The sequence below is a fragment of the Eschrichtius robustus genome, chromosome 3 (assembly GCF_028021215.1).
Source record: "Eschrichtius robustus isolate mEscRob2 chromosome 3, mEscRob2.pri, whole genome shotgun sequence".
Classification (NCBI taxonomy): Eukaryota; Metazoa; Chordata; class Mammalia; order Artiodactyla; family Eschrichtiidae; genus Eschrichtius; species Eschrichtius robustus.
In genome coordinates, this window is record NC_090826.1 from 32,563,507 (window position 1) to 32,635,595 (window position 72,089).

Genomic DNA, 72,089 nt, shown 5'->3' on the forward strand with positions numbered 1-72,089 from the left:
TTTGTACATTTGAAAACCCCTAAAGGAATGCCTTTGGAGAAGTACAGCTTAATGGTTACAGCATAGGCTTTAAGGCAGCCCAAACTGGCTTCACATCCCCCCTCAAGAAATGTTTAGGGACTTCCCTGGTGGTCCAGTGGGTAAGACTCCGTGCTCCCAATGCAGGGGGCCCGGGTTCGATCCCTGGTCAGGGAACTAGATCCTGCATGCATGCCGCAACTAAGACACCATGTGCTGCAACTGAGACCCAGCATAGCCTAAACAGATAAACACATAAATAAATAAATAAACAAATATTGAAAAAAAGAAAGAAAGAAATGTTTACCGAGTGCCTTTCCAGGAGCAGGCCCCTTGTAGGTGCCAGGGATAAAGCAGTTAACAGTGGACAAAAATTCCTGTCCTCACAGGACTTTCTCTCTAGTCCTCAGCAAATATTTGCATGTCTACTCTGTGCCAACCATCATTAAGCTCTCTGTATATATATGCCTGTTTATAAAATGGGAATAATAAATTACCTTGTCCGTTTGTTTAAAGAAGTCATTATAAGGTATGCATGTACTTAACACAAAATGCCTGACACACAGCAAAACACCCAGTGAAGAGTAGCCATGTTTACGTTTAGACATGGAGTCATGTCCTGTCTAAACCAGCCTTAATATCTATTGGGTACCCACTGTGTGCCTCACATTTGCCTTAAGATAGGACTCACGTCATGCCAGGACTTACTCGCCAACGAGAGCATGAGATAGTTACAGGTGAGATGTGCTGTAGCAGAGCAATGAGGAGGGAAAAGAATATGCTGGCTCAGAACACAGACTTTGGAGCCACCCAGCTGGTTTCAAATCCCAGCTTGCCCTCCAGAAAATCACTTAACTCTTCTACTCGGTTTCTTCAACCGAAAAACAGAGCTAATAACAACAATGATGATGTAAGGACTAAATGAATTACATGTAAACTACTTAGAACATGCCTGGCACGTAGTACCATATGCTACTATTATGTAATAAACTGTTATAGGAACACATAGGAAGGAAAAACTAAACCTCCCTAGAGGAGCCAAGGAAGCTTTCTCTAAGGAGAGAACATCAGATCTGGGCCTTGAAGGATATGCAGGAGTTCACTAAGTGAAGAGTAGGGGAAAGGGCATTTCAGGTGAATGAGACTGTTCAAGCAAATGAGCTAACTCATGAAGAAATCATATGCATTAAGAAACAACAACAGTAACGACTAACAGCTGAAGCCTGGTTGGATGACAGATAAAGCCTGAGGCACAATTTTTAGCCAGTAGCCCAGTGGACCACCAAAACAGTCAGTTTTAAGTCAGAGCTTGCCCTGATAACTTCTGGGAACTGACACCATACTATAAACCAACACTTTAGTAGCATTAACAATTTTTTCCCCAATGAAGCAAATAAATCCAATTTATACCTACCACTTACTAGGCACTACAGTGCCAAACACTATGCTGCTTTCAGAAGGACCTCATTTAATCCTTACAATGTCCCCTGGAATGGAGGTAATAACTCCATTTTATATACGAGGAAACTCAGGCTGCTAGAGCAACTTTCCCAGCGCCGCACAGACAGCATATTAGACAGGAAAGCCTTCAGCTGCAGGTACAAATAGCAGTTTCTTTTTTTTTTCCCCACATCAAAAGAAGTCTGGAGGTAGATGGTTACAGCTCTTAGTTCAGGTATTCTGCAATACCACCAAAATACCTTCTATCTTTCCTTTCCACCATCTTTAGAGCATTAGCCATTGGCCCCAAGGCTCACTCAGTCTCATGTTCACTGTAACGATTTTTTTTTTAATTAATTAATTTATTTATTTATTTTATTTTTGGCTGTGTTGGGTCTTCGTTTTTTTTTTTTTTTTTTCTGTGCGAGGGCTTTCTCTAGCTGTGGCAAGCGGGGGCCACTCCTCATCGCGGTGCGCGGGCCTCTCACCGTCGCGGCCTCTCTTGTTGCGGAGCACAGGCTCCAGACGCGCAGGCTCAGTAATTGTGGCTCACGGGCCCAGTTGCTCCGCGGCATGTGGGATCTTCCCAGACCAGGGCTCGAACCCGTGTCCCCTGCATTAGCAGGCAGATTCCCAACCACTGCGCCACCAGGGAAGCCCCACTGTAACGATTTTTAATTCTCATCTTAAAATCTCAGCAGCCAAGATTTTGCCAAGCTTTACTTTTTGAAATATTTCAGGTCAGCTCATGCAACTCACTGATTTCACAGATGGGGAAATAGAGAGATTTGCCCCTAGCGAGCTAGCAGAGCTAATTAGTTAAACCAGTGTTCTTTCCATGAAACTAATTTAGTGGAGACTCCAAATTGCCCACCAAAATCTGTCCTCCCATTCTTTCTTGGCTTGACTACATTTCTCAGCCTCCTTTGCAGGTTAGGTGTGGCCACATAACTAAGTTCTTGCCAAAAGAAAGTGAGCAAAAGTATGTGTGCCACTGCAGGGTCCAGGCCTTAAGGCATCTGGCGTGCCCGCTCCACGCTTTGTCTCCTTCCCACTGGCTGGAACCAGAGATGAGCCAACTTTAACCAGGCAGGTGTTGACAATGCCCCCCAGAGGGTGGAGAGGCAACATGATACAGGGAATCTGTGTCCCTGAATGACCGCTTAGAGTGGAGCTGCCCCACTGACCTGGACCGCTCACTTCGGAAATGTTAACTCCCCTCAGAGTTGTTATGTGAGGAGGAAACAAACTTCTTTGTTCTTTAAGCCACTGTATTGTTGAGTCTCTCTGTTACAGCAGCTTAGCCTTTCACCCTAACTAATACAACCAGGCAGCGTCCTTTGTACGTATTCAAAATAGCTTTACCAATGACCCCTTAGCAATCTTTTCAGAAAACAGCCCTAACCACCCAAGTAGGTGATAATCAAATAATGAAACTCCTTCCTGTGGCTACTATCCCAAGATTTCTTCATCTTAGTTAAAAGCTATTTAACAATTAAAGCAGATTATTTATGTAGAAATCCACTTAACTGTGAGGCTTTCACGCAACTAATTCAACAAATATTTGACTTTCTAGATGCTGGGGATATAGAGACAGGTTACTGCATTCATAAAAGCTTACTTTCTAGTGTTTTTTTCTGTTTGTTTTTGTTGTTGTTGTTTTAATGTTGTGCTGAGTGTTTTAAGCAGAAAAATCTTCTTTGTAGAATGTGGGATTGAGGCTAAGAACATAAATAATTACTGAGAATTACAAAGGCTCAAACCATGTACCTAGACTATAGATGAAATGGTCTTTTGCTGAGCCCTAAAAAACAAGCAAAGTATTTTAAAGACTAAGAATCCACCTCTCTTTCCGGAGTCAAAGTATTTCCTACCTACTTAAAACAGCATTGTCTGAACTACAAGAAGTGTCTAAAGTCTAGTCAAGATTTCTGCTTTATCTGTCAATTATCTCTCAATAAAACTGAGGGGAAAAGGTTTTTACTGACAGAGGTAGATGGACCTAATAGCTTGTTGAGTGTTGGAATTAACTGCCAAAGCCATTTACATAGCACTGCCATGGACTGGAGACTCTGGGTACCTGCAGTGAAAGGCTCTGCTTGTCTAGGGATTATCTGAGGCAAGATGGTACAAAATGGTATTCCTTATCCTCACTCCAGGCTGAACAAAATGCCCAAAGCCGGCCCCTTCCTGCTCTCAAATGAGATTTGGTATGAGACTGGGCAGTTGAGTGAGAGAGGAGACCTGAGGCTTGTGCTGGCTTTGTCACAACTTGCTCTGTGGCTGTGGAACATCCACGTTTTGGGCCTCAGTTTCCCCATCGGTACAAGAAGGTGCTAAGGAGCCTTTCATCTCTACATATAGGAAAATCATTAGACAGAGCTACTCCCTTCCCTACGCGTGCAACAGCAAAGTCATTCAGAGGGCAGCAGGCAGAGAGGGGACATCTACCTCAAGGCAGTGCCTCAGGCCAGGGCACCAAGTAGATTCCCAGTGAGGGTTCTGCCTTCCTCAGGCCCTCTGCTGCTGGTAAAGGAATTCCATCCTGCTGAGTCTAAGAACAGGGGTAGCAGGCACAACCACAGTGCCTTAAACTTAGTTAAATATTGGGCACTTTGATTCTTCTTTTTCAAGAAATCCCTGATTTCCAACTGCCAGAGAGATAGCAGTGAGTTAGTTCAACGAGAAGTTACTGCTCCAGGTATTTCAGATGGACGGATTAAAGGTTTTTAAGGAAGGATTATTAAAACTAGTTTTTCCTGCTTCTCCACTGAAACTTTTTTAAGCTTTAAAACATATTTAGCAACTTGTGTGAAGAGCATTTCAGAGACTAATGTTCCTCCTTAAAACCAGCCACCTTAACACAGGGCTCAACAGCTTGAACACTTAATTCTGTGGCTTCGCCTCAATTCTGGCTTTGCCACTTACTAGCTGGGTGCCTTTGCTGAGCCCATTTCCCCATTGGTAAACATGTATAGAAACAGCGTCTCTTTCGCAGGGCTGTATGAGAAGCTAATGTATATAAACTGCTTGGTCCCCCTTGGCTCACAATAAGTATTCACCTCCACTTCCAGTGGGAAGATGCCACTTCCCACCCCATTAGCTCCTGAAGTGGTGAATAAACTGATTGGGAAAATTACACATTTAATCTAAAGAATAAGATGATGTGGATTCAATGACAATTTCTTCTTTGACCAAAGAATACATTTATTCTTGAGATTCAAATCAGTTAACGTGGATAAGTCTCAATAAAACTCAAGGGGGCCAGGATATCCCACAGACTGGGGGAGGAGAAGCCACTGAAGTCAAGTTGAGAAGCTCAGCTTTCCAGATCACGGGGTACCACGTGCAGTCTTGGCTTCAGACTCCTGCCCTAGCATCCTGCTGTGTCACACCATGCACCTCGACACACACCTCCCAACACACACACACACACACACACACACACTCCCACACACCAAGTGGGGGGAGGACTGTGGATTACCTGCACTCACCGCGAGTGTCCTTTCTTTACAGCCCTTACTGCAGCTGTAATTATTTGATCAATGTGGATTTTTTTGATCATTGAATTCCCAGAGTCTAGCATAGCACCTGGCACATAGTAAGTTCTAAAATATCTGCTGGCTGAATGAAAGGGCTGGTCATAGCTTAAGATTTCCTCAGAGGCTGGTTTTGGCCTAACCCTGGCATCTGAATGAAGTTCAGTGTGCTTATGGCCTGTGCTCAACTGGGGGACCCTTGGGAGGGTGGTAAAGAACAGAAACGGGAGACCTACCAGAGGAGGCAGGGGAAACCCATGCACACCCAGGTACTGCCAACAGGTAAGGTAACGGATAAAGACAGCATGTGCTATTTGTTATCTTTTGGGTAAGGGGAAGAAATAAGAATATATATTTGTATTTGTTCATATTTACTGATACTTAAAAAAACACTTGAGAGGTATGTAAAAAAACTAATAAGTGATTATCTATGGGAGGAGAAGGGGATGGAGGTAGGAGTGAGATTTCTCAATGAATGTCTTTGTCTTTTTATATCATTTTGATTTTTGAAAATTGAACTGTGTAAAAAAATCTAGGGAAAAAATAAAACTTTTGCATAGCTAGCTCACATACATTCACAAAGAACTGCTTCTTCAGGTCCCACGGAAATGCGCCTTCTCCCATGATCCCTCCCCTCCTCCCTCCAGAGTGAAATTCTATACAGCTCTTACGGTCTTTGATAGTCTCTTACCTAAATTTGTTGTCTGTGTATATATAAGATATTTACAAGCTCCCTGAAAGCAAGAACCACATTTCATTGTATCTCTGTATCCCTCTAGCCTACTCTAGGGCCTCTCATATAGTAGATTCTGAACAAATATGATACTGCTTGAGTGGGGAGTTACTGCTTAATGGGTGCAGAGTTTCTGTTTGGGGTGATGAAAAAGTTTTGGTTGCACAACATAAACCCTGCTGAATCACAAACTTAAAAATGTTTAATTTTATGTTATATTCATATATATGTATACTCACGTTGCTGGTAGCTCAGGTCACTCCAATAAGAGAGCTTCAACTGGAAATAACAAATCTCCAATAAAAAAAAAGATCCTCTCCAGATGTTTTCCAGGAATATAGTAAGTGCTCAATAAACATGTGCTAAATAAACAAATAGATAGCATATTAAGAACATCGACTTTGAGAAAAAGCTCTCATGTTGAAAACAAAGCATACTGTATATAAGTTAGACATGAACATAAACATCTTTTTAAGGATTAGAGAGGTTCTTGCAAACTTTTTCTTTATTTAACTTTCAATAAAAATATAGTCTCCTAACTCAATAGAAAGATAGCAGTGATTATCACACAGGAGGAGCTCAACAAATGTCAGTCTTCAGTTTTCAAGTTCCATGTCACAACCACCTCAGTCGGATTCTCTCCGTCTCGATGGAATTCCAAAAACTGGTTTGGTTCACTTAATTATCTCACTGGGGCTGATCCTTTACTGCCATTCACCCAAATCCAGAACTCTTGAATTGTGGCTCACAAAAACTCAATCATCTATACAAGTGTCCGGAAATTAGATATTTCCAGCCAGAGTCAAGGACATAAAACTTTTTTTAAGGGATACAGTGAATCCCAGTATTCATCACCAAAAAGATCAAATGTAAAAAAGTGCAATCTGTGCCTCTTTCAAAAATAGAAACTTTACGGTTAAAAGAAAAAAAAAAGCCCTTCCCAAACTCATTACCAGACCAGACATATCAGCCACACAAGGAGCTAACAAGGCCTGCTGTTTCCATGACAGAGAACATGAGATGTTAAAACCACACCACCAAAAAAAAAAAAAAGAAAAGGAATAAAAAATTAAAAAAATAAAACCACACCACTGAATGAAAGAACTGGACCCCCGCCACCTTTGCAAAGGCCACTGGACAAGTCCCTTAAACGCTGGATTTCAGCTCTTCATCATTCTGCCCTAGGGATCCCTTTTCTTTAAGCTCTTTATCATGGTCTGGGGAAATACTCTGACTCTCTATGGTAGTGATGGCATCTGAGTCCAACCTTCTTCTTTTCTTCAGTTGGTGCAAGTGGGACTTGGACTTCATGTGTGCTAAGGCAAAACAAACAAAAAAAAAATAGGATTTTCTACAAATAATCCTGGAAGCATACAAAATTAACTATACAATCCTTTCCTTTAACAATAACAGGATCAACACATGTATTGGTACAGCTGCTTAGCATTTTTAAGAGAAGAATAAGTCATATGGCCAGCTAGCTAGCAAACTAGCTACCACATATCACGTATACCTGCTGGGGGCTTTACATCACTAAATCCACACAACAATCTTGCGGGACAGTATTATTCAGCTCATTTTATACAGGAGGAGACTGATTTCAGAGGTCTTACATTATGTCCAAGGTCACACAGCAGGTAAGCTCTTCGGATTACCTATAGCTCAAAAAGAGAGCCAATTTTCCAGAACAGGGCTCCAGACTCAATTTTCCCATATGGGGCTGCCTGTTACAGATACATTTCAACTCACACAGCTCAAAAGTTACAAATCCAGGGCTTCCCTGGTGGTGCGGTGGTTAAGAATCCGCCTGCCAGTGCAGGGGACACGGGTTCGAGCCCTGGGCCGGGAAGATCCCACATGCTGCGGAGCAACTAAGCCCGTGCGCCACAACTGCTGAGCCTGCGCGCCACAACTGCTGAGCCTGCGCTCTAGAGCCCACGAGCCACAACTACTGAGCCTGCATGCCACAACTACTGAAGCCCGTGCGCCTAGAGCCCGTACTCCAAAACAAGAGAAGCAATGAGAAGCCTGCACACCGCAACGAAGAGTAGCCCCCGCTCGCCGCAACTAGAGAAAAGCATGCACGCAGCAACAAAGACCCAACGCAGCCATAAATACATAAATAAATAAATAAGTTACAAATCCAAATTCTTATCTGTATTGCAGGACAGATGGTTCAGGCCTACAGTACCCAGAGCCGCCCTTCCCTCTTCCTGACCAGCTCGCTCAGGTTGCCCCTCCTGATGTGACATCCCTATGCCTGGGTCAGATAAGCCATCTGAATGACCAACTCAGATACTCGCATTCTCCAGCACACAATGCACCAGAGAGATCACAGCAAGTATTCTTTTCTGATGATCCCTTTCAAGGGTCCACAGAAGCAGTAAAGCTGAAAAGCTACTATTGGCTGATATCAATTTCTGGTCTCTCACCCCAAAGACAGTTCTCAGCTTCTGACTAACTCACACAAGCTCCTTTTTACCATCCTGTTCTTTTTCAAGGAAATCTTATTTGGAAACACCTATGAAGATAGACAATGAGATTAAATTCTCTTTTATACTTACTTAAAGCATCATTTTTAGGGATTTGGAAGCAAAAGTAGGTAAGGAAGAGGTTAGAAGTCAAGGAAAAGTTTACTTGAGGGAAAAAGTCAGCTTTGCCTCCAGCTAGGGCCTACGGCAAAAAGTGGCCTTCTGGACTGACTCTCCATGGCAGCAGGAGATGGGAGAGCAAGGACTTGACAGATGGCACTATAGAAGGGCTTACACAAGCTACGCTCACAAAGGCTCACAAATGTTGCTTCTCTGTGGCAATCCCTGAAGGACATTCGACAAATCAAACCACTAAGTTTCCTTTAGAAAAAACAATCAGACACTCTCTTTCTCTTCCCCTTTCATCATTATGAACCAACGATAATCGAGGCTTCTTCTGCTGCTTGGGCAATCACAGCCATCCCCAGTCTCTGACAATGCAGTTCATTTTGCCAGAGTTAACAGTTAATAGAACTAATCGTTCTATTGGTTGGTATGGGGGGAAAAAATCCACTTCTATGAGAACGCCATGCAAAGCAGTACTCTGAACAGGATTCCAGCCACTGGGTAAAACACAAGCCCTACTTGTGCCTAAAAGGAGTGAGCCTTAAACAAGTTTCTAAATACAATGTAAATTCAAGGCTTAGAGGCTAAGGCCCTTTTGAGCTTTGCTGGATGACTGCAGAAATCGGACAGGGGAGTGCAATGTGACTCTACGGCAAAGACAGATCCAGGCTCTGAAACAGGGAACTAGAACCTCGGTGCAGGGCTGTTCCTGGGTTGGTCAGGAGCGCCTTATGAAGAAGACAGTACCCTTTGACCACCGCCTTTCTGCGTGTCTAACTGTCTTGCTTTCACACAGTTTCCCTTAACACTTTTCATCACAGTTTTTGCAACCAACACCATTTCAACGTATTACCTTAAAAGTTACTGGAGAGACACCACTTTTGAAGAATGTGCTCAGGAGGAGTAACTGCACTTCCTGTTCCCTCCCAGCTGTTTCTGCTCCTTTGGCCTCCTGGGTGAGTTGCCTGGCTTCCCTTACAATCCTACCTCACCCCCACTGAGGTCTAAACATGAGACCAAGAAACTACTCAGGCAGGATCATGAAAGTCAAAGGAGCTCTGGCAAGTTAACTGCAGACCTCTCAGTAAAACATCTACTCTAGCTGAAGCTAGAGGGCATATGATCTTCCTTTGAAATTGAGAATACAGAGATAACTCTCCCGTTTGAGAAGGCCTCTCCAAGAAATTTGAACAAAGGCTGTTAGAGGAATCTGGCCATTTTTTTTTTTTTTTTTTACAAACAAGCAGACTCCAGCATTCAACCTACCAAAGACCTTAAATTTTTCATGAAGTCAGTGTGACCCACCCTTACAGATTTCTCTATCCTAGACTCTACCTGCCCATTCACGGTCCCCAATGATGATTCGATCACAGAGGTCACACATGTGATAACTTCTCTTGTTCTCAGTTTCACTGCTTGGCATCTTTACTGGAGTGGCTGCAGGCTTGTGGCCCTGAAAAAAACAAGGCAGGGATTGGGGAGAAGCATTTGATTCAAAGAGATTTGGATATCATACTCTGATATAAAGAGGAGTGAGATTTTCCCAAGATTCCTTTTTCTCATCCCAGAGAGCAGGTGGGCTGTGCAGAGATTTTAACAACAACCTTTCTGAACGTGAAAGTAGAAATGCAGCCTCCAGGGATCTCAAAGCAGCCTTCTGCTCTATGCCATGGAAAAGGATGCTTGGTGCCCAGGACAGCAACAAAGGTGTCAGCAAAGGAAAGCTTTGTGAAAACCAGACAATAGACAGGGTACCGTGATCAATAATCACCTGGATGAGACTTCGCACAATTTCAAGAGCAGGTTCAAGAACAGACTCCTCCCACTTGGAGACATCAGATGCTTCTAAGCCATATACTGGGGGAACACTGGGCCCAGGTCCTAATGATGACAAAGAAAAGCTGTGAGAGGTCAGCCTCCAAGACCCAATCTATTCTGCTCCTAGGACTCCAAAATCCTCAAGGGGAACATATGGGGTCAAAGAAATAAACATTCTGACCGTGCCATTCAATCTAACCAGAAACATGAACCAAACAGCTACACACAATCAAAGGAAGACCCAGAAGGCTGACTGGTCTGCAGCCAGTAAGTCTAGCTGTATAATCCAGAGTCTCAGGTGTAGGATCTTCCAGATCAGTCAGGAAAACAATATAGAGTAACAGCTCTAGTGACCACTGTATGGGCTACAATATAAAGGTAGCACGTGACAGGAGGCAATTAGCAGCTTGAAGTGAGTGCCTGTTCTAAGGTCCATATCATCTTACAGTGATGTCACTCTGTGGCAAGAGAGTTCACAGCTTTCTTTAGTCTCAGGTTCGTATACATCCCTTCAGCAGCCTAGCATTCACGAAACTCATTAATACCATACTGATAATCATGGGCTGGCAACAGCAGAGTATCAACCAGTGAGCTGCTGAATCTGAAAATTAGAAAAAAGCCTTGGAATTGAACTAGTTGAGCCCTGTTTCTAAGAAACAGATCTAGAGGAGTATTCAAGAAATACCCTCTGGTAAATACTTCTGAAGGGAGATAAGACTGGAGGTAGACGGAAGTATAGCTAGCTACAGGCATTTCATCCATCTGAGCCAACTATGTTTAGTCTCTGCTGGTAGTTTCCCCAGTCTGTGGATACACTAAATTGCCTTCCGCATCTAGGTTAAGTCAGTTGCCTAAAGGCAAAGAGCACTGCCCCATGGACAAAAACATCAAAGTCCTCAGAATGCCAACGGCTGGCAGGTGCTGGCCTTTTGATAGTGCCAACCACAAATAAGATTCTTCATAAACTGGACGGGGCTGCACCTGCCACCGCACGGAAAGGTGAGACTGGGAGGGTCCAGGCAGCATCCACAGCACACCTGGCCTTGGCTAAGCTCTGCACCTGTTTCCAGGCCACTCTATATTTTCCTTTCCCCTCTAAGTCCTTTGTTGGGCTTCTGTGCCCTGTCTAAGTACCTTTCAACAAGTTCTCGGCTCCCAGCTGCTATTTCTGGCTTGGGTCCAAGGCCAAGCTGGGGTGGGGAAGTCCCTCTGGCTTCTTGCCAGAACCTTATCCCAGCAGACCAGCCCTTGGCCAATCACACACGGCTCCTGATTTACAGGGCAGCTGTGCCTTTCACTCTAGCACCAGGACTGCGCCGGCATACACATGAATGAGGAACGGGCATATGATGCACTGTGCCATCAAGCCCTTATGACTCAGAGATGAGGGAGTTATTGTGGCTTTACCACTGGAAGAAGTTCCAAATCGTTACCCAAAAAAACCCATCTTTTGTTACAGACTAATTGTTAGCCCTGCGGAGAAGAGAAGCTGCATTAGAAATTTGTACTAGGGAACTTTGTTTCAGCTGACACAAAGACTTCTATCTAAAAGGACATGCAGAGAAAGCAAGGTAAGTAGAAGAAAGTGTAAAAAGCCCCTTGGCGTTGAGAACTACACTGGAGAGCTCTAGCAGAGAGTGAGAACCGATTAAGCACTTATGCTTAATCTCCTTTAAATTAATCTCCTTTTAGTTCGTAACCACACAATTTCTTACCCAAGGCCCAATACTAATGCTGTCCAGCTAAAGTTATAGCTAAAGGAAATAAGAAGCATGGTGTAAAGCTGAGCGTGGACTTCAGAGTCTGGCCTGCATTCAGTACTCTACTGCTTATTAGCTAGGGGATTTTTAGCAAGTTATTTAACTTCTCTAAGCCTCTATTTACTTATCTGCAAAAAGAAAAGAATACCACCCACCCTGAAGGCTCAGCAACATATGTATGGCACCAAATTTAGTGCTAAGGATGCAGTACAGGGTCCAATGAATGAGAATTTCATTCCCTTTTCCTTAAAAGTGCTGTTCAACTGAAGTTAAGAGTTGCAGCAGCCTGAAGCACTACGTATCTGAACACAGAAGCGATGCCGGGAGAATTGGTGAAAGTTTTGTCTTTTTATACTACTTATCTGGCCCCAAAACCATTTTAATTAGGAAAGCCTCCTTACGGAAATCTGACTGTTCTTCAGGTACAAAATCTGAAGCTAAAATCAACCCTGAGCATCAACTCCGCTAAGAAGGTATTGCTATTTCGTTCTTCCCTGTTTGCAGCCAGCACTCATGTGTTCAAGGCATAAGGCAGATTCTTCCTTGGGAAAAACTGTTTTCTGAGGCATCACAGGGAAATACCCCTGGACAATCACTTATGCAAAATCTCCCAGGTCAGGTCCCAAATCTTAGAACAGATCCAGAAACTAAAGTTCACTTTCTGGGTGAGGTGAGAACATCTATGTTCCATTGAAAGCAGACCCAAGGCATACGGAAAAACAAGGACACTTACTGCTCAAAAAACGGTTTTTAATCCATCGGTTTTGCTTCCGGGCATATCTCTTAGTCACTTGTTTCAGAGCCTCAATACCTGAAAGACAAGGTAGATATAAGAACCTCTATCTAACCACTTCTCACTCTGCTGAAAGGAAGGCCCATCCAGCCCAGCATTAGAGAAAACTAGCCACGTCAGCACACTGGTGGATACTTGGTAGGTGAAAGTCTCAATTCTGAGCTGAAGGCCATTTGGGTCTCTTTTAGCCTCAGCTCCTTCTCAGGCCATAGCAGCAGGACACTCTGTCACCCAAGGATGTCCAAGGCTACGTTAGATGGAGAATTCACACCTTCCTTTAGGAGCTGGTTTCTAGCCTCTGGTGTGCATTTTCCCTCAGTGATCAGGTACTCGTGAAATTCCTTGAAGCCAATTGATTGGAAGATACCATGTTGATAGTCCTGGCTGGGAACAGGAGAGCATCAGCAGATGAGCCATTGAATCTGAAAGCTAGCAGGGCCTTGGAGATGATCTAGCTGAGCCATTGCATCTCACAGATGAGGAAACTGAGATCCTTAGCAGTTATTACCTCTCTGAAATCCTTCCTCCACCTTCCCCCACCAGCTCCCAGGTTACTTCCCTTGAAAATTAACTCCTGGGAATGTCTGAGATTAGAAAATTGCAACTGTAACAAGTACACCAAACCTCCTACCAATGATGAAGGGTAGCAAACAAGGAGATCCAAAGCCAGTATTATATGTTTACGGTCTTTTGACCATAAGCAAGGGATGGAGAGTAGGTGAAAGTAATAGCCAAATTCTCACCTGTTTTCCACAACTTTCTTCTCATTATAGCGTTTGTGAAAATCTCTTAGTTCATCCAAGAGCCCAGCGGCGAGCATGTTATCCACCCTCTTATCCAAACGCTCATCTAGAACTTGAATCAAATTAACCCATCAACCAGCAAGCCTGCCGAAGGTGTGTACTATACATGATGAATGCATAGGCTGCCACAAAGAAGAGAATTTGTTCAAATGGAAGAAAAGGTTCAGAGTCCGAAGATTATACAGTAATTCATAATTATATTTAGTCACACTTAAAACTCTGCAATTTCAATAAAAACAGCCAGAATGAGGCATGTCTTCTTCTTATGTAAAGAGCACACAATTACAGCTACTAGGAAGAAGAAATATTTTATTCTTGTATGGAATGTATATCCATTGTTTATTTTAAAGGCAGCTGAGAGCCCCGTTTTACTCTTACTTTTTTCCATTATATTTGTTACTCTAACTTTATGCTATTTCATATTTAAGAACTCTCAGATGACACATCTTAAATAGGAATGAGAAACTTTAAACCAAAGCCATCCTAAGTATATCTGGAACTCCTAAGCCAGACAAAGGAGCAAAGAGTGAGAGGTGATAATCATTCCAATGTGGTGGTCAAACACAGCTTTATTATGAATCAGGTACCACTGTTTGATGCTGCATTGTAACACGTTTTTATTTACAAAATGTTCATTATTAAAACATTACCTTTTTCTATAACCTTATAATTTAAGTTTGAGATAATTTGAGATTAATTTAACAACAAATTTCCACCATTTCAATTATGTTCTTCTACATCTCTGCCATTGCTATTTCTTGGCTTACAATGATAATAACCTTTTTTTCTATCTTCCTAAAAAGTTTGCATTTATTGAGGACTCACCATGTGCCAGGCACATTCTGAGCACTTTGCATGTATTATTAATTCATCTAATCCTCAACGAAGCTATGAGATATGTACTATTATTATCATCCCCATTTTATAGAAGAGGAAATTGGGACACAGAAAGGTAAACCAACTTGCCTTAAAACTCACATAACCAGAGATGATGGAGCAGGAATTTGAAGCCAGACAGTCTGGCTCAGAGACATGTTCTTAATCACGAAACTATACCGCCTGTTCCCATAACGATCTCATTTTTCTAGACCTAGCTCATAAGTTACCTTTACAAATTGGTCCCCGACTCCCCCCAGAAAATGCTCATCATCCCTTCTCTGTGGCCCCACAGCACCTTCTAGCCCAGTGTTTATCACAACATAGTATCTACCTCATTATTTGTTGCCCCACTAGACCGGAAGCTCCTTAAGGGCAGGTACTGTCTCACATTCATCTCTGAAATCCAAGTACTATGTAGAACACTTGACACTTCATTGAATGCTTGCTGTTATGTGTGTTGGATAAAGAAGTTACTATTATCACAGGGCATTAGCAAAAAACCAAAAAGAAATACCATCAGTTAGCTAGCTAACCATCATTCCCACTTCTCAGGCCTACTGATTCCAAAATAATCAGTGATCCAGGCTTTAGCCAATCCAGAGAGTCAGACCTCCTTCCACAGGAGCCTTCCTTCTCTTTCTCCTTTGGATTTTCTCTGGATGGCAGTCTCTTTCCCATCCCATCTTATCTCATCCTCATCTTATACTAATCTTATACTCATCTCATGTTATACTAATGCCAGGGCTACCTTTACCTGCTTTCCAGAAAGATACCTAGGGAAATGGCACTGTGTCTTACTAAGTCAATGAATAATGATCATGATAATAAAACGAATAGCTAACACTTGTTTAGTGCTTATTATGAGCCACTCATAGTTCTAAAGCACTTTTTTTCAAAACAACTTTCTATTGAAGTATAGTTGATTTACTCTAAAGATTTTATATACAGGAATGTATTACTATAAGCTCTGTCTCGGATGAACTCTAGGACACCAAAGGACTTTTACCTGTCTGTTCAGCATGAAGCCAGAGGATGCATGGGTTAGGGAACTTCAGAGGGCCTCCAAGGGGACCACCACCTTCCTCTGCATGTTGACGATGAAGAAATTCACTATGAGAGATTCCTGTTTCTTCAAACACTTGCAAGCTCCTAAGTCATTTGAAAGGAGAGGGTGGGCACACCCATAACAACCATTAGGAAATATTACTTCTCAAGAGAAACAGGGGAGAGGCTATTTATTATAGAATACCTCACTGTCATTTTCACTGCATAAGCCCCTGAACACATGAAGGTCTGGGGTTACTGCAAACCTATAGCTACTCAGAAAAGGGTTCTAAAGAAAACTTTAGGTAAAGAAAGAAATAAAACTATTCTAAACACATATAAAATTTTCTGAAATCAGTTAAACAGGTTCAGAAACAACAGGTTTCTACTACACAAAGAGAACAGGACATATTCACTTTCAGGTAAGCAGTAAAAGCTTGTCTGGGACACTTTGCTATAAGCCAACAAGTCTAGTCTCGCTGCAATGCCTTTCCCACAGTACAAAAGTATGCTGTATATCCAGCTCATCAACTTTCTTTTTAAATATGTCTAAAATTAATGAAAAATGCTTCTGACTAATTCAGTAGTCTACTAGCACAAAGATCACTGAAGAAAGAACTACACACTTATTCTTAAGCCACTATCCACTCTGTCAGCATCTATTATGTTATGCAGCACTAGGTAATTTAACTCTCAAATCTATACTCTACCACTCTGGGTGATTGCAACTTACCAGCTTGAAAGTGATCTTTCCCTTCCTGATCCAATTCTACTTCCTGAAACCCTAACACAAGAGTAGAGACCCCTCGTCTTTCCCTATCACTGGTCACTCAGAGAGGACCTAAGAGGGAAAAATGTAATAGATATCTTACTTATCTGGAGGCTAGAATACAGCCTCAAACTAAAAGAAAGATGAAGGAAGTCCTCCAGTCTTCTTTTAGAGTCTCTAGAGCTCTTGCTTAGAACCTACTGTTCTTACGAAAACACATTCTCAACTCATTACTAGTTTAGAAGTCGCAAAATAAGGAGAAATGATAAGAACTGATTAATAAAAGGAGCAGATAGTAACAACCAAGCTCTAGACTCATACCATAAAACGATACAAAAATGAATGTTCATCAGAGTGTCCCTGAGTTTTCAAAAAAGTTTTTGGAAGATTTCTATTTAAATGTTTAAAAATAAAATGTCTGGATACTGGAAAGTATAAACTTCATTTATCTAGAATATACATTATCAACAGGGTGATATTGCCCTCAAGGGAGAAAAAAAACCTTAGATATTACAATGATGTGTGGCCCTCTCCCAAAATCTTATTCTTCAGTATTAAAATTTCACGGAGGGGAGGGAGGGAAGCACAATTAGGAAAAAAATTTCTAAAAAGGCTTCAGGGGCAGGGGAGATAATACAAAAGGATTAAGAAACACTGATCTAGAACACTCATTTGAGTGGAATACTTCATAACCCCTGTCAATACCAAATGTTGCTATAAATATCTAATGTGTATAACCATCCATATAGTAGGCCCTCTACTCTGCCGGATAAGGTATCGCTTCCGGCACTACAGAAGAGTACACCTAAGTGGTGATCACTTTGTAATGTACAGAAATATCAAATCACTGTGTTGTGCATTAGGATTCAACATAGTGTTCTAGATCAATTATACTTCAAAACAAACAAACTCATAGAAAAAGAAATCAGATGTGTGGTTACCAGAGGCTGGGGGTGGGGGAAGGGGGAACTGGATGAAGGCAGTCAGAAGGTACCAACTTCCGGCTACAAGATAAATAAGTACTAGGTATGTAATGTACAACATGATAAATATAACTAACACTGCTGTATACTATACATGAAAGTTTAGAGTGAGGCCTGAGAGTTCTCATAACAAGAAAAAATCTTTCTCTTTTATTTTGTGTCTATATAAGTACACTAAACTTACTGTGGTAATAATTTAATGATATACATAAGGAAAATCATTATGCTGTACACCTTAAACTTACACAGTGCTGTATGTCAATTATATCTCAATAAAACTGGAAGGGAAAAAATAGATAAAATGACTTATAAAATGAAGATGCAGTCAGAAGTGAACAGAATATGGAACCAATGAAGATGCATATTTGTGGAGGAAAAAATAAACCATCTAATCTTAGGAAGGAAGAAAGGGAGGGAGGGAGGGGCGGAGGGAGGGAGAGAGGGAAGGAGGGAGGGAAGGAGGGAGGAAGGAAGGAAGGAAGAAAGAAAAGTATACCTAACACACGAGGCTGCAATTTCAAAGCAACCTAACAAAACATGGTTAATGAACTAATAAGGTCATCTCTCTCTTCCCTTCAAGAAAGTCTCCATGTGTAAAGGTGAACTGATCTATAAGACAGTTTATAAAACCTGCCTCCCACTGGGCAAGCTGCTGGGGCAGAACTCAGCATTGCACAATCAATTATGAAACCTAAATCACAATGTCAGCTGACTGCATGCCAGAAAAAATGTATATGAAAACTGTTATACAAGCAAAGATCAAATAGAAAATGAAGCAAGATTACATAGGCCCTAGGGAAAAACTGTATTGTATTATGCATTTTAAATGTAACAACAACAAAGTAGGGTGCAACTATTTATTGAGGGAGTTGGACTGAGGCAATAACTCTGGGCCTCCTAACCTCCTAACCTGCTGAGCTAAAACACATCAATCTCCACTAACTGCTATTACCAAACCTGTCTCACCCAGGCACACTTAAGAACTGGCTGCCCTCTAACTCTAAAGGGGCTTGGCGTCAGTTGGCTCCCAGCTTTCTTACCTGGCCACTTTGCGCTTGTCATGTGGGTGCAGCTTGGCAGCCATTTCTGGGTCCACCTGGCTTAGGCGTTTGTGTAGTGCATGGCCATCCTCCTTTTCAAGCTCAACTTTCTTGTCAATCACTTTCTCAGTGCCCATCTCCCAGGGCTATTAAATGAAGGTTTAGTAGTAAATTTAATTCAAAAATTCAACAAACACTGAAACACTGTATGTGCCAGGCACTTTACTAAGTGTTTAGGAACACAGAATAGAGATGAATCCGAAGATCTTGCCATATAGTGAGAGACAGATCATAAACAGAAAATTCCTATACACCATGGTAGTGCTGTGAGGCCACAGCAAACAAAGAAGAAAGAGGACTAGTTGTCTAGGGAAGTACTCAGGTACCCTGCTCCCTTGTCGGGAGTACAAGCTACCCAGGCTAACACATCTATATTATCACATCCAGGAGTCTAGTCTTCTCAACAAGTGTAACCAAAGAGTGGACCAGAATTTCCAGCACATTATAGTTTGCAAAGTCCCACCCTACGCAATAGCATCTCTGTAAGAATGGTTAGTGTCAGATATCTCCCTGACATATAGACTGTTTCAGCCAGGAAATGCTGAATCAGACTAATGTACTGTTAACTTACATGGAGATGCTAAATAATCCACAGAGGAGCATTTTTCCCACACACAGCCCCTGTCCTTAGGCCAGCCTGGAGAAGCCCACTTCACATATGGAGGTGGCATTTGCTTCAGAATATTAAGTAGGAAAGTTAGTACAGTTGCTGAGTATAAGAAATATGCAAAAGTCAACTTTCCTCCCATTAAAATTAGCCGGAAAGAAAGAAGAACCCATTTCCTCATTGAATTACGACTGAACTAAACATACCTTAGCATTGACAAGAACTTTCCAGAGCAGAGACTCAATGTAATAATTGGTTCCTCCCACGACAATAGGAATTTTATCTCGGGCAAATATATCTTCAATGTGAATGTTAAGAAAGACATCACGATATTAATATCAAGAAGAAAATCTGACTCACTTGGAAGTAGGGTATTAGTAAGAAACCACATTTGTCATAGTTCTGATACTAGTCTTCACTGTTTCTCATGAGTTCTCAGAATCATTTCCTATCAGTTCTGGAGGGACTTGCATAAACCAGAGACAGATGCATGATGGTAATTCCTTCCAATTCGAGAACTTTCTAGGCCTTGCTGCTAAAACTCAAAGCTTGCTTAGCATTCAAAATCAGCTTAACAAGCACGAGCCTAAGGACTCTCACAGAATTAAGTGTCAACTGCTCAGGAAGCCACCAAGATGATGTCCACTGTGTGACTTTGCCTTCTAAGGCAAATTACAAGCTGGTTTCTCTAAGCCATAGTTCTTAGACTCAGTCTTCACCATTCTGTGGTAGTAGTGCACATTTCAGCCACTTGAGACTCTACCAGATGAACTGGGAAGCACAGGCTGTGAAGACAAACAGATTTCAATTACCAGCTCCAACACTCAGCAAGTCATTCAACCTGTCTGAGCTTCAGTTTTCTCACCTGTAAAATCCTCATGAGTTCTTATGAGCATTACACATGACAGTGCAAATAAAATCCCTAAGACAATGCCTGAAATATTTTTTTCAACTGAGTAAGCACTCAATTTACTTTAGTCATTATTGTTTTTACACCACTGCTACCTGGAATTTTTCTCTTTAGAATCTCTGTTGAACAGATAATTATCTGCTTTAAAAAGGGCTTTCCTTCTGAGAATAACTGATAAAGAGACTTTCAACCCAGATAAAGACTCATTTACACACTTCTTCCCCTTGCCAGCCAGTCTGTGGGCATAGAGATAGATGACCTCTTTTCTATCAGAAGCCCTCTATAAGAGGTTGGGGTAGGGCGGGGAGAAAGATGTTACTAATCAAGGAGCATAAGGAAGAAACGTGTCTATTTGTTTTTTAAAACGAGAAACAAATTCTATATCCCCCCCTATAAATTAAGTATAAGAAACATACAATTACACAGTAATTGGAATAAAACTTCAAATATATAATCTGACTAACAAAGGGAAAGGAAGCAAGGAAAATAAAAGGGGAAGGGGAAATGGTGAGATACCAGAAGGGAGAGATGGAAAAGAGGAAGGGAGATGGGATAGGAGTTATTTGGTGGGAAAAGGTTTAACATGTTTGCCCAAGCCATGAAACAACTGTGATCCTAAGCAAAAACCTTTCTCTCTGGGCCTCAGTATCTACCACCCTCACCTGTCAAATCAAGAAGGCTGATCGAATATTTCTTAAGGTACTTTCAGTTCTGACACTCTGATTCTAGGTTCTTACTTAAATTCACAAATCTCCAATCCTCTAAGTGATCTGATTAAGTCAACCCCTGTTGTTGCTGCCCTTTAACTCTTTTAATTAGCTCTCCACTTTCCATCAGTTCTTTCTGAACAACTGAACTGTCTTACAGTAACCATGTTCATTTGGTGATATGTTTCAATGTGCAAAGGGCTTTCGTATACATTACTTCATCTGATACAAGTGCCTTATAAAGCAGGTACGGCAAGAATTATTATCTGCATTTTAGTCTCTGCCCACTCATGAACCCAATGTAAGAAAGTGAATATTATCAATTCTTTTGAAGCTTCCTATGTAGTAATTCCCATCACAACCCCTTACTGCCCCTCTCTGAGGGAACCACTGTCTTGAATTGTTTTGTGTATTGTTTGTTTTTCATCATTCCCTTGCTTTTCTTTACATTATTACTGATGTATATAAAACCCTAAAGAACATATTGGTTACCTTTGCTTGCTTTTTAACTTTTATAATAAATGGTATGACCATCTATGTATCCTTCTATAATCTCCCGCATTTTATGTTGTTTCTGAGATTCTTCCACATTGACTGATGCATGTAACTGCAACTTATTCATTTTCACTGCTGAAAGAGTACTTATATGAACAAAGCACATTTTATACATTCTTCTGTAAGTAGGAATTTGGGCATTTATATGTTTTTGCTGTTAAGAGCAATAATGTTGTTAAAATTAGATCTACCACCTATCTCCTGGTATACTTGCGGCAAGGCTTCTCGAGGGTAGATACCTAGGAATTGAAATGGTTGAAATACTTTCTTGCCAGTACGAATTCTTAATTCTAACATATCCAAATCTAGCTATTTTCCTCAAAAAAACCCCAAAAAACCAAAAAAACTATCATGGGCATAGATGGTAGTGATGGCTGCACAACAATGTGAATATATTTAAGACTACTGAACTGTACACTTATAAATGGTTAAGATGGTAAGTTTTATGTATATTTTAACACAATAAAAAGGAAAAATTGAATTAAAAAATCCTTAAAATAAAAAAAGACTACCTACAAAGTCCTTCCCTACTCTAAAATCACATAACTACTCAATTATATGTTATCCCATTTGTTTCAAAGTTTCATTTAAAAAAAATACATATTTACTTAACTCTGAAATCCATCTGGAATCTATGTCCATATAATAAGGACCTGAGGGCTTCCCTGGTGGCGCAGTGGTTGAGAATCTGCCTGCCAATGCAGGAGACACGGGTTCGAGCCCTGGTCTGGGAAGATCCCACATGCCGCGGAGCAACTGGGCCCGTGAGCCACAACTACTGAGCCTGCGCACCTGGAGCCTGTGCTCCGCAACAAGAGAGGCCACGAAAGTGAGAGACCCGCGCACCGCAATGAAGAGTGGCCCCCACTTGCCACAACTAGAGAAAGCCCTCGCACAGAAACGAAGACCCAACACAGCCAAAAGTAAATAAATAAACAAAAAAATAAAAAATAAAAAAATAAGGACCTGATTTCTTTTTTTCCAAAAATAATTAACTGTCCCAGGAATAATTTTTTTTTTAACTAGCTAAATTAATTATATTGCATATACACAATAAAGTACGATGAAGAAAGGAATAATTATTAACTACTACATTCTTTCTCCACTGTTTTGAAATGCCACCTTGATCATAAGCTAAATATATACATCCATTTGAATTTGTATCTGACTTTTCTAATCTGTGCCATAAATTTGTCTAGTATTATGTAAGTTCCATGCTATTATAATTATTACGAATTTTCAATATGTTTTAATATGTAGCAGTCCAGATATTAAAGGCAGTCTGGACATTAAAATATAAGGGCAGCCCCCCCCCCATTATGTTATTCTTTTTTCCAAAATTTCTTGGTGTTACCCAGAACTATTTTTTCCTAATCTCTTTCGAATTCTAACTATGATTCCATTATATTTATAAATTAATTTCTTATCCCCATTTAAAGGGTGGGAAACTGAAGCTCAGTGGGGTAAACGCTTTACCCAATTAAAGTTTTGTGGTCAGACGAGGCAGTTCTAAAACTAGGGCATGGATTTTCTGGCTCCTAAATCAGTGTTCTCTCCACTAAAACAGCACCTCTCAAATTTTAATATGCATGTGAATCACCCGGGACTCTAGTTAAATGCAGATTCTGATTCGGTAGGTCTAGAAAGAGGCCCAAATTCAGCACTTCTACAAGCTCCCAAGTGATGCTGATGCTGCAGTCTGAGGACAAGACTCAGAGTAGCAAGAACACTGTATCCGTTCAATCCGAATCGTTCTCATGGGGATGCTACTATTGATCTTGGGTACCTCTGCTTAGGAGAAATTGTTACTAGAAAGAAAACTTTCTTGGCTTGGGCTGCCCTGCAGCCACCAAGCCTAGTTGCTGTCTTTCCTAAGGATATCAGAGCAGTTGCTTTGTTCCTGAAGTCCACCACTGTGTAATTTGTCACAAGAGGATCCACAAAGCCGATCATGTGGTGCTGGCACATTCTCTGCTCTTGGGCAGAAACCTTGTTGGTGATGATGTCTAGACCTTCGTAAACCTAGGGGAAAGAAAATTAGCATGAGAAAGTCATCTGTCTCCAAAAGATGCACACTTGATGGGCAGAAATGGTGATCTATTCCTCCCTGCAGCCAAACACTTGACTGACCCAAAGCACCAGAGGAAATGTGTTCTAACCAGAGCACAGCCAGATCCACATAATCCAAGACAAAGGAAACAGAAGAAAGCAGAACATTAGCTTTCTTATCAAATAGTGGCTATTAACTCAGACTTAAAGATAAAAAGTATATGTAAATCGGTGCCCAAATAAGAACTAACTCTGCAAGATTAACTGGAGGTTCTTTGGCCCGAACTTCAAGCATTTAGAAGTGGGCAGGTTGTTACTACTTATCACAAGTCTCCAGAAAGGTAACATTTTGCATTGCTCATAGTTCTACTTCAAATGCTTAGATATTTTTTGGAGTTAAATACTCTGAAAGGTTTTTAGAATTTGTAAAAGACTGGCTCCATTTGTGGAGAAGTGGCCTATCTACAAAGATATATATAAAACACACACATACACACTTTGAAGTCAGAACCCCTAATACTGCTGAACTGTAGTAGAAACAGTGTGCCAAATTACTGCTTCAGGAGGTCAGCAAATACAGTCTAAATACTCAAAGGCAATATCCTGTCTGTAAGCTCTTGATCTGCCAATTCAACTAAAAAGTTCAAGTGTACTTTTTCTAAATGCAAGGTCTCAGATGGAGAAGAGATCTGAAAATACTAGTTTGAAAATAGGGATGAATGCTTTGAGATTAAATGTTCTCTCTGTAATCACTGATTCTACAGGGAGCACTGAACGAACAAATAAGTTCCATAGAGCCCACAAAGATGTTAAGAACATTTTTTATCTCACATTTCCCTTTACTTATATGGGTGTCAAATAAGTACAGTACAGTATAATGGTTAGGAGGAAGGACCCTGATGCCAGGCTGTCTCAGATCAATTCCTAGCTCTGCCACTTCCTAGTTATTTGTACTTGGAGTAGTCAGTTACTAACCTCTGCGTGCCTTAATACCTCATCAGTACAATGAGGATAATAATATCTATCTCATATGGTTGTTGTGTAAATTAAATGAGTTAATACATGTAAAGAACTTAGTTTTTGCCTGGCACATGGTAAATACTATGTAAGGGTCACTATATTACTACCCATATTACTACCATCAATACTATCATAACAACACAAAAAGAATGGGAAATAATTTTAGTGTCACTATCACTCTGAAGCCTCTGTGCTCCTAGCTACTGAGGTTACTTACTCAACAAGGATATAAGCTATCTTCAAGCAAAAAGAAAATTGTTAATTAAGTAAGACAGCACACAAGAATCTAAAAAAAGAGTGGATATATGTATATGTATAACTGATTCAGTTTGCTGTACACCTGAAACACAACATTGTAAATCTATACTGCAATAAAAATTTTAAAAAAAGAAACAAAAAAAACCTTATAGTACAACTTTCTTTGAAATAAATAAACCAACAAAACAGCCCTCTTAAAGAAAAACAAAACCAAAAAACAAAAGAAAACAACACACAGAAAATATATAAATAGAGCCATAGAGAAAGAACTAGCTTTGCCTTTAACCAACTCATCTATCTGTGCCTGACAAGAGAACTGCATTCTTACACCTAAATACTGATGGAATCTTAAATCATAGGGTGTTCTTTTCCATGTATCTTGAACAAGACTTCCTTCAAACATTAGACCACAGTATACAGTAGGGTATACTGTATACTGTGGTCTTCTGTGCAAATTAAGAAAACTAAAGGAGGGAAAAAGAATTAATAATTGTGTGTGCCTCTCCTTTTCCCACAGCCTTCAGTTGGCTCTACTGAAGCTTAGATTCCAAATGACCCAATGTTAAAGAATCAAGAAACAACCTGATTTTGCCAAAAGAGGACTTCTGACCTCTGTAAATAGATTCTCATTTTTAACACTGAGGTTAACGTTAAGAAAATGTATAGTTGCAAATGTATAGTTACCAGCCCCCACCTCCAAAAAAGCCAAAATGTAAACATCTCTACCAGCACATTCTATCAGATATGTAGATAAATTTGAAGATATATTTTCATCCTGTGTTCTGCCTTTAGGTGTATTTTCTAGAGCCCCTTAAAATGGCCAGTTTTAACAGATAAACACATAAACATAAAGCAAACAGAAGGGGACTTCCCTGGTGGCACAGTGGTTAAGAATCCGCCTGCCAATGCAGGAGACATGGGTTCGAGCCCTGGTCCGGGAAGATCCCACATGCCGCGGAGCAACTAAGCCCGTGTGCCACAACTACGGAGCCTGCGCTCTAGAGCCCGTGAGCCACAACTACTGAGCCCACATGCCACAACTACCGAAGCCCGTGCACCTAGGGCCCATGCTCCGCAACGAAGAGAAGCCACCACAGTGAGAAGCCCGAGCACCGCAACAAAGAGTAGTCCCCTGCTCGCAGCAACTCGAGCAGCAACGAAGACCCAACACAGCCAAAAATAAGTAAATAAATAAATTTATTAAAATAATAATAATAAATCAAACAGAAGGTAACCCTAGAACTAAGCTCACCTTATTTGCTGAAGGAAGTAGCCTAATGTACTGTTTATGGTATATATACAAATGTCAACGAATATCAGGAAGAAGAGCATTAATGGTTTAAAAAAACCAGAGTTCTTGCTCCTAGAGCTAACAAACTAAAAATTGTAACTGAATCTTGGTTAGCAATGTAAACTGTCATCTTTGAGTGACTTGTTAACCCTTTGTTTCCTGTACCATCAGATTAAAAGAAACTGAGCATAAAGATATAGGTGATACAAACTAGGTATCTGATGATAAAAGAATTATTCTTAACTTTTAGGTATAATATGCTTTTATGGTTATGTTAAAAAATAGAGTCCTTAACTTTGACGTATACAGTATTTTGAAGTACATACAAATCAAAGTATATGATATCTCTTTTTAAAAAAGAAATCAGGGGACTTCCCTGGCAGTCCAGTGGTTAAGACTTCGCCTTCCAATGCAGGGGGAGCGGGTTTGATCCGTGGTCAGGGAGCTAAGATCCCACATGCCTCAAGGCCAGAAAACCAAAACATAAAACAGAAGCTATATTGTAAGAAATTCAATAAAGACTTTAAAAATGGTCCACATCAAAAAAATCTTTAAAAAAATAAATAAATTTTAAAAAAGAAAAAAGAAATAGGAGCTGCATAGGTAAAGGATTAGTGGTTGCCAGAGGTGGGGGCATGGGGTGGGCAAAACAGATGAAGGCAGTCAGAAAGCACAAACTTCCAGTTATAAAATAAATAAGTCACAAGGCTATAATGTACAGCATGGTTAATAATACCACTATTGCATATTTGAAAGTTGCTAAGAGTAAATTTGAAAATTTCATCCCAAGGAAAAAATAATTCTGTAACTATGAATGGTGATGGATGTTAACTATACTTATCATGGTGATCATTTCACAATATATACAAATGTCAAATCATTTTGTTGTACACCTGAAACTAATATAATGCTGTATGCCAATATTTATACCTCAATTAAAAAAATATTAGAGGTAATTCAAGGCTATGTCTATAATGATGTTGCTTCACTCTTTTCCAATCTAATATGACTTCTTTTGACAGGTACTGATATGCTGTTATAGTTGTGTTTACAAATGACGAGGCAGCTTGTGATCATAGTAACTGTGTATTTTAAAATTTTACTCAAATTGTTAACAAGCAAGAAGGCAAGGGTAGATGAAAGGCATATGTAAAGTATATCTATACCTGCACTGTACAAGAGCAAGAATGATGCTGAGAAAATATTTGTTAATAACGACACAAGAGGTATGGATCACTGAATCAAATACACAGCTATGATGCAAATAAAATTCACAATACCCTACTTATATTAATAACATTGTTTTATGCTTTATTTTGCTTTAACAGAAAAAAAAGAAAGTTTATATATTATAAATCAACTATACTTCAATTTAAAAATTAATTAGTTTTAAGCTTATGATGACTGGGGTCTGTGTTCCAATAGTGGGAGAGGAAGGACAGATTTTAATTGGAACAAGATTGGCCAAGTGTTCATAATTATTGAGGCTAGGTGACAGATATATGGGAGTTCAACTACTATTCGCTCTATTTTTTTATATATTGGGAAATTTCCGTAACAAAAGGAGTCTTTAAAACTTTTTGGAAGCACTTCACACCCATTAGGATGGCTATTATTAAAAAAATAAAACAAAACAGAAAATAACAAATGTTGGTGAGGATGTAGAGAAATTGGAATCCCTGTGCACTGTTGGTGGGAATGTAAAATGATGCAGCTATGGAAAACAGTATGGTGGTTCCTCAAAAAATGGAAAGTAGAATTACCATATGATTCAGCAATTCCGCTTCTCGGTATATACTCAAGAGAACTGAAAGCAGGGAGTTGAACAGATATATATATATATACACACATGTTTATAGCAGCATTTTTCACAACAGCCAAAAGGTAGAAGCAACCCAAGTGTCCATCACAGATAAATGGATAAACAAATGTGTTCTATACTTACAATGGAAGATTATTCAGCCTTAAAAAGAAAGGAAATTCTGACATGGATGAACTTGCTATAACATGGATGAACCCCAAAGACATTATGCTAAGTGAAATAAGCCAGTCACAAAAGGACAAATATTATGATCCCACTTATATGACATACATAGAATAGTCAAATTTTGAAACAGAAAGTAGAGTGGTGGTTGCCAGGGGCTGGGGCAGAGAGGAATGGGAAATTAGTGTATAATGGGTACAGAATTTCAGTCTGGGAAGAGGAAAAAAGTTCTGGAGATGGAGAATGATGATGGTTGCAGAACAATCTGAATGTGCTTAATGCCACTGAAATGGTTGGTAAAATGGTAAGTTTTATATATTATGTATATTTTTCCACAACTTTAAAAAGACTTGATGATAGATTTTAGATACAATGAGAAACTAGTGAAAATTAGCAAAATAAAATAAAAATGTCAAAGATTTGTTGAATTTTTCAATTCTTTTGAATATATACCCAGAAGTAGAACTGCTGAATCATACGATATTTTTCAAAATTATTGAGAGGGCTGGTAGTGCTCTATTTCTTGAACTGTGCTGTGGTTACACACGTATTTTCACTTTTTGATAATTTATTGAACTGTGCAGTTATGAATTATGTTTTATGGTGCACATTATTTATTAATTAAAATCATACTGCTAGGCCAAAAAGCAAAAACAGAGCAACATTTTATACATTTGCATTAAGGATAAATATCTAAACAAACTTAGAAACCAATCAGCTTTATAAATGTCACATTTGGTCCATATTCTTATTGTAAATGCCACAATTGGGCTTATAATTTTCTTACCTGTCTAGAAAACATCACTCCACGAGAACAGGTTTGTAGCTGACTGCCTGACATTTTGCCTATTTTCCATCTTTAATTATAGTTTCAGTGTGACTCTACCTATAGCATAGTCAGCTCTAGGTGCTAGAAGAACTAAAAGGATCTGTGTTATCTTTTAAAGGCAGCACGTCACTCTGTTCCATTTCCCATTCTCCCAGAGGACACCTGTGATCTGTGTACATAGAAATGACTAGATAAAATGCTTCTCTGCACAAATCAGATTTTGACAATACTAAGGGAACTCTGGCCTCTTTGTAAGACTTGATAACTGAAATACTCTGAGAAATTGCAGATTTAACCTACTTAGCCAATTATCAACAAAACTGGCTTATCTCAGCAAACATTTACTGAGAGTCTACTGTGTGCCAGGTACTCTGCAAGACATTAGGAGTGCAAAGACTTAGAAAGGGTCCTTGTCCTCAAGGAGTCCAGCTAGCTAGAGACACAAATATACTATAAGGAGATAAGTGATATAAAGTTTATAAGAGAGAGATTAAAGATTGACTTACAATCTTCTCTAAATATCATGATCCCTAAACATTTAATGTTCTAGGTATTTAACCGGGTACTATAGGGAAATAACGCCTCTTTGTCTCACCTCTAATAGAGAGTTTATTTTCAGACTGAAAAAATTCTGAAAAAAGGCTACAAGGCTGAAATAACCCAAACTCTCCAAACCAACAGAGCTCAAGTGCCCAGAGGAGCTAATGAAGGTGAGGGAAATCTACAACAGAGACCTAGAGGAAAACCAGCAGAATCTAGAGCTGTGGTTGTTTGTACGCCGGAACTGAATTAGTCCATCAGGGGACGCTTGGCAACGTCTAGAAACATTTTTGTTGTCACAATTTGGGGGTGGGGATGCTACTGGCGTCTAGTGGGTAGAGGCCAGGGATGCTGCTAGACATCCTACGATACACAAGACAACCCCCTGCCCCCACAACAAAGAATTATCCAGCCCCAAATGTCGAGAGTCTCAAAGTTGAGAAACCCTGATCCAAAGACATTTCACCTTGGAGAAACTCCCCAAAAATCTGTACAGCCGAAGGTCCCACTCCTTGAAGCTCCAACCCTTTGGGGTTGGCATGCTGTAGGATGGCCCTAATGAGTGTGCTAACCAGCAGAGACACTGGGCAGATCCTGGAGCTCTGTCCAAGTGCTGGCTGGCTAAGATGCCCCAACACAGCTGCCTACAAGCAAAAGGAAAAGCTACCCGCCACTAGTTTGGTTCCATCCTCTCAAGTTATCTTCCCCCTTTTGACTTCATTTACTTCCTAATCCAAATTAGATGCCAAAGCCCTTCAATCCGTTTCTTGCCTCTAGGGATTACACCTGCCTTGAAAACCACAATCTTGGATTATGCATCAATATAACTATCCATCCACCTTCTCTGCTGGCTGTCCACCACTGCTCCATGGATATCTCCCTCACTGAGATCACTAACGGACCCTGACTGCCAAATATAACATTTTTCTGCTAAGCTCTCAAAACATGTAATGGAAATACAACAATCTGATACTCCTGAGCTCTCCTTCATAAATCATTCTCCTTTGGGGACCTCTCTGGTGGTCCAGTGGTTAAGAATCCGCATTCCAATGCAGGGGATGCGGGTTCAATTCCTGGTCAGGGAACTAAGATCCCACATGCCACGAGGCAACTAAGCCCATGTGCCGCAACTACTGAGCCAGAGCCACAACTAGAGAGAAGCCTGTGCATCGCAACGAAAGATCCTGCATGCCGCAATGAAGATCCCGCGTGCCGCAACTAAGACCCAACGCAGCCAAATAAATAAATAAAATAAAATTTTAAATAAATAAATAAATAATTCTCCTTTGGGACTTCAAATGGCACCATCTTCTCCAGGTTTTCTTCCTATCTCACTGGACCTTCCTCAGCTTACTTTACTGAGGCCAGCCACTGATCTATTAGCAATGTCTGTCATGGGAACTATATGGAGAAATGGCAGTCTTCATGGCATCAACCTGCCATTTCTGTACTACAAACTCTCTGGGTGACCCCCATGGCTTCTAAAACCATTTTTTGTGCTGATAACTCCTGAAATCCTATCTGCAATCTAGTTCTCTCTCATGATGCTAGAACTGTACATTTAACTGCCTAGTGGACATTTCCATCATCTATGAGAGGTATATAATATAGTGATGAAGCGGTTAACAGTAAGGACTCTAGAGTCTGATTGCCACGATTTAAATCCTGGCTTCACAACTTACTAGCTATGTAACCTTGGGCAAGATAGTAACCTCTCTGTGCCTCATAATCCTTATTTATAAAGTAAGGATAATCTTAAATCTACCTCAAAGGATTATTGTAAAAATTAAATAAATGATACAGCAAAGCATATGGAATAGGCCTGCCCTATAGGAAGCAGCAATAAATGTTAGGTAGCTATCATCATCATCATCATCACCCCAAACAGGCACCTGAAACCTGCTATGTCCAAATTGACCTCCTTATCTTCTAACCCATACTTGAGTGAACCACCTCGATAATCAAACCAAAAATCTTTAAGTGATCCTAGTATCTCTGTCTCTCTCCCCTCACATTTCCAATCTGTCTCAACTTCTATTCACACAAGTTCCTAAAATTATCTCAAAGCTTATCACCATTATCTTTCCCACTGCCATTACATCAGTTGAAGGCTTCATGATTTCACAGCTGAACTGTTCCATCAGCTTCCTCATTGATTTTCCTTCCTTTAGGGTATAACCCTTCCAATTTAGTCCACACTGCAGCCGGTGATCTTTCTAAGATGAAAATATGGCTTCATGCAGCCCCCAACTCTTTAGCACCACCTCTAATGAAAGCCTAGCACCACGTCTAATGAAAGCCTGCCTTGAGATCTCTCCCCAATCCTCCCCCATTCATGCTTGTCCTCCATGCTTCCACATTACCCTGTATTTACCTCTATCACAGAACTTCTTGTACATGTGAAGTATTTTGATCTCCCCCACTAGACTACAAGTTCGGAGGGAAGACTGTATTTTATCTCTAGTCTCAGCACCTGGTACAGTGTCTAATACATGGAATATACTCTATTAGTACTCTGTGCCAGAGGTACAGAGTGCTAGATCTCATGCTAAGAGTTTCACACCCTATGAAATTATGTTGCCTCATTTCACCAGTGAGGAAATAGAAACGTAGACACATTAGGTAACCTGCCTGAAGTCACACAGCTAGTTAGTGGCAGAGACAAACTTTGAATCCATGCCTTCTGACTTCACAATCAGTCTCCTTTTCCTACTATGTTGCTAATCTCTGCTCTGTACAAATCAGCTTTGTGACTTTGGAAAGTCAGTTTTCATTTCTGGAACCGCAAGTTCCTCATATCTAACATCCCTTCTAGTTCTAATAGTCCAAGCTTCAGGAAAAGTTTTGGCGTAGGAGGATAAAAGGAAAATTTATTTTTTTTTAAAGATGTTGACACTCGCCAGAAAGTTGATTTTCCTTTTTGATTAAAGGAACTTGAATTTGGTTATTCAACTGAAGAGATGTTGAAGAGTACAGAAAAAGTCAGTCTCTTGGCTAACTTTTCTTTAATAAAAGGATACCTTTTTAAAAAATTTACACTTTACTACATTGGAAACAATGAATTAGCTGCAGGAACATCATGGCAGGCAACTACTCCTTTTAGCTTTGTTTAGCAGAGATACAAAGGCAGACACGTTGAATAAAGAGCCAGATTAAGATGCCCAGAAAGCAGGAGAACCAGTACCTTGACCTGTTCAGTCAGTCTGGTAAAAGGAGTGGTTTGGAATTTATAGTGCCAATCATGACTTTTATTTTCTTATGGCTATCTCTCTTCAAAGGAAAAGGGATTAGAATCACATAAAGCTATGCTTATCAAATTAAGAAGTGCACACAGGGCTTCCCTGGTGGCGCAGTGGTCCGCCTGCCAATGCAGGGGACACACGTTCGATCCCTGGTCCAGGAAGATCCACATGCCGTGGAGCAACTAAGCCCGTGCGCCACAACTACTGAGCCTGCACTCTAGAGCCCGTAAGCCATAACTACTGAAGCCCGCGCGCCTAGAGCCCGTGCTCCGCAACAAGAGAAGCCACCGCAATGAGAAGCCTGCCCACCACAACGAAGAGTAGCCCCCACTCGTCGCAACTAGAGAAAGCCCACGCATGGCAACAAAGAGCCAATGCAGCCAAAAATAAAATAAATGAAAATAAAACTAAATTAAATTAAAAAAAAAAAAAAAAGAAGTGCACACAGCGAGTTCCCTGGTGGCCTAGTGGTTAGGATTCTGGGCTTTTACTGCTGTGACCTGGGTTCAATTCCTGTTCAAGGAACTGAGATCCCACAAGCCTCGCAGCACAGCCACAAAAAAAAATGCATACATAATATGTATGTGATGTATTCTTCCAGAGCATCAATTACTTGGTGGCAACAAGAATTTGAAACATTTGTACATCTGAATAAATATAGACAGATAAGAACAGAGAAGGCAAAATTAGCACATACTTGTAAGTTAAAATGAGAAACTTTGCAATACAGAGCCTATGCTGTGGCTGCTTAGAAGTCCACCTGCACGGGACTTCCCTGGTGGTCCAGAGGTAAAGAATCCGCCTTCCAATGCAGGGGACACAGGTTCACTCCTTGGTTAGGGAACTAACATCCGACATACTGCAGGCAACTAAGCCCACGCACCAGAACTACTGAGCTCGCGCGCCTCAACGAGAGAGCCCACCTGCCGCAAACTGTAGAGCCCACGCACCACAACTACAGGGCCCACGCGCCCTGGAGCCCGTGCGCCACAACTAGAGAGAGAAAACCCGCAAGCCACTACTAGAGAGAAGCCCAAGCGCTGCCAACGAAGAGACCGCGTGCTGCAACGAAAAGTTCCCGTGTGCCTCAACTAAGACCCGACGCAGCCAAAAAGAAATAAATAAAATAAATACAAAACTTTTTTAAAAAAAGCAAAACGTTAAAAAAAAAAAAGTCCACCTGCAAACACTGATGAAGCATGGATATAAGTAAATTCAGAGATAACATAACCAGTCTTATCACCTAAATTTTATGTTGAGAATACTGAGGCTCAGAGAGCTCCCCTGGCCATATAGTTGATGGTAGTGGAGGGAGGACTAAAGCCTAGATGCTCTGCCTATAACCCAAGCTGTTTCTGCTGCCTCTTATCAGTAGAAGTTTTATCGTCATTTGACTCTGGTCCGTTTGCCTGCTTAAAGTAATGAATTCCTACTGAGGTGGAATTAAATTCAAGAAGCTGAGGAGAATACAGCTACCATACTCTTGAGAACCTTGAAGGGGTTCAGTGTAAGTGTGACAGAAAGCTGGAAATATGCACACAGACAATGCCATGTTGACTATAATGCTGAGACAGAAACAAAAGGGCTACTTTAAGAGAAAAAAACAAAGTTAATGATAAAGTTTCTATTTTGTGGCCATCTTTACAGCCTCAAGATTGGCCCACTTTTGATGGTTTCAGTGCTATTTTCCCGGATAGCTATGATAGAGTATAATAGCTGAGATGCTCCACTATTTGGAGGTATATGTCTGAATTAGGGAGCGGAGTATAGCATAATAGAACCAGGAAATCCAGGTGCAAATCTGGCTCTACAGCCCAGTTGCAGCCTTCATCTGGCAGGTTATTTAAGTATCTAATTTTCCTTTACCTCAAGTTTGCCTCTGTAAAATGGGGATAATAACAGCATCTATACTCCTCACTGGGTCATTCTGAGGATCAGAGTTAACATATGTAAAATGTTTGGAACTGTGCCAGGCAGATGGTAAGCAGCACACAAATGCTTGGTATTACGTATATTTAATCGCTGGTGGTTAAATAAGATTTTCCTTGGCTCTTTGAGGTAAGTTCCCTGACTAGGGTTTGAAAGGAGAGAACCACAAAATACCAGAGCTGAAAGGAGCTTTAGACACTGAGACAAACAGACACTGTATGGCCCACAAAGCCTAAAATATTTACTATCTGGACTTTAGTAAGTCTGCCAATCCCTGATCTAATCCAATCAGTTTTCCCTCCCTAACATATCCAAAGAGGAAATTAAAGCCCAGAGAGGGGCAGTAACTTTCCAAAGTTATATATACAGTGAGTTAGTAGCAAAGCTGGGACTAAAACCCAGTTTTCCCAGTAAATAAAACTACCTACCAGGCTAAATAAGTGGGCTAAATGAAAACCTTAAAGACTGACTATAAATTAGGAGAGAATACTGGCACCTGAAGACTTAGGCAAATCATCTAATCCGAATCAACAGGTATTTATTGAATACTATAAACCTAGGCATCAGTATTTTTTTAATGCTCTCTAGGTGATTCCAATGTGCAGCTGAAGGTAAAAACCATTGTTATAAGTATTGTGCTAGGCAGCAAGACGTTAAAAAAAAAACAACAGAGAGAGAGAGCAAGGAAACTGGGTAGCTAACCAAAGGTATTCAGACCTAAGTAAGACTGGACAATGCAAGATCCCATGTTTAATCTGCATCTACCTGCACAAATATGTAGGAGACTCCAAGGGGAGAGCAACATGCACAGTGAAGGCAAGGAGGCCCTGTATATATCTTCATTCACACTAGAGAATCAACAACACCTTTTATTCACATCTGTAAATTCCAACAGTTCAATGGATTATAAACTTCAGATGTCAACTCTTTCTAAAAGAATATTAAAACTAACTTGTACTCCTAAAAAGCATATAAGAATATACAAATTAAAAACCTTTTTTTTTTTTTTTTTTGGGAAGAACCTAGGGGCAGGACAGGAATAAAGATGCAGATGTAGAGAATGGACTTGAGGACACGGGGAGGGGGAAGGGTAAGCTGGGACAAAGTGACAGAGTGGTATGGACATATTTACACTACCAAATGCAAAATAGATAGCTAGTGGGAAGCAGCCACATAGCACAGGGAGAGCAGCTCAGTGCTCTGTGTCCACCTAGAGGGGTGGGATAGGGAGGGTGGGAGGGAGACGCAAGAGGGAGGAGATATGGGGATATATGTATATGTATAGCTGATTCACTTTGTTATACAGCAGAAACTAACACACCACTGTAAAGCAATTATACGCCAATAAAGATGTTAAAAACAAAAAACAAAAAAACCTTAATATGGCCAAAAAAATTCATAAAAGTCAAAAGACAAATGACCAACTGAAAAAATATTTCCAACTCATGAGACTGGACAAAGGGTTAAAACTCACATTACACAAAATGCTCTTACAAATCGATAAACACAATAATGAAAAACATTATACATAAGTAGGCATAATAGGTATTGAACAGGAAATTCAAAAAAGAAAAACACAAATGGCCAATGCACCCTTAAAGAGACAATTTACCTCAGAAATGAAATTTAAATGAAATCCATTTCTTGTCTACCAGACTGACAACAATGAAAAGATTGATAACACACAGAATTGCAAGGGTACAGGGAAATAGACATACTACCCCTACAAACTTTTTTGAAAGCAGTCTGGCAGTATGTATCAAAATGTAATGTGTGCAGCTCAAACAAAAAGACAAGGGACCCAATTTAAAAATAAGCAAAGGACCTGAACAGACATTTCTCCAAAGAAGATAAATAAATGGCCAACAAACACATGAAAAGATGCCCATTAGTCACTAGGGAAATGTAAATCCAAACCACAATGAGATACCACTTTCACACCCACTAGGATAGCTATAACTTTTTTTTTTTTTTTAAGGTAAATAAGTGTTGGAGAAGATGTGGAGAAATTGGTGTCCTCATACATTGATGGTGGGAATGTAAAATGATGTAGCCACTGTGTAAAACAGTTTGGCAATTTCTCAAAAAGTTAAACACAGAATTACCATATGACCCAGCAATTCCACTCCTAGGTATATACCCAAAATAATTTAAAACATACTCAAATACATTACACATATGTTCATAGCAGCACTATTCACAATATCCTAAAGGTGCTAATGTTCATCAACAGATGGACAAACTGTGATGAATACATACAATGGAATATTATTCAAGCATGGAATGAAGCACTAATACACGCTACAACCAATGTAAGTGAAAGAAGACAGACATAAAAGGTCACATATTGTATGATCCCATTTCTATGAAATATCCAGAACAGGTAAAATCTATAGAAACTAAAAGCAGACTTGTGGCTGTCAGGGGCTGGGGGGGAGGGGAAACTCAAAATAGTGGCTTAATGAGCACGGAGTTTTCTTTTGTGGTGATGGAAATGTTTTGGAACTAGATAGAAGTAGTAGTTGTTGTACAACACTGTGAATGTACTAAGTGCCAATGAATCGTTCTTTTTTTTTTGGCTATGCCGCACAGCATTTGGGATCTTAGTTCCCCGACCAGGGATCGAACCCGTGCCCCCTGTCCAGGGAAGTCCCTGAATTCTTCATTTTAAAATGGTTAATGTTATGTGAATTTAACCTCAATAAGAAAAATAATATAAAGGAAGCATATACTCTTGGGACTTCCTGGCAGTCCAATAGTTAAGACTTTGCCTTCCAGTGCAGGGGGTGTGTGTTCGATCCCTGGTCAGGGAGCTAAGATCCCACATGCCTCAAGGCCAGAAAACCAAAACATAAAACAGAAGCTATATTGTAACAAATTCAATAAAGACTTTAAAATTGGTCCACATCAAACAAACAAAAAAATCTTAAAAAAAAAAAAGTATATACTCTAATAAAGCTCTTAGAAAACTGGAAGAAGAAGAAAGTAACATGTACAGCCTCTCACCCAGCAATCCCATTCCAGAAATTTACCCTGAAGAGAGAATCACACAAATGCAGAGATGTTTGTGCAAAGATGTTCATCTCAGCATCATTTATTAAAGCAAAAAAAAAAAAAAAAAAACCAAAAAACTAAACCTACTAAATGTCCTTCAGCAGAAACCTGGTTAAGTAAATTATGATACACCCATAAAATGGAATACTACACAGAGATTAAAAACAATAATGTAGAAAGTCGGACAGCTTACACTATCAAATTTCAAGACTTATTATAAAGCTACAGTAACTAAAGACAATGCAATACTGGCAAAAGAAAAGACACACAGGTCAATGCAACAGATTAGAGGTCCCAGAAGTAGACCCACACAAATATAGTCAACTGGTCTTTGACAAAGGTGCAAAGGCAATTCAGTGGAGAAAGGACAGTCTTTCAAAATCAGAGCTGGTACAACTGGACATTCATACGTATCTTACACCTTATATAAAAATTCACTCAAAACAGATCACAGGCCTAAATGTAAAATGAAAAGCTATAAAACTCATATATATATATTTAAATATATATATAATATATATAAATATATATATATAAAACTTCTTTTTTAAAAAATAGGAGAAAAATCAGCATGACCTTGGGTTTGGCAATGAGTTGTGTTTTTTGCTTTCTTTTGGCCACGGCGCACTGCTTGCGGGATCTTAGTTCCCAGACCAGGGATTGAACGCGGGGCCATGGCAGTGAAAGCGCTGAGTCCTAACCACTGGTCTGCCAGGGAATTCCCTGGCAATGAGTTTTTAAGATATGACACCAAAGCCACAATTCATAAAAGAAAAAATAGATAAACTGGACTTAATGAAAATGTAAAATTTTCTTCTGTGAAAGACACTGTGAAGAGAATGAAAAAATAAGATACAGATTAGAAGAAAATATTTGCAAATAACATGTCTATATAAAGGATTTGTATACAGAATATATGAAAACAACTCTTAAAATTCAACAATAAGACTGCCCCCCCCCCAAAAAGATCTGACAGACACTTCACCAAAGATATACAGATAGTAAATAAGCATGTGAAAAGATGCTCAACATCATTAACCTTTAGGGGAATGCAAATTAACCACCACAGATACCAGTACACACCTATTAGAACTGCTAAAATTAAAAACAACAACAACAAAAAATAAAAAATAAAAAAAAATAAAAACAACAACAATACCAAATGCTGGAAAGAATACAAAGAAACAGAAATTCTCATTCACTGCTGGTAGGAACGCAAAATGGTACAGTCATTTTGGAAAATAGTTTAGTAGTTTCCTATAAAGTTAAACCACTAGCTATGTTTATAATAGCTTTCTTTACAGCTACTAAAAACTTGACACTCAGATGGCCTTTCATAGGTCAATGAACATATTACGTACAATGGAATAATACTCAACAAAGAGAAATGGACTCATGCACAACACTGAAGAATTTAAATGTATTTTGCTAAGTGAAAAAAGTCAGACCCCAAAGGCTGCATGTTGTATGACTCCATGTATGTGACCTTCTGGAAAAGGCAAAACTATAGGGACAGAAAACAGATCAGTGGTTGCCAAAAATTGGTGTAGGTAGAGGAGTTGACTACAAAGAGGCCACATAAGGCAATTTTTAGAGTGATGGAAGTGTTCAGTATGGTACTGTGATGGTGGATACCTGACTCTCTCCATTTGTAAAAACCCACAGAACTGTGCACAACAATGAATGCACTCTACTGTATGCAAATTAAAAAAAATAATAACCAGAATGTCTGAAGAACCAGGAAAGAATGCAGACTGCAATAAATGAATCTAATTATACTACAAATGTATGACATAACCTCACTGGAGGGGGGGTGGGGAGGAGCTGACCTAAGTAACTTTGTAAAACAATGTTATGACTAGATACTATATGGCTAAAATGAACAAAAAGAACTGAACACAATCATTATACTGTAGTTGGTAAATTTGTTCTCACAGTATTAACTACTTAAACTACTTCACAGGTTGTACAAATAAGAAAATATTTGTAGAGAAGGAGAGCCAGGTTCATTACTCTGAGAAAGAAGTCACAAATAAGCAAGAAGGGAAGATTAATATAAACCCTGTGGTGGAGCAGAGTCAGAGATATCAGTATAAATTCATGTTTATTTTAATATACATACAGATAGATACAGAAATAAATATAGATATTTGTGTATACATGAACTAGTGTATATACATATGTTTCCTAGCAACAAGCACACTTAGCACCCAGCTCTTGGTATCTAAATACCATTCACCAAAAAAAGGAACCAGGGGGACTTCCCTGGTGGCAGAGTGGTTAAGAATCTGCCTTCCAGGGCTGCCTTGGTGGTGCAGCGGTTAAGAATCCGCCTGCCAATGCAGGGGACACGGGTTCAAGCCCTGGTCCTGGAAGATCCCACATGCCGCGGAGCAACTAAGCCCGTGCGCCACTACTACTGAGCCTGCACTCTGGAGCCCGCGATCCACAACTACTGAAGCCTGTGTGCCTAGGGCCTGTGCTCCATAACAAGAGAAGTCACAGCAATGAGAAGCCCATGCATCACAATGAAGAGTAGCGCCCGCTCGCCGCAACTAGAGAAAACTCGCATGCAGCAACGAAGATCCAACACAGCCAAAAATAAATAAATAAATTTTAAAAATAAAAATGAAAAGGAACCAGGGCTCCTTGGAGAAATGGATGATTCTAGGACTGGAGCAGGACAAATGTAAGTTGAAAGCATCTTGTAGTGCCAGAAAGGAAGTGCTAAACAAACAAATATGGGGCATGCCAAAGGACACAGGAGTCAACATGAAAGAGCACCCAATAACCAAGTTGAAATAATCTGAGCAATAAAATAAATAACTTAGTACCGGATTATAACCCAAGAAATAAAATAAATATCCCTACTGATGTAAGTAAATAGGGGAGAGAGGACAAATCTCTGCAAAAGAATTTCAATTAATAAAAGTAGGAGGACTTCCCTGGTGGCGCAGTGATTAAGAATCCTCCTGCCAATGCAAGGGACACGGGTTTGATCCCTGGTCCGGGAAGATCCCACATGCCATGGAGCAACTAAGCCCATGCACCACAACTACTGAGCCTGTGCTCTAGAGCACGTGAACCACAACAACTGAAGCCCGCGCGCCTAGTGTCTGTGCTCTGCAACAAGAGAAGCCACCGTAATGAGAAGCCTGCACACTGCAACGAAGAGTAGCCCCCACTCACCGCAACTAGAGAAAATCCCGCGCGCAGCAATGAAGACCCAATGCAGGGACTTCCCTGGTGGCGCAGTGGTTAAGAATCCGTGTGCCAATGCAGGGAACACAGGTTCGAGCCCTGGTCCGGGAAGATCCCACATGCTGTGGAGAAACTAAGCGTGTGTGCCACAACTACTGAGCCTGCATTCTAGAGCCCGCAAGCCACAACTACTGAGCCCGCGTGCTACAACTACTGAAGCCCATGCGCCTAGAGCCCATGCTCTGCAACAAGAGAAGCCACCTCAGTAAGAAGGCCACGCACCGCCACGAAGAGTAGCCCCTGCTTGCCGCAACTAGAGAAAGCCCGTGCGCAGCAATGAAGACCCAACACAGCCAAAAATAAAAAGATAATAAATTTATTTTTAAAAAAAGACCCAACACAGCCAAATAAATAAATAAATAAATAAATAAATAAATAAATAAATAAAATAAAGACCCAAAACATACACATAATTAAAAATAAAATAAAGTAAAATAGAAGTAGGAGTAATGAAGGAAATTACCACAATAATTATAGCAGGAAAGATCATTGATAAATGTTAAAATTAGGAGGTGAAACTTTAAGGAAAAACAAGATATCTGCATTGCCTCAAGCATCTCCCCTAAAATATTAATTACTGTGGTGCTTTTATCATATGCCCACAAATTCTTTGATACTCCTCGCTTCAGGATGTGGAGCTTAAATCCCCTCCCCTTCAATGTGGGATGGACTTAGCAACTCATTTCCAAGAGAGTATAGAAAGGAAAAATAGGGACTTCCCCAGGGGTCCAGTGGTTAAGACTCCGAGCTTCCACCGCAGGGGGCGCAGGTTCAATCCCTGGTCAAGGAACTAAGATCCCACATGTCACATGATACAGCCAAAAATAAATAAATAAATTTTTAAAAATGAAAAGAAAAAGATTTAACTTTACAGTAGAGGAAGCTGGCAGACACAACCTAAACCAAATGATCAAGGTTAACATCACCAGTTGATGTTAAATCATGCTGACATTATACCCTGATATGATGCAATGAGAAAGGTACTTCACCTCTGTGGTATGCCTTCTCAAAATTCATAATCATGTGAAACCATCAGACAAACCCAAATTGAGAGACAATCTACAAAACAGCTGACCAGTACACTTCAAAAAGTAGCAAAGTCATGAAAGACAAGGAAAGACCAAGAAATCTGTCACAGATTGGAGACAAGCAGACATGAGGACTAAATGCAATATGGTATCCTACATTGGATCCTGAAACAGAAAAGGGACATTAGTAGAAAAACTGGTAAAATCCAAATAAAGTCTACAGTTTAGTTAACAGTATTGTGCCAATGTCAATCTCTTAGTTTTGATAAATGTGCCATGATGATATGTTAATTTTAGAAGAAGCTGGGTGAAGAATATACAAGAACTCTCTGTACTATCTTTGAAACTCTTGTGTAAATCTTATAATTACTTCAAAATTTAAAAACTAACAGTAATGTAGAACAGGGTTTCTCAGCCTCAGTACAATATATTGATATTTTGGGCCAGATAATCCTCTGTTGGGAGCTGTTTTATGCATAGCAGGATGTTCTGCAGCACTCCTGGCCTCTACCCACTAGACACCAGGAACCCACCTTTCCATTTGTTACAACCAGAAACGTCTCCAGAGATTGCCAAGTGTCCCCCGGGGGGGCAAAATTACCCCAGATAGAGACCGAGATGAGGGTTCAAGAAAGTAATTTTTGGTACGGGTGAGATAATAATAGGGCCTACCTAATAAGGTTGTGGTGAGGATATTAAATGAGATAATATATGTCAAACTTCTAGAACACTGCCTGACATATATTTTATTATTGTTATTATTTTCAGTATTATTATTATTCATGGTACAGTGGTAAGAGCTTGAACTCTGGCTGCCACAATGAGGAAGGAGCAGCAGTGAAGTTTCAGCTCAGAAGTAGGGCCCCAAAGGTAAGTAAGGAGACAAACAGGACCCTGGTCTGATTCAAACTTATCTAAAGAATCCAACAAACTATACAGGAAACCACAACCAGTTCAGTTAAGCCATACTAGAGTATATGCAGAGCACATAGGTGAATTCCTATATACCCAAATAACTTACACCCCTCAAACATATATTCCTACTTGAAGTGGAGCTGTTTCAACACCCTGCCCCAGGCACTGAAACATCAGGGCAGCACCCCATCCTCACAAATCTGAAACTGCAAGTCCCATTTGTGCTCTCCTATGGTTTCCCATTTAGCCAGTAGTCACTTCTCTTTCCTTACATAACATGGGAGGTTTGACTCTAAAGTTCTTCCCACAGCTGCAAAAAAACTGAATATATATGTACAACCCACCCAAGCTTAATACTGTAGCCAAAGGAAAACCAAATTCACTCACAACGGATCTGAACCCAGGGACCTAGAAATTTATATATTTTTAGATGAGTCAAAAATTTTGAGATTTCCTCTGGCCTACTCTCAAGCTCAGTCCTTTAAAACACTGCCTCTGTAAGTTGTGGCAAGTAGCCTCTGGATAGCCCTCATTTCTCCTAGTTAACAGATTTTTCTAGCTTTCATTTTCATGTCCTAGTAAGCCACTGTGATCCACTATCCCATCTCTCCTTTCATATCTCTCCCCCATACAACCCAGATCTCCCTTGAGCACTATCAGACAAACAGTTCTTTGGTAAAAAAACACTGCTCCTAAATTATGTTCCAAAGCAGACAAAGAAGGCAGAACTCCACATTTATTAGGTGACACATAGCCTGCTTACTAGTCAGACTGCCAAAAATAATTTGCTTCCCCTCTTGTAGGTTTAGGCAAACACAAGGGAACTGTGCTCCTATGTATGACTACTGCTTCTCCACAGGACTTGAAGAACTAAGGCATTAGAGATACTTCCTCTCTATAAACGCAAATAGAACACTTTGTTTATTTTCTCTTGGCATATAGTTGGTAGTCTGTATTTCCAGGCAGCCATTGTACATCTTTTGGCAAGTGTCTTCAAATTTCTCAGTACAATGTTTCATCCAGTCACTGAAGGCGATGCATTGTACCTTAAATTTACATGCCAAGAAAAAGACTCAAACTGAAAAGAAGACCTTCAGTATCATCTTCCTGCAATATATCAGACACTACACATGAGTTAGAAGACCCAGATCCAATTCCCAGGTGTGCAAGTGTCTCGCAGTGTGATCTCTAGTCTGCTCTTTAATCTTTCTGCACCTCAGTTTTTCCATCCTGGAAAGCAGGGATTGTATTACCTGTCCCTCCTTGAATTTAGACTCTTACTGCTAGCTGAGAATATTTATGCTTCTACAACTTGTGAAACTGGGGTTTGGAAAACTCAGAAAATCAAGCACAAATGTTTCTCACTTTTGTCAGACCTACCATGAAAAATCCACAGTTGAGCCCAGCAGAAGTACCTAAGCAAGTAATCCCTCAGAAAGTTAGTTCTGACTTCCCACTCAACAGACCACTGACACAAGAATGAGAAGTGAGAGGCCAGGCAGGACCTCAGGTGCCACATGGCTACAAAAGCAAGTCATTGGCTATTATGTTCCCTGACAATATTATCACCCTAGACACACTACCCTCAACACCCCATTGGGGTTTCATCTCAAAGAAGCAACCTCAATACTTAGAGCACTTACTTCTTCAATGTTTACAAAAATCAAGCACTTTCCCTGGATGGGAAGTGCCCTGCCGGGATTGCCCTGGGATGACCCTACAGTTAAGGTAGGACAAAGGGATGACAAAAGAAGTATGAGGTGCAAGAGAATTTAAGATTTAAGGCAGTGTTTTACAATCCTTTCTGAGTTACTGGTACAATTCTGAAATACAAAATTCTGGGCAGCATTCCAAAAGAGATTATTAAAATTCAAATACTGGTTTTTAGAAAGATCAATTTGGAAACTTGAAAAACCTTTCTAATTATCCACTTTCCATTTGGTCCCCCTTTAGTCTGCGTGGCTGTCACAAGGAAGTTTACTGCTCAGTCTAGGCTCTCCACAAGGCCTAGTTTCCCTCTGTTCCACTAAACACTGCCTTTGGTATCTTCGAATTACTGACATTAAATTATATCTCAGCTGCAGTAAGTTTCAACCCCCTAGCAATGCATCACTTGGCCAACACTCAGCTCAACACTCAACTTGAGAGAGATCATTATGAATTCACACTAAGATCCACAATATGAATCCTAAAATACATTTCATACCCTGATCAAAATGTAGCACACTCCTGTGAAGGATGAGTGTCATACAAGTTAAGAAATACTCTCTAATAATTGAATCCCACAGCTCCTGCCTCATCTAAAGGGATAACTTTGTGTATAGATAAGGCAGGCACTGAGCACGGAAAGTAGAGAGAGACCTATGTCCAACTCCAGGTCTGCTACTTACTGTAAGACCTTGTACCTGTTTCCTTAACTGTGAAGTGATAATAATGTCTACCTTACAAGATTATTGTGAGGATAAAAAAGCATATGTAAGCATTTTATAAACAGTGCTATTCAAATTTAAGCTATTATTCTGCCTGTGGATTTCACTAAAGCTGAAAAAGTTCTTTTAAGAAGCTGGTTAGGGACTTCCCTGGTGGCGCAGTGGCTAAGAATCTGCCTGCCAATGTGGGGGACACGGGTTCGAGCCCTGGTCTGGGAAGATCCCACATGCCGCGGCGCAACTAAGCCCGTGCACCACAACTACTGAAGCCCATGCGCCTAGAGCCCGTGCTCTGCAACAAAGAGTAGCCCCCGCTCTCTGCAACTAGAGAAAGCCTGTGTGCAGCAACAAAGACCCAACACAGCCAAAAATAAATAAATAAATAAATTTATTTTTAAAAAAAAAAGAAGCTGGTTAACTCCAACATTAAGAATGTCATTTGTTGGGGCTTCCCTGGTGGCGCAGTGGTTGAAAATCTGCCTGCCAATGCAGGGAACACGGGTTCAAGCCCTGGTCTGGGAAGATCCCACATGCCGCGGAGCAAATGGGCCTGTGAGCCACAACTACTGAGCCTGCGCGTCTGGAGCCTGTGCTCCGCAACAAGAGAGGCCGCGACAGTGAGAGGCCTGCGCACAGCGATGAAGAGTGGCCCCCGCTTGCCGCAACTAGAGAAAGCCCGTGCACAGAAAAGAAGACCCAACACACCCAAAAATAAATAAATTAATTAATTTTTTAAAAAAGTGTTTCATTGTTTAAAAAAATATATATATATATATTTAAAAAAAAAAAAGTCATTTGTTCACATGCTTACGAAAATTTTCTGACTCAACCTCAAGTCACTGAAAAGCATTATCTCCTTCCATTGGCTAAAAAACAAGCAGAGTAGCACTACCCTACCAGGGGCATGGTGAGCAAAGGGAGAAATGAAGAACTGCGTATACCCACAGTGAATAGGGCAGAGATACTTTATTTCATTATTTGAACTGAAAAGTAAAAATCAAAGGTCAAAGTTTTCCAACGGGTCTGAGAGGAATATATCCATGTTATGAATATTAAACACAACCTACTGCCAGTTCAGAAAGCTCAATTATCTTCAAAGTGTTTTTCACACATTAATTAATCCTCACGGCATCCCAAGGATGAAAGAAATTTAATTTTCATATTCTAGTTATTTATAACCACAGGAAGAATTGAAATGGATCGTGATGTGCCATTTTGATAAGACAGGTCAACAAATGTTTCACCAAATGCTAAGGATCTACCATATCATCAGCACTATATAAGGCACAAAGTGTCTAACTGATGTGGCCTATTTCATATCGAGCAAGACCTCTAGCAAGCTCAACCTTATGGTACACAGCTATGAGTGAAGAAACATTTCTGAATAATGGATAACAGCAATTACAGAGCTATAACCAATCCTTATTGCTAGAAGCCGCTAACTTACTTAAAAACATTTGTAAAATTAAGATGTTTTATTGAGAACGCTTTCCTGACAAGGACTATGTGTGGTACATGAGGAAGAGCCGGAAACAGGGAGCAACAGTGTGTTGTGTTGTTTTAAATAGGATTGTCAGAGGCCTCAATAAGATGACATCTAAGTAAAGACCTGAACAAAGAGAGGAAGCAAGCCACACGCTTATGTAGGGGAAGAGATTCCACCAGGCAGAGGGAACCTCTGAGTGTAAGAGTCCTAACGTGGGATCACACCTGTTGCATTCTTCACACACCCACTAGACTTTCCCCATGGATGTCCTGCTGCCACCTCCACTGTGCCCCACCAGATCTTCCTGACTTCCAGGCTCACCATACTCTCCCAGGCACACAAACCTGAAACACACTGTGTGCACTGCTCTCTTCTTTCCACAATCAGTGACCAACTCATACAGTAACATGATACTACCTTCAAAATGTTACATCTTTCTCTTCCATTCATTCCCACTAACATACCAGCCCAAAATTACAGAACATTAAGACTGCAATGGACCTTAGATATTATCAGTGAAATGCCATCTTACTGAAGCCCATATTACCCAAGTCTCGGAAGTATCAAGCCAAAGATCTATTATTACTACATTCTTGGATTTTTTTTTTTGGTATGCCTCTCCCACCCACCCCCAAATCCAATTCATCGGCAAACTGCTCACAAATGAATGCTTCTTACACACTGTCTTCATCATGTTACTCATCCCCCATTCCACAATATCTACAATACCTGTTAAATAGTCTCCTTTCACTGTCCTACATGCACACTAAGCTCATTTCACTTTCTAAATCTTCATTCACATTCCTTCCTTTGATACAATGCCTTTTCTTCTTTATCTATCTAAAACTCACCTATCCTTCAAGTCCCTTTTCACAGAGCTTTCCATGACTATATCAGCTTTCACTGATTTCTCTCTTCTCAGAAATTCTATGGTTTATCATAACATCTAACACTGCAGTCTCTCTCCTCCCCACCTCCCATCCCCACCCCTTGCAAAGCATCATTAATAACTCACTTCAAACACATATTGGGGCTTCCCTGGTGGTGCAGTGGTTGAGAGTCTGCCTGCCAATGCAGGGGACACGGGTTCGAGCCCTGGTCTGGGAAGATCCCACATGCCGCAGAGCAACTAGGCCCGTGAGCCACAACTACTGAGCCTGCGCGTCTGGAGCCTGTGCTCCACAACAAGAGAGGCCGCGATAGCGAGAGGCCCCCGCTTGCCGCAACTGGAGAAAGCCCTCGCACAGAAACGAAGACCCAACACAGCCATAAATAAAAATAAATAAATAAATAAAATTAAAAACAAAAACAAAAACACGTACTAACTTGCTTTGTTTCATGTTTATCTGGACTAAAACTCCTTGAAGACAGGGATCGCAGTTTTGTCTCTCCAAAAGGGCCTTGCAGAAAATAGCACCTAATCATATTTTTAGCACTTACTATGTGCCTGATATTGTATTAAGTGCTTTACATATTTAATCTCGTTTAACCATCACAATAATATCGTGTTATTGATATTATTCTTCCCATTTTACAGAAGAAACAAAGACATGAAGAGACATGGAAGCAAACTAAATGTCCATCGACAGATGAATGGATAAAGAAGATGTGGCACATATATACAATGGAATATTACTCAGCCATAAAAAGAAATGAAATGGAGGTATTTGTAATGAGGTGGATGGAGTTAGAGTCTGTCATACAGAGTGAAGTAAGTCAGAAAGAGAAAAACAAATACAGTATGCTAACACATATATACGGAATCTAAGGAAAAAAAAAAAAAAAAAGCCATGAAGAACCTAGTGGCAAGACGGGAATAAAGACACAGACCTACTAGAGAATGGACTTGAGGATATGGGGAGGGGGTGGGGTGAGATGTGACAGGGTAAGGGAGTGTCATGGACATATATACACTACCAAATGTAAAATAGATAGCTAGTGGGAAGCAGCCACATAGCACAGGGAGATCAGCTCGGTGCTTTGTGACCACCTAGAGGGGTGGGATGGGGAGGGTGGGAGGGAGGGAGATGCAAGAGGGAAGAGATATGGGAACATATTGTATGTGTATAACTGATTCACTTTGTTATAAAGCAGAAGCTAACACACCATTGTAAGGCAATTATACTTCAATAAAGATGTTTAAAAAAAAAAAAAAAAGACATGAAGAGGTCAGGCTGAGGTTGCATATCTTAGAAAAGGCAAGGCTGGGGATCTGAGCTAAAGTCTGCCTCTCAAAGCCAGCACAAAGTAGAGGTTGTGAACAAAGATTTGTTGAATTATCCTAATCATCTGATGTGTGTTGATGGTCGTGTAATCCCACATGAACTAATGAGGGTGGAAACCATGCCCAGAGTTTACGGGGTACAGTGGGGAGAAGGACTGCCCCTCCTTGCTGAATACCCATCAGGTGCTAGGTTCAGCACCAGGCATTTCACCGAGCACCTCATTTACACTGTGAAAACTCTTAACTTGTAATTTCTCCATCGGAGATTTACCCCAAATGTCACCCATCCTCAATCGGAGCACAAATGCTCCCAGGTGTGATGTGTACACACTCCTTCTGGGCCTCCCTGTGGCTCAAGGAAGAGGGCAAAGCCTCCTGATTCCTATCAGCCGGTAAGTTGAAAATCTCAGCATCATAAAGCATTTGCCAAGTGCCTGGACTTTTTCAGGACAGGCCATCCTGCTCTTCTTTCTAACACTCATGTTCTCACTTATGAAGCACCAGAGCCCTGTGAAGTAGGCGGCATTTTCTCCACTTCACAGATAAATAGCGTCCCCCAAAACCGACACTGTTTAGGTCACGTGGCCGATGGCAGATGAGGGAGGAGAATCCAGGTCTCCTGACTATCCACCCTGCTTCATTCCCTCAGCAGACACTCGTAGATGGTAAATGATTTATCCTGGTGTCGCTGGGAACTCTAAATAGCAACCGCTCTGGAATAATTTTCCTTCAAAAGGTATATAATGGATACCTATAGGTCAACCTTGTAGGTTCAAATACCATCTCCACGTATTCGCTTTGTGACACAGAGATAGTCGTTTCACCTCCCTAGGTGAATTCCCTCATCGGTAAATGGAGATAACAGTACCTACACCAAACAGTAATCGTGAGAAGTAAATGAGATGATGGCAGTGAAACACCTGGCACGATGTCCGGCATATGGTGAGCGCCTAGGAATAATGGGTGCCCTTGCCCGGCCCCCTCCGCCCCACAAGCCTCGGGGTTCACCCACTACCACCAAGCGACAGGGTATCCACTCAGCCAGAGGCCCACGCACGGCCTCCGGTTTGCCAGGCTGGGGACAGCCGCACTGTCATACCTGCATGGAGTCAGCGCTGACGATCTCGCCACCGAGCCGCTGGCCTAGCTGTAACGCCAGCGTGGATTTGCCGGTGCCCGTGGCCCCGAGAATTACTACAAGAGGTAGTGTCCGTTTTAGGCCCCGGAGCCCAGGGCCCGCAGACACAGCTCGTGCAGCCGCCACCGCCGCCATCTTAAAGAAGTCTACGCTTGCGCAGGAGCAGCTGTCCCCATGGCAACCGTCAGTGCGCCTGCGCGGACCTCGGGCTCTGAAGGGAGGGTGCGGAGGGAGGAAGGAGGTGAGGGACCCAGGTCCCCACGCTCAGAAGCTCCCGCTGTGACTGCCATCAACTAGCTGCTGATGTGAGAACCTCAACTACCTCCTCTCTTAAGTGGGGCATGGCAGTCGTATCTGAAATAGATCTATCCGTATTATTCTCTCTTCCACGGCGCCCAGTTCTTTTTCTTCATAGCGCTAATTACAATATGAAATTATATATTGACCTCTTGTCCATTGTCTGACTTTCTCTCCAGACTGTTAGTTCTATAAAGGCAAGGAACAGATTCTGCCTAGGTCACTACTGTATCTCCAGTACAGTACCTGATACCGAACAGACACCCAATAATTGTTAATAGAGGGGAGAATGGCTTGCATATCTAGTGCTACAGCCAGTGAGCTCAGAGGTGTGGCATTCACCAGGATCAGATCTACCCAGTTCTCAGGCAAGGGCGGCTGCTCTAATGTTTTCATGCAACAACTCAAGCTGAGACACAGTCAGAAGGCAGAACAAGATTTTTCATCTATTTGGCGAAAGGATGCAAGAGATGGGGTGAGAACAGATAAAAAACAAGCAAGTAAACAACCCACAACATACAAAGAGAAAAAATAAGGAAGGCAGAAAGGATAAAATAGTAGCAACCCTCAGATTAAAGTGGGGGTGGGGAAAACTAGGTCCAGAGAGGACCAAAATTCTGGAGACTACACAACCTTTAAAAAAGGGCTATGGGGGATTTCCCTGGCGGTCCAGTGGTTAAGACTCTGCGCTTCTACTGCAGGGGGCACGGGTTGGATCCCTGATTGGGCAACTAAGATCCTGCATGTGGCGTGTGGCCAAAAAAAAAGAACTTTGGAACCAGATGAACATGGGTTCGAATCCCAACTCTGCCACTTATCAGCTGAGTGACTTCACACAATTCACTTAGCCTCAGTTTTCTCATTCTTAAGTACCTCTCAGGACTGCCATAAGGAGAAAATGAAGTAATGCCTGAAAAGTGCCTGCTACAACGCCCTGGCACATAATCACCACCATTTGTTAAACACTTTGTATTATAATAGTAACACCCCATCTGCCTTACTAAAGAGGTTAGAGCAGCAGCCTAAGGGCAGAGGAATTTTCAGTAATGTGTGAAAGTGCCTAAATACCTATTCTACTAACCCTTTGTTAGCCAGTTTAAGAGTCTTAATTGCTTTCTGCCTGAGATTACTACCTGGCTCTGCCTAGCTCTCAGGTCATATCACCCTTGGGTCAGAGGAATCACCCCTGGACGGTTAGAGAATATGATAGGCCTGCCCTGAATGACTGCCAATAAATACATTTCTCAATCACTTGGATCACCCCTGGCATAATGGCCATTCTTGCAGACCCAGCCTACACCTTGTAGTCACATGTATCCCAGGGTCCTTGTACCTCCTTTTCTCAATCCAGCCTGCTTTGATCAAAAGCCTTGTTCTCTCCAATTTGTGGTACCCGCCTGGGGCTGGTTTTAAAATCAAGATGTGTGGCCACATATTGGCAGACACTCTCACATGATGGTTGTTAACTGTAGAGCCTTTGCCTGCAGATTTTCCGAGGGTACGGTTACCTTGACAACAAGCAGAAAGAAGGCAGGCCGGAGAAATGATGCAAATAAAGCAAAAGGGAGGCTAATTTCATGATGACAATCTGACCATGACAGAGGAGGCTCACTCACAGATGGGAAAGTACTGTCCAAGTCATGACCAGGTGACTGTTATGAGAGAGAGAAAGAGAGAGAGAAGGGGGGTGGTGGTGGTGGAATTTACCACTGAGAGACCAGAAGAGGGAGAGGCTGGTTACCAAGGCAACTGGGGAGCAAGGAATGAAAAAATGGGGCTTCACCACAGCAGCAGAAAATTGCTTCTAGCCAAGCAACACAGGACTGTTGCTATAGAAACAAAGAGAACAGGGATCCTGTAGACCATGGGGAGAATTATCACTGAAATACTGAGCAGGAAAGACTCCTAAATCAGAATGGAGCCTGTGGTCCAAAACAAATGAGGAGAAGTGAGAAAAAAACATCATACCATTTCCATTCATTGTAGTTCTGCCAGCCCCACCAAAGGAGAATGGGAACATATTTTTTTAATACCTTTAGGCAATTTTATTTGTACCTCTGTCTCGCTAATGATCTTCTGAACTCTAAATTATACTAAGAATAGTTCCTGAAAGATAATCTGTAACTTGAAATCCTAATTAGAGAGATTAAGTTCAAGGGAAAATTGGGAAATTGAAGTCTATGATCAAGAGTTAATAAGTATTTATAAAAAACAACATAAAACCCTCTAATGTGCAGCTTTGCAGGGTAATAAGGAGACAAAAGGCGGCAAAAGGGAGTCAGAAAAGCTATTTGTGGTCATGCCCAGGTATTAGCCCTGACCCCTCTCTGCCTTGTATGAGGCCAGATGGGAAATAGCTTATTCTGAAAGGTAGTTCAACAGGAAAGGGAGTCTCTCACTCAAAGTGTATGTGTATATCTAGAGGTGAGGATGCAGAAGCCCATCTCAACACACTCCACTGCTTACAGATTATTTGGGGTTAAAAAAAAAAATCTAAAAAAAAAAATCTAGTTTACAAGGCAAAAATGCTGGGATACGTTCAGTCTGGAAGAGCATGTCTTAAAATGCAGGAATGAGGTACTAGGGAGACTCAAATTACTTGGAGGGTAATAATTCTTGCCTGCCCTTCTGAAAGTCCACAGTCAGCCACCTAATTGTTAACTGCCAGTGTGGGTGTGCTGTACCCTAGGGCAGATGGGTAGTCAGGATGGGCAACCTCTAGGTTGCCTCACATTCTTTAGGAAATTGAGAGCAGTATGTGGGGTGGAATGGGCATGGGAACATGGCAGAAAAGGAGAAAGGGAAAAGTGCAGAAAGGTAGAGGGGAAATCTAGGTGATGACCCAATTAAAAAATTTTTTACAAAAAGAAAGAAACATAGGGAGAAGGTGAAGGTGAAGCCATTAGAGTGGAAGGGTCATTCAAAATGGAGCATCCAGAAAATTCGAACTTTTAGGAATTCTACAGGATGCTGTGACATGGAAAGGAGGAGGTATATGCCATGGAAGGCCTGAAGCATCTGTTCCCAAGGTAAGAGAAGAAAGTTGGGTCAAAGATAAACACTAGCTTTTTGGTACAATCCAAAGTGCCGGGAATTCCCTGGCAGTCCAGTGGTTGGGACTCTGTGCTTCCACTGCTGGGGGCCCAGGTTCAATCCCTGGTCAGGGAACTAAGATACTGCAAACCGCACAGACAAAAAAAAAAATTTTTTTTAAATCACAAGTTAAAACAAAAAAGCAAAGTGCCTTTGCAGCCTGACCCCCATCCTAATTAGGCACCCCAAATAAAAAATGTTTCATGCAGGAATATTTCATTATGAACTTGGTGCCTGTATTTGTTTCCTAGGACTACCATAACAAATTACCACAAACTGGGTGGCTTAAAAAAACAGAAATGTATTCTCTCACAGTTCTGGAGCCTAGAAGCCCCAAATCAGTGCATTGGTAGGGCCACACTCCCATGATTCCCCTCTAGGGAAGAATCCTTCCCTGCCTCTTCTAGCTTCTGGTGGTTGCTGGGAATCCTTGACATTCCTTGGTTTGTGGCAGGATGACTCCAGTCCTGCCTATCTCACATGGCCGTCTTCTCTGTCTGTCCGAGAATTTCCCTCTCTCTCTCTTTTTTTTTTAATAAATGTATTTATTTATTTGTTTGTTTCTTTCATATTTGGCTGTGTTGGGTCTTCGTTGCTGCATACGGACTTTCTCTAGTTGCGGCGAGCGGGGGCTACTCTGTTGCAATGCGCAGGCTTCTCATTGCGGTGGCTTCTCTTGTTGCGGAGCATGGGCTCTAGGCACGCGGGCTTCAGTAGTTGTGGCACGTGGGCTCAGTAGTTGTGGCGCATGGGCTTAGTTGCTCTGCGGCTTGTGGGATCTTCCCAGGCCAGGGCTCAAACCCGTGTTCCTTGCATTGGCAGGCAGATTCTTAACCACTGCACCACCAGGGAAGCCCTAGAATTTCCCTCTCTTAAGGACACCAGTCATTGGATTAGAGCCCACCCTAATCAAGTATGACCTCATCTTAACTTGATTATATCTGCAAAGACCGTATTTCCAAAGAAGGTCACATTCACAGGTTCTGAATAGTCATGAATTTAGTGGGGGACAATATACAACCCAGTACAGTGCCTGTGAGTAATCACAACACCTTCTGTTGGTTTGGTGAATGGCTGTTTCCATTACTGTTGCCATTGGTGATTGGCCAATTCAAATCTAGGAGCATCGGAATGGCTCAAAACAAGTGAGGGGAAGAAGACAGTAGAGCTCACCATAAACCATGGAGTTACCATGGTTTCTGTAACTCCTAAAGTTGAGTTATAGAGTTTGCTCCAGAGCACACCAGAATGTTCTCAAAGAGAGCTCACTTCCTGCCTTCTCAGATCTCCAAGAGAGCCTACACAGGCACAGGGATCCCTGAAGGCTGCAAAATCAGAGTGGGGAGGTGCAAAAGGGGAAAAGATGCAGAGCCATCAGAGGTCCTTTCCGGTTCTAATCTCATGGCTCCTTCAATCCCTCTCCTCTACTTCTTTGGCCCTTTCTCTTTCTTGTGGCTTGGCACTGTGGGCCTTCATCATCTTCATATATTGATGAGTCTCAAATCTGTATCTTCATTTCAACCCCCTTTCTAAAGCTTTAATGTCACATTTGCAACTTCCTGTGGGGTGCTCTATTTTGAATGACCCCATTACCTCAATCTCATTGTGTCCCAAACCACAATCCGTTTCTTTTCCTGACTTCCCTATTTCAAAGAATCACAGAGGATGTTTGTGGCAAAAAGATCCTCTTAGAAATCCAGTGCAACCCCTCTTGTTTTGTAAAAATGAGACCACCTGGCCTGCAAATCAGACCAGATTCCTCCCCCTTCCCCAGATTCCACACAACCTTCCCAATCCTCTCTTCCGCATAGCTATTCCCTTAGCTTAGAACACCTTCTTCCTCTTCACCTAGCCAAATACTCCTGGAACTCGTATTTCCAGTTAAAGTCACAGTATCTCCAACAAGAACTTTCTTGACGACTCCAAAGTGCTCTCTTCCCCTTCTGAGGCTTGCAGCCCTTGTCTGAGACACATACTGCTTTACTTTGTGATCATGTTTGCACGCTCATAAACTTCCATAAGGAACCATTACTTCATATATCATTGCTCTTACTATGTGGGCACTATTCTAAGCACTTTATTTTATTTTAATTAATTAATTTATTTATCTATATTTGGCTGCGTTGGGTCTTTGTTGCTGCACGCGGGCTTTCTCTAGTTGCGGCGAGCGGGGGCTACTCTTCGTTGCAATGCGTGGGCTTCTCATTGTGGTGGCTTCTCTTGTTGCGGAGCACGGGCTCTAGGCGCACAGGCTTCAGTAATTGTGGCTTGAGAGCTCTAGAGCGCAGGCTCAGTAGTTGTGGCGCGTGGGCTTTGTTGATCCACAGCATGTGGGATCTTCCCAGACCAGGGATCAAACCTGTGTCCCCTGCATTGGCAGATGGATTCTTAACCACTGCGCCACCAGGGAAGTCCTAAGCACTTTAAATATAGTAACTTATTTAATCTTTGCAACAGTCCTATGAGGTAGATGTTAATATTATATCCATTTTAGAGAAGAAGGAAACTTCTAGGACTCAAGGGGGTTGAGTGATATGCCCAAACATCACATAGGTAGTAACCCCAAGTCCCTGTTCTTAACCATTTTACTATGCCATCTATACCACCGTCTGTGAATATTTTTATATCTCCACAGGACATGGCTCCAACCCCTTGTTCCAATGTTTTTCTAAGTGTGACCTCAGGAAATCCACCTCCCTGCTTGCTTGTCAGCAATGTAGATTCCTTGTCCTGACCTACTACATCAGGGTCTCGGGGATGCATAGATTCTTAAGGTCCACTCAGGTTCGAGGATCATCGCCTGAACAAAAATAGGCATTAGAGGATTTAATGACTGAATGGAGTCATTGACTCCAGCTCAGTTTGAAGACACTGCAGTGCCCAGTAAGGACCAATGGAGGGCCCTTATGTGCGACAGCATCACAGACTCACAGCTCCTGCCTGCCATGGGTCACGAGATGCTGTGGACCAGTCAGAGGCTCAGGTCTTTGCCCCCCTTTACTCCTCTGTTCATCTCAGTCTCCCAAAATCCTGTCTACTCCTTCCCTGATGATTTATTGCCTCTTGAGACATTAATATGTCCATTTCAGATTACTTTAAGTACTCCTTCTGGGAAGATTTCTTATTTTACCAATCCCTTCTATCACCTTCCAAATATGACTGATCTGTGTGGCTTGTTAGATGGTTTAAATAATACTAATCATTTACTGAGCACTTAATATTGCTCACAACAACCCAAAGAAGCAGGTACTATGATTTATACCTGTTTTACAGATGTGGAAACCGGGACTGGGAGATGTTAATAATTTGTCCGAGCTCACAAAGCTGGAAAATACGGAGCCTGATTTGGAATGGAGCTCTGTTGGGTGTGGGAGGCTACTTAACCATACTGCTTCCCACAAAGTTTAGAGGCAATCCAACACTTACTTCCTGGGCCGGTACCGACTGGACCCCTGGCACTGAGTCTAATTGTTTAATAACTCACCTGATTAGAGACTTTAAGGACATATTTAGATTTGCTCTCCAAAAGAATGGTAATCTTAATACAGTTGATCCCTTTGGCAGCAGTTCTAAATAAAGACATTAAGAAGAGCTGTCCACTGGGCTTAAAGTAGAAACGCCCACACCCCAATGGAACTTCAGCTGACACATTTACAGACCTCCCCTGTACCCTCCCCAGTCACCCAGTCATCAGTCACCTCCCAACTGGTTATCTTATCCTTAGAATCCTCTTTCACACTCCCTATCACCTTCCAGATCAACAAAGCCATCCCCATCACCCCCTTCTCCTTCTAATGTGCATATTCTGAAATGTCCTGACCCCAGGGGGCACTTAAGACAAATTCAGCACTTTTGAGATAGTTCAACCTGTCTCAGTTCCCCAAAATAGCTGCCAATAGGGGCAGGAGTTAAGCACTTAGTTTAGCCTTTGATTGTCTAACAGAGAGGATGGCCTTTCTTTTCCACTCCACATGTGGCTTCTCAGCTGTCCTTTATTGTCTACGTCCACAACCCCGAGTTGTGTACTTAGTCCCTTAGGTGTACTATTCAGAGGAAAACCTAATTTGTAGAAATTGTTCTCCGAAATCCAGGAATAATCTCCTGGCTATTTTCAGACAAAGATAGAGGTAGGAGTCTGCAGAAGTGAGCTAGGAAGGAGCTTAAAATACTTCACATTCCAGAAACACCCTCCCTTCCCCCCAGGAGATGGCTTTATTCCCACTCCTTTCTCAACAGTCAGACTCAAAGGAGCTGAAGCTTAGAGGCAGACAGTTGGTACTAGCTGCCTGGGCTCAGACAAATGACTTGAATGTCTCTGAGCTTCAGTTTGCTCGCCTGTGAAATGGGGCTGACACCACCCTGATCTCCAGGTTATTGTGAGAATTAAGGTATGTAAAACAACGTCAGCATCAGCGTCAGGGCCTGTACCTAGGAGTCCCTAAGATTTTATTGAGGACTCATGAATTCTTTCAAGGTCTAGTAAAGCGAGAGAATCCCTACAAACTAGTTTCTCGACAAGTGGAAGGATGAATGCACAGGGAACAGAGTGACTGTAACTGAAAGAGGGAAATGGAGTTTTAAGAAAGAATCCCAGTGACCCAAGTCTGTTTTTATCAAACAGCTATTTATGCCCTGGGTTTGGGGACGTAGGGGAGGTGGGGGAGGAGTGGGAAGTTTACCTGACAGGAGACTGGGTTTCGGATTAGGATTCTGTTCTGTGACCTTAAGCAAGAAACCTGTCTGGGGGAATTCCCTGGTGGTCCAGTGGTTAGGACTCTGCGCTTCCACTGCAGGGGGTGTGGGTTCAATCCTTGGTCGGGGAACTAACATCCTGAAAGCCCGCACAGTGCAGTCAAAAAAAAAAAAAACCTGTCTGGGCTCCAGTACCAAGTGACAGATATTGCTCATTTACCAGGTTGTGATGAGGGTCACTTTGTAAATGGGAGGAATTTACATCAATAGTAGCTTTTGGACTCAACTCAGGCTTCGCAGGAGTGCAGGTGGGCAATACCGATCCAGGTCTCAGCTGTAAAGCAGGATTACATGAGACAAAGTGGCCTTCTCCCACCATGATGCTCATGCCTTTCTGAACAGCAACTCTTTTCCTTTCACAGTCCCAGAAGGCGCCTCTCTGGGGCAAGACAAATCTACCCAGCCCACAAATGCAGCAGAGTGGCTGGTCATGGAACATTTGCTCCACTTCATCCCAATAAGTGGCAGGCACAGTGGCCCCAAGGAGAGACAGTTCCAACAAGCAGTTAAGTGATGAAATCCCCTGTCTACTTCCTCCACACACCCCATGCTAACAAAACAAGCTGATCATTATTAAGCAGTGGTTCACACCTCTGGCTCTACAGATAGGCAGAGCTGGTTTCAAATCCCTTGAACTCATTTACTTACTAGCTGTGTAATGCTGGGCAGTTATGTTTCACTCTTAGAACCTCAGTTCCCTCTTCTGTAGACCTTGGCACGTGGTTGGTGTGGCATAACGTGTAGGAAGGAGCAGGGTGCTTAGACATAGGCAGTGCTCCATCAGGAATGGCTATTAATAAATTCTCCCCTCTTGGGCTTCCCTGGTGGCGCAGTGGTTGAGAATCTGCCTGCCAATGCAGGTGACGCGGGTTCGAGCCCTGGTCTGGGAAGATCCCACGTGCCGCGGAGCAACTAGGCCCATGAGCCACGGCTACTGAGCCTGCGCTCCGCAACAGGAGAGGCCGCGATAGTGAGAGGCCCGCGCACCGCGATGAAGAGTGGCCCCCGCTTGCCGCAGCTAGAGATAAGCCCTCGCACAGAAACGAAGACCCAACACAGCCATAAATAAATAAATAATATAAATAAATAAATAAATAAATAAATAAATAAATAAATAAATAAATAAATTCTCCCCTCTTGCATTTACGGCAAGTTTCTGAGAACTATGGGAGGTAAAGGGAGCCTTCATTTTCCTTTATTAATCAAGGGAGAAAGAAAAAAAAAAATCACATCACACCACCAATTCTCACAGAATTTTAAAAAAGATATCCTGCAAGCGACTTCCCTGGCGGTCCAGCGGTTAGGACTCTGCGCTTCCATTGCAGGGACCACAGGTTCAATCCCTGGTCAGGGAACTAAGATCCCACAAGCCGTGTGGCCAAAAACAAGAAAAAAGAAAAAAAAAAGTTTATCCTTCATTTAATGCCTGCCAACCCCTTGTGAAGTAGCATTTATCCCCACTTTACAAGTAAGGAAACTAGGGCTTTTAGCTTTTAGGTAAAGCTAAAAGCACAGGATGAGTAAATGGTGGAACCCTGGGATTTCAAGCCTTCTAAAATACAAATTCAGCACTCTGCAATTCACAAGAGTGCTTACCGAGTACTGAACCTACATTGTTTAGACATGTCTGAAATGGCATTTCAGGAACCCAAAGTGGAGTGACCAGGTTAGCAACATGATTAGAGATCACTCGTGGCTACCCTGAAACAATTTTCCTTGGTTCCGGGGGATGCGGTGGGCATAAGCTCTGCCCCCACTCTGACATGTTTGAGAAATCTTTTATTAGAAGATGTTCCAGAAGGCAACATTTTAAAATCAGGCAATCAGTAATCACAACTAAATACAAAATTTCAGGTAAACCTGCCTTTTAAAATAAATCAGACTCTTGCAACAGGAGAATTGCCCCAGAGCTTTTTTCTTGTACAAAAACAATTAACACCACTTTGCAAAAGGCATACAAAAATACAGTATTAAAAAAAAGAAGAAGACTGCTCCCGGCATAATACCCAACAGCAGCTCATAAAACACAAGCTATTCAGGTGAGACATCAGTAACCTACATCCCAACTGTTCTCCAAAGACAGTTCCAGAAGTCAGTTGGCTCCCAAAAACCATGCTCCAGAAGGTAGGGGGGCTTTTTCCAAACTTCCACTGGGGTTCTCTGAGGCCAGGGAGCAACCTCAGGAACAGACCCTCATGCATAATAGGTTTGGAAGTAGCAACTGGCTTCCCAGAGCCACGTATACCGCTCTACCATCCTCCCTTCCCCTACTTTCAAACCCCCATCCAGTAGGCACCTGCTGCCCTGGGCAGAGTTCTGGAGGGGCTGGTCTTTCTTCCAGGCTAGGCTTAGGGGCTGCTGAGGTTGCCCACATGACACCTGTTGGGTTGGGTGCCTTTCTCAGAATGGAGGCTGCGCCTGGAATCCACTTGGAGAGGCTCAGTCCAGCTGGGGAAAAATCCGTCATGGTCCACTAAGCAGAGCTCCTAGAAGCTCCTTAAAAACCCACCAGGAAGCTAGTCTGCCTTCCAGAGCACTGGATGCGTCCCAGCACCTCTCCCAGTAAGAACTGCAGTAAGGCCCAGATTCTGGGAAAAGGATCTGACTCATGTCAAGCTGGCAGAAGGCCAAGGGTGGCTACAGAGCCAGCAAGCTCCTTGGAGTTGCCTGAGAAGGACAGGTTTGCATGGTCCTAGTAGAACTTCAAACTTATCAGTAAGGGATTGAGACGAGAGGGAGGTGGGAAAGAGGAAGTGGTACAGTTCTCCCTCCTCAGGTGCCTGACATCTGCTTTGAGAAGATTCTAAGATGGAAAACACCTGGGCAGGGAACAGGTTTACAGCCAGGACTCCAAGCCTTCCCCAGGCCACAGTCTGGGACACTTTGCCCTGTGTCCCGGGGAAATACTTCTGACCTGTGGGAAAGGTGGTGCCTTAGAGCCCATTGCATAACAAAGGCAGAAGGAAACAAAAAAGTCCCTGGTGAGGACTGAATGGTCTCTGCCCTCAGAGGAAAGGGCCCAGGGGGCTTTTAGACAAAGAATCTAGAGGCCAAGCTCTTTAAATGTTCTCAAGGTCGCAGCCTGGAGAGTGGTGGGAGGAGGGGTGTCATTCAACATCAGAATATATATATTAAAGGTGTCCAACTCCTCAGCTACTGTAAAGTGTCTGACAGTGAGGTAATGGTCCCTGCTGATCAAGTCTGCGAGCTCATCTTCACCCAAGACAGCTTGTATGTCTCCTGGAAAAAGGAGCCTCAGGGAGAGTGTCCAGGCCCAGCTGTCCCAGTGTCACCCCAGAGACACCAGTGGGAGCATCCTTTCCCAGCCTAAAGCTCATCCGGAGTGTGAGATTTCATGCAGGCTGGAGCCCCCCGACAACGTCCACCACCTGTTGCATAGCATCTGTCAGGCTTTTCTTCGGAGCTCGTGAGCTAGGCAGACCCCAAGGCTCCTCAGTCAGCTGTCCGCCTGAGAAGCCAAAGGCGTCAGAGAAGCCACAGCGCTCCCATGAGTCAGGGCAGAGGGAGAGCTGGGCTGCAAGGTTTCCAAGAATGCAAGCCCTTCTTGTGTGTGCTCCAGCTGCAATGCATTCTGGGATCTACTGTCCAGGCTGTCCCACTGGAACCAAAATGTGCAAATTCCTATGGGGAATAGGGGAGGTTAAAAAATAAATTCGGGTCTTTGTTAAGACAGAGCAGTCAGGCTTTTTGGTCAGTTAGTAGCCACTGAGGTACGCAATTCTTTTCTGCAGTTGCTGCTGCCGACACCGGAGCTGCCTTTTCTCTGTAGCCATCCTCTTCTCAGCTCCCACTAGGGCTTGCAAGTATTCCAAGGCCTTGCTCAGGATCACTACTTTGGGGGCCTTGGAGCAGCTGGCCAGGGTGGGCACCTGGTCCCTCAGGGCCAAGAACCTGGAACGGAGGTCATTCCGTCTTTTGCGCTCCAGGAAGTTGTGGTTCTTCCTCTTGGTCACGTCCTCAGTGTCAGAACTGACAGGTTTGGGGTGGCAGGACTGGGGAGGCTCTCTTTCTACAGGCGGGGGGCTCACAATTTCTTCATCTGCCTCATCTTCCTTTTCCTCTGGTACATCTCTCTCTAGACCCTCTTCTTGGGGCCCTCGCCCTGGAGCCTCTCCTTGGGAGCAGCTTTCTGGAGGAAAACGGGCGGCATAGTTGTGCTGTTGTTGATGGATGGAGATGTGGAAGTGTTTCATGCAGGGGTCCAAAGGGTCTGCTCGCACCGTGATGGTGACCGGCTTCCGGACACCCAGGGACTGTCTCTTCTCCACAGTCACAACGTCGATTTCTTCACCCTCTGTCCAAGAAGAGAGATCAACAGAAGAAACACACCCCATGAGAAACACATACTCAGACCCTATATTGGAGTTTGGGAAAGGAGGTGACATTTTCCCAATTTAGATATAAACAAATTCAAGGGAGGAGAAAGACAGCTGATTCATCTGTAATGAGGCTAAGGGCAGTGTGAAGGAAAGGAGGTGAAATAAGCAAGAAGGAAAATATTCTCCAATTTCTCTTTGCACAGCAAGGCTTAGATAAGAACAAAAGGCAGACCCAAGCCAACAGCCCCCAGTCTGCACAGGCTCTCCCCTCCCCCACTGAGGGGATGGAGAAAAAGAGCTATCAGCCTGGGACAAAGTTTAGCTCTAAAGATCTTCCCCAGTCGGGCTCTTTCATGCCCCATCAGAATTGTAAATGAGGGGTCTGTGGGCAGAGCTGCCCTTTGTTCCTGCCCAGCACAGCCTGCACTTGGGAATTGTTACTTTTCACAAGTTATAAATCCTATTATTCCCCCACCTCTCTATTCTGCCGCCCCTTTCAGCTGAAGAGTCGGAGAAGGGAGGGCTACAACCCATCGCTCCTCACCCAGAGGGGAGGGAAAGGGTTTGCCTTAGCAGCATTTTGCTCCTGGGTTCAATGGGTTTCTAGAGTCATCCATCATTTATAGGTTGCCTGCCCCACCCCCTTCCCTGGACCAGAAGAGGGTTGGATTTGTAATCACAGGTCGGCAAAAGCTGCAGGAACTTCACAAAGGTACAAGCGACCATTTCCAAGCTACCTATGCCAGGGCAGGAACTGAGCAGCATGGGAATGTTCTGATACAAGGGCCAAAACACTAGCAACACCTGGACATGCCCCCATGTCCTTGCTCCAAGGTCTTTTAGGTTACCCCAACCAGGAGAGGGACAATTTGGGGAGAACCTTCCTGCTCCACACGTTTTCCAGCCCCCGCATAGAAGGCCATCTTAATGCATTTCAGCCTGACAACAGAAGAGCTCAGTTCTCGGCCTCTTTTGCGTATCAGGATGCTTGAGCCCCTTTGTCAGAAAGGCTTCCATTGTGTGGACAATCGCATTATTTCTCCATTAATAAAACCTGACCATTCAGCCCTCCTGCCCCCAAGGCCTGTGATTGGCTGGCTAAGCGGTGTTTTGAAGGCTGTCTTACCCAGCCCCTGGCCCCTATTGGCTGAGCTTTGCCGTCAGTCACTCTTCCCACCCCCCTCATTGTTTGCAATCTGTTGCATTTTGTTCTGGACCATGTGGCCTATGAGTGAACCAGGAGCTCGCAAACAGGTTCAGGTTAAAGGGCAGGTGAGAAAATGAATCAGGAGGCTTCCCCACATCCCAAACCTTTAATATTTCAGGGTTAAACCTCATAGCTGCGGAAGGCTCTGCCTAAGGAAGAAATAAGGTACAACACGATTCTCCTTTTTGGAGAGTAGTGTCTAACTCTACCCAGACAAGGAAGTGTCCTCGGCTGGACAATCAGGTCATACTCCATGTGCAAAGGGAGAAACTGACACCCAGTTCAGCCAAGTCCACACATCACCTTTGTAACGTTCTGGATCTCAAACTAAGATCTCCAGACTCCCAAAACAATGCTCTTTCCATTCTACCACTCCAACAGCCTTTGTAGAGATACATCTTTATTGTTTTCTTGATCTCAAAGTTCCCATTCCAGCCATTAAACAAACAGAAGGTCTTGGTGTAGAAAGCAAGCAGGTTAAAATGACCTTAACACAGTGGACCGAAAAAATTGACTTTTAATGGTTCTTGTTATCCTTATTTTTACCTTCAAGTGTATGACAACCTCCATACCCATTCCCCAGTTCCCTCTAAATGGTCATGTAAGTTATTCTTAAAAGCTACAGTGAGGTTTCAGTCCTGATTTTCCCGATGCGAGCCTCAGTTTGCACCCTATAAAAAACCCTCCCCAGTATTTCTCATGGGCACTTCTGAGAAGAGGTTAGGCTAAGAACAACATAGTCTGGTGGCACAGGATGCAGCAGGCTGTCCTCAGTGAGGTTTACACTTGCCTTCAAGGATAGGGAAGGGGAACCTGGAGCTCTGTATCTGTGACCCCAGCACCAAGCCCAGAGCTTAGCACAAAGTAGGGGCCAGCCAACATGTGCTGAATACAAATGAAGCAGCTGAAAGCCCTCAGATGAATTGGGCGGGACCTAGAGGAACACCTTCCCACATCAGGCCAGAGCAAAAAGGCAAGATGTACCACTTCTCAGATAAGCTACCACGAAGTTCCTCTAAACCTCAGAGGAGTGCCTGGTTGGGATGGAGGATTGAGCAAAAGAGGCTGGCTGGATGGCAGGAAGCTGGGGTTCACTTCTGGTGATTTCCTATTTCTAAGCCTCATGTTTTCCATCTGTTAATGGGGAGTGGTCATTCCTCCGCTACCTGTCTCATGGGTGATGGTGTGGATGCACACATGGTAAGGGGTAGGGGTGCAAGAGGAGCCATTATTGTCTTTTGAAAGTAAACCAGGCAGGAGACCAGGTTTTTGAAAGGATGAAGGCTTTGGCTTTGCACAAAGACTCCTCAGCTTCTTCTCTCCTCAGGGGAGTGAGTTCCCCAGAGAAAGAGACAGGAAAAAAAAAAAAAAATTCAAGCCTGGAGTGACACTTAAGGGACCCTTTCCAGCCTTAGGAGGACAGAAATCCCCTACGGTCCAATCCCCGTATTGTCCTCCTAAGCGCCAAGCCTCAGCCTGTCTCCCAGTCTCCCTTGTCCCCTGGGGCTCCAATCATCATCAAAGGGACGCTGGCTCCCACGCCACTTCTTCAAACTGTTTACTAACACACCCACGTGCCAGACAGACACCGCTGGGGGCTACACCGGCAGCTTCAGCCACAGGAAGGGGAGGTGGCGGAAGGGCTTGCGCAGACCCAGTGCCTGACCTCAGCGGCAGAGGTTTGGCCACCCATGGGGTGCCCCCCTCTTTGATGGCCCAGGGCTGTCCTTACCCGAGTCGCTTGGGCTCTCGGACCCCGAGCAGGCCTGGGTCTTGGGCTCGCCCAGCGGACAGGGGGCAGCGGGCGCCGGGTTGCCGGCTTCGAGGCTGGGAGCGCAGTCCAGGGCGGCGGGCGCCTTGGGCGGGTTCCCCCGGGGCGCGCCAGCAGCGAGCCGGTCGCTCACCGCTCTCTCCAGCCGTTCCCGGGCCGAGAAGCCGCTCCACATGCAGTCACGGCGGATGATGGAGGCGTAGTTCCTGCCCCAAGCTTTCGAGTGACCCCGGGATTCTGCCTCGTCCCCGGCGCCCCCTCCGGGCCACGGCTCTGGAGGGCCAATTCCGGGGGCCGGGTCCCCGGCGCCGGGACCGGAGCCCCAGGGCGGCGACGTGGGGGGCGACGGCACCAGCTCGAATTTCTTCCAGATGTCCTCGCTGGGCGCCGTGGAGCGGTAGAAATCCTCCCCGCAGTCATAGTCGTAGAAATAGTGCTGGTACGAGTCGAAGTCCATGTCCGCTCCCTGCGGGAGGGAAGGGGGACGTGCTGACCCGGGTGCGGGCCCGGGGAGGGAGGCGTCCCCCCGTCCCCCAGCACAGCTGGCTGCCAGGCTCTCGTCCCTCTCCAATCTCTCGGCTTGGAGCCCGCGCCCTTCCCTCGCGACCCGGCAGCCCGGCCGCGGGTCAGCGTGCCCAGGGAAGCCGGTCACAGCGCGCGGACTAGGCTGCAGGGAGCGAGTTCAAAGCAAACTTTGCCAGCGCCGCCCGGAGCGCAGCTCCCAGGGCCCGGCCGGGCCGGGCGGGGGCGCGCTGTGCCCAGAAGGCAGCCTGCAGCCCGTTCCCCGGGACCCGCGCCCGTTCCCCGGCCGCCCGCAGCCTCACCTCGCTCCCGCCGCCGACCGCCTGGAGCGGACCGGCTCCCCGCCGGCTCGGGGCAGCCCGGCAGCCCGCACACATGCACATGCGCGCCACCGAGCGCGCGGACCACACTCAGGAGCTCGCCCCCTCCCGCGCGCGCTCCCGCCCTCGCTCGCGCACGGCGGCCCGGCGGCGCGGGAGCGCGAGATGCAGGCGCATTGTTTCCCGGCTGCCTTATATCTCGTCGCGCGCCCGGGGCTCAGGGACCGGGGGCGGGCCCTACGGGACAAGCCCCGCCCCTCCCCGCCCCTCCCGGTCGACAGGTGGGGGCGGTGGAGTCCCAGCCCCACCCCTCCAAGCTACCCTCTCTCTCACTCTATTCTATTCCCTGTACCCCTCGAAATAAATTGCACACTGGGGAGCGCAGAGCAGGCGGCGAGCTGATGTAGCCCGGCGGTCGCCTGGTGGGGGCGTGACTCTTTAGCGAGGCCCGGGTTGTCCCCTAGAGACCGAAAGAGAACCGCGCTCCTTGCAGATTCTGGGCTGGGGAAGAGAACTACTCCCCGCCCCACGAGCCTGCTTCCCTGGGCTCGCCCCTCTTGGTTCTGGTGCGTCTGGCCCGCGGGGAATAAGGTAGCTGGGGGCAGCCGCACCTCCACCGCGCCACCTGGTGGCCCTGAGCCCTGAACTGGGGCTGGTCCCTGGCACCCGCTTCATCACCTTTTGGCCCGTTTCATCAGCTCGGTGTTCCTAAACCTCAGCGAAGCAAGGTGGTGAAGACTCCGGATTTTGGAGCCTGAAGCTTAACCTTTCTGAACCTTGGTCTCATCTGTAAAATGAAGGGATGGTGATACCTCACAGGATTGTTGTGAGGGTTTAAGAAGATAGAGTATCTAGGGAAGGGATTAGGCCAGGAGAGGCAAGTAGAACAAACTTAGCCCCTGGTATGGGTGGCAAAGAGAATTTTTCCCCAGGACCAGGCCAGGGCTGAGATTCCCCTCCCTAATACCACACACAAAACACTGTGTAGCAGCTGTACTAGTAGAGGAAAGAATGGAGATTTGGAGTCTGGAAACTTCTTTCAAGCCCTTGCTTTGCTACTCGCTAGCTGTAGAGCCAAGTTCTTTGAAGCCTCTGTTTACTCATCTGTAAAATGGGAACTTTGCTTGCAGCTGCATCTCTAGCCAAGATGATGGACATATAAGCCTTGTGTCCTCTTCTATGCAGACTTCCTTCAGTAGAAGAGGAAGAGCTAAACTATAGGGGCATTCTATTTAGACCAAGGAAAGTAACTTGGGGTAGCAACCAATACATCTAGAATGCTCTAACTGGCATTCAAGGTCTGGTCTACAAGCAGCAGCCTGATTACCTGCTATCTTTCTCTCCCACCCCTGTGGTCTAAGAACACCAAACTACTCACTGTTGAAATCCCAGCAGAGGGATGTGAGATGTGCAAGCAGTTCAATGTGTTTGGAGCGTGGGACACCAGGTGTGAGTTGATGTATGGGTTGAGAGAAAAGGGAAGGAAGATGACACCCTTAGTTTTGCATATGTTAGCTCCAAGATGCATGCAGGACACCTTTGAAGGCAGCAACTACCTCTTACTAGCTTTGCAAACTCAGTACATAGAACAGCTTCTGGCTGAAATTACTGAGTGACTCAGCCAACCAGATTTTAGTGAGACAGCCTGTGTGCCCTGCTTTGTGCTGAATGGAAGGTACAGATCAGAGAGGTTCCAGGTTTGGTTGCAGCCCTGAGGCAGAGGGGTTGGAACTGCCTTTTGGGGACTTGTTCTCTGGTCCACAGATGCCTGAAATGGTTGCCGTACCAGTCCGAGTTCTTGGTTACTAATGACAGATACATTTAAGCAGAAAATCATTTTACTGGAAAGATTTGGGGCATAGAATCCATGGGAGGCTGGGAATATATGCTTGAGAAGTGGGTCTTCTTTCTCTATCTAGATGAGATTCCTTACTCAACAGCCCCTCCCCATGGTTCATTGTAGTAGGTGATACCTGGGGACAACCAGGAGGTAGCCTCACCTCAAGAACTAGAATAAAGTGAATTAAGTTGTCTTCTGAGAGCTAAACTGCTTCTTCACTTTGCATACTTTGTCTTCCTCACCAGACTGTAAGCTCAATGAGGGCAAGGGCAAATGTCAGCCTTGTTGACCACTGTAGATCCAGGGCTTAGAACAGAGCCTGGCACAGCGTGGGTGCTTTGTAAATGCGTTGCCTGTTTGGACACAAGCCTCTAATACTTTAAAGTAGAGATGTGTGGATGAATTGGGAGATTGGGATTGACATATATACACTATTGATATTAAGTATAAAATAGATAACTAATGAGAACCTACTGTATAGGAACTCTACTCAATGCTCTGTGGTGACCTAAATGGGATGGAAATCCAAAAAAGAGGGGATATATGTATACGTATAGCTGATTCACTTTGCTGTACAGTAGAAACTAACACAACATTGTAAAACAACTATACTCCAATAAAAATTTTAAAAAAAGAGAAAAAATAATGGAGATGTGCCAGTCTACCTGCTGGCAGAATCACTGTCAGGCCCAGTCTAGACTGTAACCTGAAAAAAGGTATTAATGCAGCTAAAGAGAAGAAGGTGCCAGTCAGGAGGGGTCTGGACAGTCAACAAAGCAGAGATCAAGAAGTGTTGTCGGGGGGCTTCCCTGGTGGCGCAGTGGTTGAGAGTCTGCCTGCCAGTGCAGGGGACACGGGTTCGAGTCCTGGTCTGGGAGGATCCCACATGCCGCGGAGCAACTGGGCCCGTGAGCCACAACTACTGAGCCTGCGCGTCTGGAGCCTGTGCTCCACAGCAGGAGAGGCCGCGACAGTCAGGGGCCCGCATGCTGCGATGAAGAGTGGCCCCCGCTTGTCACAACTGGAGAAAGCCCTCGCACAGAAACGAAGACCCAACACAGCCAAAAATAAATAAATAAATTTATTTAAAAAAAAAAAGTGTTGTCGGGCTTCCCTGGTGGTGCAGTGGTTAAGAATCCGCCTGCCAATGCAGGGGACACGGGTTCGAGCCCTGGTCCGGGAGGATCACATATGCCGCGGAGCAACCAAGCGCATGCACCACAACTGCTGAGCCTGCACTCTGGAGCCCGTGAGCCACAACTACTGAAGCCCGCGTGCCTAGAGCCCGTGCTCCGCAACAAGAGAGGCCACCGCAATGAGAAGCCTGCGCGTTGCAACAAGGAGTAGTCCCCGCTCACCGCAACTAGAGAAAGTCCATGCAACAGCAATGAAGACTCAACAAAACCAAAAATAAATAAATAAAATAAATTTATTAAAAAAAAAAAAAAAGTGTTGTCAAGGCATTCACCAGAGTGTCCATCCTAGCACTGTCTGGGGACAAAGATGCTGGTCCAGGAACAACGGAGATGGAAGCATCATTCTTTGAAACCACCCAATTCATCCCCCACTTCACTTGTGCTCTGGATCATCAAGCGACCTGCTGAAAAACCACTCTGTTCCCCATGTCGATCCGCCCACAGGGAGAGAACGCCCTCGTCAGTGAACAAGAAGATCCAGTCTGCTTCAAAGCCCTGCTTCCCCTTATAACTTAATGAATTGGCATCTGATTTGAAGTGTCAGTCTCATGGGCCTGGTTAATGTGTGTCTGTTCTGCAGAGACGCTGCTGCTTTTAGGGCTAATAGCTCTGGTTTCTGAGTGATGTCTGGACCCAGGATGGTGATGAATTCACGAAGGTAACAAATGCTACTCTAGGGACACTCAGTTTTTCTGCAATTTTTAATTTCCTTTCTTTTTCTTAAAACATATTTTGAATCAAAATAATACATGTAAAATACATGAAAAATAATAATTTTTCAAAATCAACTAAATATATGTATGACATGGTTAAAAAAAAAGGTAGTCTTCTCCCCTACCCTCACCACCCCTGATTCCCACTCCCCAAAGGCAACTACTGATTTAGCTGGTTTTTTGTTTTTTTTTTTTAGATGATGTTTAATTTTATTTATTTATTTATGGCTGTGTTGGATCTTCGTTTCTGTGCGAGGGTTTTCTCTGGTTGCGGCAAGTGGGGGCCACTCTTCATCGCGGTGCGCGGGCCTCTCACTATCGCGGCCTCTCGTTGCAGAGCACAGGCTCCAGACGCGCAGGCTCAGTAATTGTGGCTCACGGGCCTAGCTGCTCCGTGGCATGTGGGATTCTCCCAGACCAGGGCTCGAACCCGTGTCCCCTGCACTGGCAGGCAGACTCTCAACCACTGCACCACCAGGGAAGCCCCATGGTTCAGCTGTTTTTTGTCCCTGATATTTCCCTCCACATTTTGACCAATACAGATAATCTATTTTAAAAATTGGGGGGTGGGGTGACATAAAAACAACAGAAATTTATTTCTCACAGCTATTGGCTGGGAAGTCCAATAGGAATTTTTAAATTCCTATTGACATTTTTTAAATTAATTAATTTTTATTTATTTATTTATTTATTTATTGGGCTGTGTCAAGTCTTAGTCGCAGCACGTGGGATCTTTTCTGTTGCAGCGCTGGGCTTCTCTCTAGTTGTGGCATGCGGGTTTTCTCTTCTCTAGCTGTGGTGCACGGGCTCCAGAGCACACGGGCTCTCTAGTTTGCAGCATGTGGGCTCTCTAGTTGAGGCGTACGAGGTCAGTAGTTATGGCGCGAGGGCCTAGTTACCCTGTGGCATGCGGGATCTTAGTTCCCCGACCAGGGATCGAGCCCCTGTTCCCTGCATTGGAAGGTGGATTCTTTACCACTGGACCACCAGGGAAGTCCCCCTATTGACATTTAAAATAGAAGGAGATGTAGCTCTTATATTTCCTGTCCCACCATACAGGCTTTTTTTTTTTAAGTTAATTTATTTAATTTATTTATTTTTGGCTGCATTGGGTCTTCGTTGCTGCGCACGGGCTTTCTCTAGTTGCAGCGAGCAGGGGCTACTCTTCGTTGTGGCACGCGGGCTTCTCATTGCGGTGGCTTCTCTTGTTGTGGAGCACGGGCTCTAGGCGCGCGAGCTTCAGTAGTTGTGGCGCACGGGCTTAGTTGCTCCGTGGCACGTGGGATCTTCCTGGACCAGGGCTTGCACCCGTGTCCCCTGCATTGGCAGGCGTATTCTTAACCACTGCGCCACCAGGGAAGCCCCCACCATACGTACTTGGTCTTCTCTTATTCTCCCAATAGATTTATAGTTCAGTTATGAAATAAATATTCAATATCTATAATATTCTGACTATATGAGTCAAATATTAGAGTATCAGAGTACTATGGAGTACTCTGACTACATTTCCTCTCTTAAAAATTTTTTTTTCAGAGTTAAATTGTATATATTTTTTCTTTTTGGCTTAGATTTCAATGTAGATATTTCTTTCTATGGATATATTTATTCTACACGTTTACCCTACACGTTCCCACCAGAGCTACAAAGACCACTTCATATGGTCAAACGTGACAGTTAATCAATCTATCAGCTCCATTTCTTTCTTGGAAACATCCCTTTTGGAGCCCTTTGTTTTTCTGTTACAATTTGAACTTAATGATCTCTAGGTCTGCTTCACAACTGTCATTTCACAACTTCCCTTCACCATCATCCTGGAAATTCCCTTTGCTTCTCTCCTGTGTTGGCTCTCCTGTTGTCTGAAGCTCATTGCTTCTTCTTTCTTGATTTACTTCCTCACATTGGTGGCGCACATCCTTTAGCAGCTGCCTGAGAAAGGGTACTTGCGAAGTGAAATTTTTGAGGCCTTGCATTTCTGAAATTGTCTTTATTATACCCTCACCTTTGGTTGATACTTTGGCTGGGTATAGAATACTAGATGAGAAATAATTTTCCCTAAGAAATTTAAAAGTATTGCTTTCCTGTTTCTTAGCAACCAGTATCGCTATTGAGAAGATTGATATCATTTGATCTACAAACCTTTGTATGTGACCAGTTTCTCTCTCCGGAAGATTTTAGGATGTGCTCTTTGTCTCTGGAATTCTGATTTTTTTTTTCACTGCTGTGCTTTGGCGTGGGTCTGTTGTATAATAAATAATTTGACTGGCCCTTGTCTCCTGTCCTTAGGAGGTAGCCTCTAAATTCTTGGA

General features: G+C 43.0%; 2 protein-coding genes across 2 annotated transcripts; both read right to left on the reverse strand.

Moving 5' to 3' along the window:
- Positions 1–6,213: 6,213 nt before the first annotated feature.
- Positions 6,214–49,867, reverse strand: TRIT1 (tRNA isopentenyltransferase 1). The gene is made up of 11 exons (XM_068539589.1): positions 49,694–49,867; positions 22,935–23,077; positions 19,090–19,186; positions 18,217–18,362; positions 15,387–15,529; positions 13,442–13,553; positions 12,970–13,082; positions 12,639–12,716; positions 10,099–10,208; positions 9,663–9,780; positions 6,214–7,046 (listed from the first exon to the last, which is right to left on the reverse strand). The coding sequence occupies exons 1-11, from the start codon at positions 49,865–49,867 to the stop codon at positions 6,877–6,879; spliced, it is 1,404 nt and encodes a 467-aa protein (XP_068395690.1). The 3' UTR covers positions 6,214–6,876.
- An 11,723-nt stretch (positions 49,868–61,590) lies between these two features.
- MYCL (MYCL proto-oncogene, bHLH transcription factor) lies at positions 61,591–66,097 on the reverse strand. Its single transcript, XM_068537895.1, has 3 exons — positions 66,017–66,097; positions 65,154–65,658; positions 61,591–62,189 (listed from the first exon to the last, which is right to left on the reverse strand). The coding sequence occupies exons 1-3, from the start codon at positions 66,095–66,097 to the stop codon at positions 61,591–61,593; spliced, it is 1,185 nt and encodes a 394-aa protein (XP_068393996.1).
- Positions 66,098–72,089: the final 5,992 nt, after the last annotated feature.

Excerpts from the sequence above, each read along its gene's own strand:
- MYCL (XM_068537895.1), bottom strand. The coding sequence starts at position 66,097 with ATGTGCATGTGTGCGGGCTGCCGGGCTGCCCCGAGCCGGCGGGGAGCC. Across the intron at positions 65,659-66,016 it reads CGGTCGGCGGCGGGAGCGAG|GGAGCGGACATGGACTTCGA; the intron begins GTGAGGCTGCGG and ends TCCCTCCCGCAG. Across the intron at positions 62,190-65,153 it reads CGAGAGCCCAAGCGACTCGG|AGGGTGAAGAAATCGACGTT; the intron begins GTAAGGACAGCC and ends CTTCTTGGACAG.
- TRIT1 (XM_068539589.1), bottom strand. The coding sequence starts at position 49,867 with ATGGCGGCGGTGGCGGCTGCACGAGCTGTGTCTGCGGGCCCTGGGCTC. Across the intron at positions 18,363-19,089 it reads AAGTTCTTGTCAATGCTAAG|CCCTGGGAGATGGGCACTGA; the intron begins GTATGTTTAGTT and ends TTCATTTAATAG. Across the intron at positions 10,209-12,638 it reads TAAAAACCGTTTTTTGAGCA|GACCTGGGCCCAGTGTTCCC; the intron begins GTAAGTGTCCTT and ends TGTCATCATTAG.